At 41.5% G+C, this 63,813-nt stretch overlaps 2 pseudogenes; both read left to right on the top strand.

Annotated features, from left to right (window-relative positions):
- Window positions 1-19,199: 19,199 nt before the first annotated feature.
- On the top strand, window positions 19,200-19,577 carry LOC116661485 (annotated as a pseudogene).
- A 12,974-nt stretch (window positions 19,578-32,551) lies between these two features.
- On the top strand, window positions 32,552-55,968 carry LOC116661484 (annotated as a pseudogene).
- Window positions 55,969-63,813: the final 7,845 nt, after the last annotated feature.

Consider the following 63,813-nt stretch of genomic DNA (forward strand, 5'->3'; position numbering starts at 1 on the left):
CTATATAAATGCAAATTTTATTGTATTTCACTCCAGACCTCAGAGACTTGCCAAACTTGGTTCTGCTCTGAAGAAGTTTTCCCCTGGGGGCTTAGCAAAGTCTCCTCTCACTGTCTCCCCAGCTTCCTCAAAGCTGGGCGCATAGAGACAAACACCCATCACACACAAGCCAACAGTCCACCGACCCGTCCACCCACACCAAGGGCTTCAAATTCTACTGAGTTGTGCGTAAAATCACCAAAACTCACACTATGTTATGACATTTTTTTTAAATCTTGCTTTGGTGAACTGGTTGAGTGAATTTTGCAGTAAGAAGCATCATTCTAACTGGGTCACTGACATTATATACAGTTTAAGTTTGCAAAGAGGACCGTGTTCATGTTCCACTTTTTAAAGAACAGATTCATCATTACAAAAATGTGCCATTAACCAGTAGATCAACTGGTGCAATTTGTAAAGTTCCACTGAAATTTTTCAAGATAGGCTACTTCATCCACTTCCAGGAAGTGTCTGAAGTTATTTTAATGAGATTTCAGATCCTGTAAGGGTTGATTAAGGTGTCAGTTTACAGCACAGGGATAAGGCTTGTGACTTGTGAATCATGCCATTCAGGGGCCACTGAGTCACCACACTCGGTCCCTATGTCCCAAGCAGCCGTGCTGGCCCTCATGCTACATGAGGGCTCAGAGCTCCCACTGTCCAGGGTCTTCATTTTGAACTTCTCACCCTGACCCATTCCTCGGGCCACATTCCATGCAGCCTTCACGCCTTCTGGCTTTTTCCATCATTGCTCATTCTTCCATTTCTGGTCCCTCCTCTCTTTATAGACTTGGCCCTCAGACTATCTTCTTAGCTCCGACCTTGGCTCTCTCTCAGCCTATCCACGGCTGGATGAATGAATGGATTTTATTTTCTATTCTTTCTTAGTCACCAATTCCATCCCATTGTGTTCTTGAAACAGTCCAATAGGTTATACATGTCTGCAATGTGAATAGCATATTTGGTTTCCATTGCTGGGGACAGAAAATGCCTGCCATTTCAGGAATCTATCTTTAATGGTTTGTTTAATAACATTCTTTGTAGCCCAGAGCTGGTCATGGAAAATTACTAACATTCTCCATTTGTGGGGCATGGCCAGGCCAATGAAAAGCTACCAGTGTTATGATGAAGTATCCATCGGTCTCTGAAAAGAACTGCCGCATTAAGATACTCTGTTACCCCATATGTGAGCTCAGCTGTGTCACTGTGAGGTTGACTCTGTACCTTCACTATCACTGGTCTTTAGGATACCAGGTGTAGGTCACAGCTGTAAAGACTGCAGGAACTGCATGGGGACTGAAAATTCCATCTGTGTTCACACTGGGGCGGAAGCAGCAGAAATGACAAGTAATGACCCAGAACGGTGGTGGGAGGCAGACTGCGAGGGTCAGAGGAACACAGAACTAGATGCCAGCAAAAGCAGCAAGACCCAAGTGATTAAGGTGACAACCTGACCAGGATTCTATGAGACACCAAGGCCCGGTAAGGGTCCTAGGAGCTGAGGAGCCACTACTGGGAGTAACCAGGACCGGACAAGCAAGCCCTGGTATCCAGGAACCCTGAAGGCCACCGGGACATCAGCAGAGGCACGTCAAAGTCAGGAATCCAGGAAACTGTGGGAACAGCATTGAGAGAGGTGGCAGTGACCGGCCTTGGATAAGAGTCAGACAGATGCTCATATGTGGAATCTAAAAAATATAACCAACTAGTGAACAAACCATAAAAGAAGAAGACTTACAGATACAACAGACAACAAACTAGTGGTTACCAGTGGGGAAAGGGGAGAGGCTGCAGGAGATTAAGAAGTATGAACTACTACATATAAAATAAATAAGCAACAAAGATACAAAGCAGGGAAGACAGCCAATATTTTATACCTATAAACAGAATATAACCCTTAAAAATTGTGAATCATTATATTGTACACCTGTAACTTATATTATACATCAAATATACTTCAATTTTTTAAAAAGACTAAAAAAAAGAGTCAGGTGAAGCTTATGTTCATATCCATATACTTCATGAGTGACTCTGGGCAAGCTAATAATCTCTCTGAGCCTCAACTTTCACATCTTTAAAAAAAAAAAAAAAGGAATAAGAATAGTAGCCTGTATCCCCACGGGGTCTGAGGATGAAATGAGACCAGGCACCCGGATGTTTAGCCAAGTCCTGGCACCTAGAAACCACTGAATACGTGGTGATCAGTAAGACACCAGCTATCAAGAGGGGGGAAGAAATAACAAGCCGTGGAAATGATTGCTGTCTGCCTTCTTTTTACATTTTATGATAGAGCAGGAATTGGGACCTGAGCCCGACTGGTCCTAAACCAGAAAGAATGAGCAGGAGCCTAACTGCCCCTAGTTGAGTGAGCACCTTGTAGCCACAGGGGAGTCCTGGCACCTGCCTGAAGCCGGGTGCGAGCAGAACCACCCAGTGTCCAAGGAGGCATGTCTGGGCCACAGAAGAGCAGCTCCTTCCTTCAGCTAAATGGTCTCCGTTTTACACTGATTCCAGCCCAGATCACCAGCAATCCAAGTGTCTTGTCTTCAGATTCATCTTTTCTGAACAATGTTTGGCAATCGTGCCCTTGGCTCATGAAGGGGTGCTTAACAGTGGCTCTGTGAACCTGGCCATTGAAAATACAACACTGTGGACTTTGTCCCTTATACCTCATGACGTCCCTTTCTTGGGACCTTCAGGAGATGCTCAAAGCCACAAGGCCAGAACTTCTCCAGAGCAACTGGTGTGCTTTCATCTAGTGGGAAGTGTGGTTTTTCAACATAGTCCTAGTGTTCCTCTTTGCTCTGACCTTTAAGAACTCGTAACTAAATTTAGACCCCTTTGAGCAATTATGCAGGCTACACAGTTCATGCTAATATATTTTTGTTAGCTGAATTTTTAGATTCTGAGCCTAGATCTGAGGCCAGAAAATGACAACCCATCAGCAAATCCAGCCTGCTTCCCATTTATGGCTCCGATGAACACGCTGGACAATTTGACTATTTTTTTTACTGCTTTGGTGGTGCAACAGCAGAGCTGATAATTGTAGCAGAAACTGTGTGGGCCAAAAAGCCCAAAATCTTGCTCTAGACTTATTTCTTTCCAATCTTGTTCTCTTGATTTTTACCCTGTTGTGTGTTTTGTAAGCTGCCTCAGATCCATTTTGGAAGAAAGCAAATTACAAATAATTTAACATTAAAGAGAGGCAGAGAGGGCCACCAGACTCACTATAGTTCTCAACAACACCCACCCACACACAAACACACACACACACACTCATGCACACATATGCACACATGAGACTGCAGGAAATTGGAGCAGCCCTCCCTGGTGTGTGCACCGAGCTGTAGTCAGAGCGAAAGGAATCATCGCACATCCCCCAACTGGATTTCAGTCCTGGGTCTTGAGGATTCCTCTCTCCTAGAACTCATTAAAGTTGTTCTCCCTAAGAGCTTTACCAAGTTCCTCCAAATAATCAGTTTTCAGAAGGTCCCCCAGAAGCTGAGAGAAGAACTCCTGAGCATGGAGAAGGAGCGGCACGGAGGCCAGGCAGCCTGCGATACCTTCCACTCAGTGCCGAGCTTGACGTGGAAATTGGATCGTGATGATGACAATTATGAAAAATAAAAACCTGGGTGTTTTTTTTTTCATAATTAAACCCACATTCAGATGATAATTGCTGTTACGAGTTTAATGCCCAGACTTGTTTCTCTTCCAAAAATAAGTGAAAAATCAGTCAGGCTATGACTTAGTAATGCTCTTAAATCTGACTTAATAAGGAGCAAAACATCTGATTTGCAAGGAATTTGGTGTTTGGTTCCCTCTAGCTGAAAGTGGTTTTACTTTTCTCTCCACACAGGGTATTTCTAGGGAGAGCCATTCATCAGAAACGACCAATCTTAGGGCGTGTGTTTATTTTGTATAAGATGTACATGTTTTCCAGGATCAAGTTTAATTAACAAAGCATTGTATGGTCTTATCAGCAGAATCCTGAAAATGGAAGCTGGCCATTAAAGTGTACACCAGCATATCATTAAAATTGCACAATGATCTTGGTCTCTCTCACTGCCTAATGTCAATGCAAAAAGACGGCATTTAGGAAGAAAATTTATGGCTGGGGTAAAATAAACAAGAGGCCCCTGAGAAATTTACTGAGAAAGTAACTTTAGGGATTTTTTCCCTGAAAACTGTTCAAGCCTTAAGCAACTGCAATTATACTTTTAATCTTACAGTAAATACTGTCTTTATAATTAAGAAAAAATCCCTTGTTCCTATTCTCTTAAAAGGGACTCCCCCCCCCCCATTCACTTAAGAAGAAAACCAGTGTTTTCTATTTCCTGGTGAAATCATAAGAGAAACCAGGAAGGTATTGATCCCATGAAAGAAAATCACTTGCACATCAAAATTAAAAATTACACCTTGGCAGAATCGTAAAGATACATTGCTTCCTTTGGTTCCTTTAGAACATAAGAGAGTTTGAATCACTCACATTCTTGGCTGTTTTTTCCCCACTCACACAGGGAAACCAGGAGGAACGCAGGAATCAAAGAGCTACATTCCTCTTCGCCACAAAGTACTTACACTTGGCAAATGGTGAAGATTTGGGCCATCCTTTTTTAAATGATTGCCTAGCAGCGAGGAGTTCAGGCCGAGCACAAATAAGAACCTCCATGCTTCCTTCTAGCTCTATGTCCGTGGCATCGACAGAGCCCGTGGTGCAGGGGAAAAAATCCAAATTTCTGTATCCCAAGGGGAGGCATGCATTACTCAGCAGCACCGGCTCTGACATCGTGGAAGTGGGACAAGAGTCATTTTCTCGGGCAAGACTTTTTGACGTCCCTGTAAATGGTTTCTGCATCTAGTCCAATTGAATGGGTGTGGAAGTGTATTTACTGCAATCACAAGGATGTGCAAATTTATTTGTAGTATAAATGGTCCTTTCCACAAGTCCTGGCTGTCAATAGCTCCCTGTTTTCCTGGAGTGCCCCAGGAGCCCAGTATGTTTTGTTTCTGAAGCGTGGTACCTGGAGAGCTAAAATAACAATCTTGTTAATGAGAAGACCATGGGACTAACTGCTGTTTTTCAGTGTTTCCACGGGCCTTACCTTTTAATTGCCAAGTGCTGGCAACTTAACAGACTGTAATGAGTACATTGTTTCTCCCTTTTTGCACAAAGCCCCTTAAGCGGGATGGAAACGGGAGTCTGTTTTGTGTACAGAGCAGTGAAGACTCTTATTAAAAGCTGACAGAAGCGTTTGGAATGAGGAGTTTATTTTGACTGGAGAGGTGTGTCTCGATAGTTTGCATTCAGATGCAGGAGGGAAAAAAAAGAGGAAAAGTGGATTAGCCTCAATCATCTGTGAGATGACATTTCTTGTCGTGTTTGAAGTATTTTATGAATTAGAGAATGGGACTGATTTTGAAGCCTAAATTAATTTAATCTGTTTGCTTTTGTTTGACACACCAGCTGCAGCGACACACCCTCCTTCTTTGAAAACCTCCAGCCTGGAGGGTCTGGGTTTGGAGTGAGTACAGCCGTGTGGGGGTGCCTGCCTTGGCGGGGGGAGGGAACCGGTTTTCAGTGTCCTCCGTGGACGCCGGCATTCCTGGATGGGGCTGCATCTCCAAGTTCAAGGTAGATGCTCTCACACTCACCCACGAAGCTTTTTATTAAAGGAGAACTTGCCAGCCGAAGACAACAGGAGGGAAAGAAAGGAAATTATTATTCCAACTCCTTTCCTTCCTAGCACATTTTTAATAGGGAAAGAAAAAAAGAAAGAAAAAAGAAAAACAAACAAAAAAATCCCTTGAGGGTGAAGATGAAAAAGGCAGAAAGGTTCCCTTCCGTTATGGCCCATTAGCGGTGACTGACACAGTTTGCCACACATTCCGTGCATCCGTAAAACCCCAGTTGTGTTTAGAATCAGGATTTCTTTGGTGCTGTAGACAGGCCAAATCGCTCGAGTTCTTGGTAACAACCATGCATCTGTGTCCCAGAATCTTCATGACTCCACCTCGGAAGGTGGACAGAGGTGTCCTGCTTCTCAGCAGGACAGAGAGAAAGTACTTCTGTTTACAGTGACACCGTCTGAGTGTTCACAGGTCAATGCTCCCCAAACTCTCCGTTACTCAAGAGGAGATTAAGTTAACCTGGTTCATCTCAGTATCAATCTATCACCAAATCAGGTTGGCTTCTCACAGCCTAATACACTGAGGAGAGATTATTTCAAAGCTGAAAGAAAGAAAAGTGAGATTTGCCTATGGTGGTGCTTGATTCAGGATTTCAGATGACGTAGGTCTGGAAGGAAAGCAGGCTAGCCAGTTTTAGAAAAAGAAGTACTTGTAGAAATCAAGAAGGGGCAAGAAGTATCCGAGGACAGTCGCATCCCACTGGGCAGTTTCTGGTGGCAGGACGTTATTGAAAGTCCACAAGGCATTTGTGGATTCACTTCTACAAGGACCTTTGAGGTTGGAAGGCGGAGAAAAGGATACTTGTTGAATTTCCTGATGAGTCTCATTCATCAGGGCATTTGCACACGTCGAGCTGGACACCTCTTCTAAGGTCTGCCACCGGAGGTGCACATGGAGCTGAGTGCCTGGTCTCTTGCCCTCCAGGAGTGGCACCTGCAGAGTCTGAGCTGAGTCCCTGCCGGTGCCGTCCAGGGTAAGCCCAGGACGGTAAACCAGGCTGCTTTTCTCCAGAGCACTTCAGCTCCTCCGGAGAAGCATAACTCCACGTGCATAATAAGTACAGCCCCTCAGCAGCCTTCCTCTAAAAATTTCCTCTCTGCGTTGTGGAGTATTGTTTAATGTTGACTTAAAAAAAAAAAAAAAAAAAAAGGAAACTGCTTCCACCTTTGAAAAGAAATGGCAGTTTCTTAAAATCGATGCAAACGTGTTTCATTTATTTTCACAAGTCCGTCCTTTCCAAGATATACATTCAGACCAAATGGTGTGGAACTTGGAGGCAAAAATGTGTGAGTGAGCTTTGCTCCACTATACAACTGGTTCAGGCAGATCCACTGGCCCTAACACCTCCACCGAGCAGGTTTTCAGTGGGGAAGGGTAGCGGACTATGGTCACCCCAAAATATGAGTGTAGGTGTTCAGGATGGGTCACCCCCCAATATGCCGATTTGGCATATTGATGATTTTGAGCTGTAGGCACTTGAAAAATAGCAAATAGAGGGAGAGGCTTTCTCTGAACTCCCCTCCTCTGCCTAAAGACAGATCCTCCAAAAGGAACTCAAGTGTCATAGGTCCCCTGCCAGGCAGTTTCCTCAACCAGGGAAGGTGCACTCTTGTCACTGGAGAAGAGACGAGAAGGTGACACCACACCCAGATACACATGGTCACCAACTACCTCACCTCCCATCTCTTCTTCTAAGGACGCTCATGTCTCCTAAAAATCATGTACTCTTCCCTAGGAGCCTTCGTGCTCCCTCCCCTTTCCCTACTAAGACAGTGTTTAGGCCTGAATTCTAAGCCACCTCAAGGAGTTACCCATCACTCCTGGAGAATGTCCTGTGGATTCCTGAGGTCTGCCTGTTCATCAACTTCCATTTGTTTTTCTTTCATTCATCTGTCTTTTCTTACACGGGTCTCAACCAAGAACTCAGAAGGGTAGAGGGAAGATTAGCTTTCCTCCCCATGTAACATGCAGTTCTACATTTCTGAGATTGAATATTTCTATGTGGTGAGGGGGAGAGAGAGCACAAACGCAGGAAAGTCAAATTGGGAAGCCCAGGGTACCAGGACACCAAAAATAAGCAGGAAGCTGGTGCAGGGGATGCTTCTGCAGGCCCTTTCCTCCCTGCTTCCCCCACTTTCCTGCCCTATAGCTCTTCCCTCTATCTCTCCCCACCTCCTCTTCCAAGGGACTATTAGAGCAGATGTTCACTTCAAATGGCAGCCGTGGCAAGTAAGCAGACAGAGTGAATGTCCACAGTGGGTTCAACCCTTAATATGTGGCAGGGCTGAGTGGCCACAGGCCATGCCACTTGAGGGCCCTGCCCCAGGGCCTTTTCACAGCCTCTGGCCTAGCCACCATGTCACCACAGGCTTCAGACACAGCTCCTGTGCATTCAATTGGTTTTAAAAGAGATCCCCAGCAGGTTGCTTGCAGGTCTGTTTGCCAAGCTGGAGGTCTGGAGCCGCTTTCTCCATGATGACGAGGGCAAAAGGGTGCACGGCTCCTTTTAAAGGGCAATCACTTCATTACTCAAAAACTATTCACCGTATTTCCACTATGAGGAGATTCCAGATGTGAATAGCTCCACCCTGTATGTAAAGTGTTTTGGATTCAGGTTTGGAAAGCTGTTTCTGCCACTTGGCATTGGCAGGTTTGGAAAGCTGTTTCTGCCACTTGGCCTCCTGACTTTTTGCACAGGAATCCTTGAGCTTAGAAAGTTAAAAAAACACTGATAAATTTCTTTAAGCCTTTGAGATGGCAAAACAATCCCAAATCTGCAGAGAAGGCCCTGAGAGGGTCCTGATCTCCCCCAGCAAGAGGGACAACTCCCAAGGGAGCCCAGCAAGAATTCCAGGCTTTTCTCTAGGCTCCTGCTCCAATTTTCATGTAAATCAATCTCTCTAAGCCTCTGTTTCCTCTTCAGTAAAATGGGAAGGATAATTCCTACAGGACAGATACTGTGCAGACTCAGGGAAAGGATTATGTAAAGCATTTAAAACCCAGCTTTGCTTGTCAGTGTTGTGCTGTAATTATTGTCACTGTTACTATTACACCCATCAAACTGTATCATCTCCTCCCCACTGGGAATTCATTTTGAGGTTATACCTTCTGGTCTTTTTTGTACAAAAGTTATTTGCAAGCAAATGGAGGGTAGTCCTAGCCAATATAAAATGAGAAACGATTCTTGATTTGGTTTTGGTTTTAGGGGGAGGGGGGTAGGTAACTTGGTTTATTTAAGTATTTATTTTAATGGAAGTACTGGGGATTGAACCCAGGACCTCTTGCATGCTAAGCATGTGCTCTACCACTGAGCTAGACCACCACCCGCCAGATGATTCTTCTTGGAATTCATATCCTGCCATCAGTGGGTTTTGATAGAAATGTCACACTAGAAAACAAAACACTTCTAATTAATACTCGTCCAAGATTGCAGCTTTGGTCAAAATACACTTTTCTATCCTCTTTGTGTTATGTGTTTGTGTGTTGAGGATATCAAGTCATCTAATTGCTGAGCATCTACTCTGTGTTAAATGTCATACTAAATATTGAGGAGGACATAGATAAATGTTAGAAAAAGCTATCTTAATGCAATCCATTTATGAACCCACTGTCAACATAATATAGTCCCTGTACTAGTCTGTCATTTGCAAGTGACAGATTCCCAATTGAGGCCGGCTTAAGAATAATTTATTAGCGTGTGTGCCCCATGGAGTAACAGAGGAATTCACTGGAGGAGAAAGGATGCTACCCAGAAAGAAGAGAGATGTCAGTGCAGGCGATTACAGTCCACCATCCCCCCCAACCCCCACCAACCAGTAACATCATGAGTGCCTTTCATGTAAGCCACGCCGAGAGTTCAACAAAAATAGCACACAAGTGAGAACTTCCTTTTTAAATGGATAAAATGATGATGCTTGAATCTTCCAGGAATTAAATCAAAGCAGACAAAACATTCATACCAAGGGGTCTTCCATAGGGAAGAGTATTTCAATGCCTCCGCTCAGCCTAATTCTAGAAACCTAGTACCTTTGAACAGATGGAGAGGTGGGAAAAATAAAAATGTGATCCTTCTAGCCCCCACCACACCCCCACTGCCACAATCTCACAGAGCTGCACTGGGCAAGCCGGGCACCTGCCCCAAGGTGAAGGGCCGCCCCCCTACCTGTGCACACTGTGCCAGAAACTCAGAGACCAGGTGCCTTTTTGCCATCAACTGTCCCTCTAAACAGTAAGCTTCTGAGGGACAATGGTAGAGTCCGCCCTGCTCACAATTTATTGAGTACCTACTATGTGCCAAGTGGGAGCAGAGAAGTGAAAAAAACAAAGCCCTTTTTCTCAGGGAGCCTGCCTTCCCGTGCACCAAAGAGGTGCATACATCAGATGTGAGAGGTGCTAGGAAAGTGAAGAGATGGGAGTGGGGTGGTTAGGAAGGTGCTGGGAAAGGCCTGGCCTCCCTTGGAGGTCTGGGAAGCTCTGGGGAAATAGGCCCAGGGCCAGAGGACACAGCCGCACTGATGTCGTTGGAGTCAAAACCATTCCCCAATCCGGCCCATTGGAAGAGCAGCCCAGGATGGGGGTGGGAGTGGGGGCTGGGGAGGGACCGTGGGAAAGACTCAGATTTTATGCCAAGTACAATGAGAAGATGTCAGAGAGTCTGAACAAGATAATTTGTAGTTTTAGAATTCGGTTCCCTGAAGGAGAGCAGGATCTGACACCAGAAAATATGCCACTTTGACATAAGAATTATTTCGAGCTGAAGGCATTTGAGTTCCTGAAATCCCTTATCTGCCTAAAAACAGAGCCATACCAAAGAACTCAATTGTCATACAGCCCTTTCCAGAGAGCAACTCTATTCTCTCCTAGAGATAGAAACACCTCACCCAAACGGACATTGTCACAAAACTATCCTATCTCCCATCTCTTCTCCTATGGGCCCATTTCAAAAATAAATCATTTGTTCTCCCTGAAGTGCCCCTTTGCCTTTCCCCATCCCCTGCAGTGATGACATAGATGCCCTAAAATCTAACCATCTCTGAGTCATATGTTTCCTTGTGAACTCCCCTGCCTACGTAGGTGACTCAATCTGTTTTATTCTCTTGCTAACCTGTCTTTTGCCGATTTACTTTGCAGGCCCCCAGGGAAAACACTAAATTGGATAGAAGAAGTCTTTTTCTTCCTGACACTTCCTGTCTTCTCTTTAGATATCTTCTTTTCCACGACTGACCCATTCATATGTAGACTGAATACATGAAGAGAGGTTTATTCTCACAATCTGTGAAATGATAAAAGTATATAAATTCCTACCTAGAAACAACCATTACATAAAGTTTTTTTTTTTTTTATTTCAAAGGTTTATTAAGAAGTTCTGGTATTCACAGTCTCTCTCACCTCCTTGTCAACTAATCTTATAATCGGAGACAGTTCTTCAAGGGGCCTACCTGGGCTCTAACCTCAGAGCTGTGGAATTTCACTCTTTCAGTCTGTTCCTCTTTTTTCAAAGATAGGGAAACCAGGCCCTTGCTGGCTTAGCATTTGGGGGAGGGCAGGCAGAGGGAGTGCCCAGAGATAGATGACCCAAGGTCAGTGGGCAAGTGGAGTGCTCTGGGATGGATTTTTTTCTCCTCCTTAGAATGTATAACCACTGGGTAGAATGTTCTTTAGTCCTGCATCAACACATCATCACTGTGACCTTCCACGCCAGAAACAATCCTTGTAATAATGCTGACACTTTCTTAAGAGAACGCTGAAACACTTTTCCAGAGATAGCACCGCATTGTCTCATTTGGGAAACAAGTGGGGCGGAAACTCAGGGAAGTTAAATACTTGACTGAGATACTCAGAAGGTCAGCCGCTGACACGGGAAGGGCTCATAGACCACAGCTTGGTGAGCCTGGTTCCGATCACCTGCAGACATTTCATCTTGGTCGAAGTTCTGTTCTTAGTATCTGTGTAACTTTATCAGGTAAAACTGCACACTCTCTTGGTCGTAGTCCTCACACTATTTATTAATCTGCTGGGCCCTTTGATGTTTTAATTATATCTGAGTTGCCTAGATTTAAATTTCAGTGGCCAGTATCCAGGGTCTGGTCTCCCTATGTTCCAAAGAACACAGAGAGCAACACAGAGACCAGGAAAGCAAAGTGTCCCAGGAAAAGGCTTCCCTGACCAAGTCAGAAATGGATGAACATTGTGGGGACAAGAAACCAGATCTTTTTCCACCTCCACTTCTTTGCCTATCAAAGCTTTATTTCTTGTTACTTTAATTAAGTTTCTGACATCAGCCTGGGGGAAGGCTTGTATGCATGCAGCCTTGCAGAAAATAGCCCAGAACCCCACAATGGCAGCAGGAAACCCGAGAACTCAGTCACCCACCCAAGCCCTCCACCCTTTCCCGGGCCATTAAAATATCAATGTTATTAAATGCAAGAGTCAGAGAATCAAACCTTAACCTGTGCCTGTCTTGCGTTTCTGTTCCTCCTTTCTCCACCCGCCTGTTGTCCCTCCCACCCGTACAAGGATTGAGCTCTAAGCCTAACAGCCTTGCACTGCTGAGCTGTACATGTACAATGTGTGTCTGCGTGCACATGCTTCTCCAGAGCTGGCACACCTGCTCTCTCTCTCTGCAGAGACATCCTTCAGTAGTCTCTATTGCCCCGGTGGGCCAGCCTCAGGGATCACAACCCCATAAGCGGGGCCCTGAGCCCCACAGATTGGCTCCTGGAACTGGGCCCCTTCACATCCTGTCCCCAGACAGAGCAAAGACGGGGCTACTCCGGGGAGAACACACGCTGGAAAGAAGCAAACTGCATTTCAAGGCACAGGAGTTATCACAGGGAAATCATGGCTTTTTGTGTAGCTTGAATACTGGTGACTTGTTCTGTTTCTGGCTTTTGCTTACAAAAAAGAGACATCGGTCCAAAGCTCTGATGGTGTTTTTCTACTCAAGGCAACATAGACTCTAATTTTCAGCAAAAGCCACGAGAATGTCTTCAAGTCAGCTGGAGTGATTCAGCTCTTGAATCTGACCCATAATAACATCTTGCGTTTCTAAAGAACTTTCCAGCTTGCGAAGCGCTTCACATAGCACATTTCTTCACCAGGCGACTTTTACCAGGGCTTCTAGCTGCTGGGGGAGCAGCCTTCACACCAGAGCTGCTGAGATGGGGGAGTCTCCCAAGAGCACATCCAGCTAGCCAAGTTTCCTTCTAACAAAATTACACAAAATGCACAGCTACTTTTAAGACTCTTGCACATTTCATTCAACCAGTATTTATTAAGGCCCTGCCATGTGCCACCCTCTGGCCAGGCACTGTGGATACTGCCAAGAAGAAACAAACAAGAGGCACGGTCCCCTTAAATGCTAATGGACAAGTTACACATTAATCTGTAATCACACAGAGTAAACGTAAAGTTGCAACTTCTAAAGATACAGGATGATGACTTAGTCAAGGAGCGCCTCCCAGAGGAAGTGACCCCTGAGCTGAGATATGGAGGACCCTGGCATCGGGAAAGGAGAGAAGGGAACAATACTGCAGGGAGAGCGTGTATGGTTAAGGGTCCCCGAGATGCATGGGCACAAGATGCATGGCACGGGGGGCAGGATGAGGCTGGAGAGGGAAGTGGGGCCCGGGTGCAGGGATTTGTAGGATGTGTTACAGAACTGAGTCCTCAGCACTAGGGTAGCAGGAGCCATTGAAGGGGAGGGTCCTGATGAGATGGATATTGTAAAACATCACACTGTGGGATTAGGAGAAGAAAAGAATCAGAGCGGGGAAAGGTAAACAAGTTCAGATGCTACTGAAGCAATTCACGTGAGAGACTACAGTGGGGAGACAAGGAGGGAGAGAAATGGCAGGATTCCAGAAATGGGAAGTAAAGCCAACAGGAGTAAATGATGGACTGGGTCTGAAATGAGGAAGAGGAAGATGTCCAAGTGTCCTTTTTAAAGGAATACTTTGTACTTTAATGATATTCACTTAAAACAGTTAAATGTATGTAAAATCACAACTAATGTCCCCTAAAGCAAGTTGTAGCAGGCTCTCTCTGTGCACCACAGTGGAGTTCTTAGACTTGGAATTTGTGAAGTGCTCCAGCAGGTTCTGACAGCTTACAGAGCATCTGTTTATCAGACCTGATTGGTTCTTTAATGCACTGAGTGTTTAAGTAACTGGCCCAAAGTGATGCTGGAGCCAGGATTCACTACCAAGATGAAACTGGATAGGTTGAGACATCGTGGCTTAGGAAATTAAGGCATTGCTATTTCCAGAATCTAAGAGTTCATGTCACATCAATTTACAGAGAAGTAAAACAATATTCAAACAAAAACTCATTAGTGTGCCAATGAATCACTGCTGAAGGAGAAAGAAGGTGCATTCATCAATTCACCAGACATACTTTCATACTTTAGGGTTTTTAAAGGTACCTTGAGGTATTTAAAGCTGAATGCAGAAATCAACCCAATTGCATGCTGAGGAATAAAAATGTCCCCAAGTTCAAGCCAACACCATGAGGTCAGTGCTTTTTATTTCAATCAACAAATGTTTATTAAGTGAACTACCTTGGGAAAGTTACTTAACATTTTGGGTCTCAGTTTCCACATTAGTAAAAGGTGAACCCTAATAGTACCTGTTTTAAAGGACTGCTATAAGAATCAAGCGAATTAATTGATGTCAAAGACTTAGACTAGCCCTGGGACCTGGCTGCCTCTTCAACTCCATTTTGAGCCACTGTCCCCTGCAAACTAAATCTAATATAATCTTTTCCTTTCCTCAAAGCCTTCCCACATGCATTTTCCTTTGCAAAAACACTCTGCCTCTGGCTGGTGTATCTTCATTCTTCACGTGTCATAGGTGAAGAACAGCAGAAAAAGATCCAGGGGCCAAAGCTGACCACACACACAGAGTATACAAGTAGGTTTGTGTGTGCATAGGCACACAGACACGCACTTGTTTCTACATATATAAGTCAGCAGTCCAATGCTGTTAGGGTGAGAGGCAGTGTCTATACAAAATCAGCGTTCTACTAGGAGCATGAGACCCTCATGCAGGAAGTAACCCCACTATTGTCCTCTGTATTAGCCTGACCTCTATAAGAATATTCCATCCTGTCGTGGGTCCCCTGATGTCTTGGATATTTTTTTTAATGCAGTTGTGGATGTATTAAGGAGATGCCTAAAAAGTGTACCGTGAATTACTAAAAGCATGAAAAAACAGTGCTGCAAAGAAAGTTGTAATGATCAGAAGAAAGACAAGACTAACAGCTGACCAAATGCCTGCCTGTAGAAAGATAGGTAGATGCCACTTTAAGGAATGCTGTGTCTGTGGAAGACAGAAAGAGACAGCTGCCTTATGCAGCAAGACAGACCATTTTTACAATAATACAGCACACTGAGAACTGGATCCTTGGTATCTGCAACATCTTTCCTAGAATTTAGAAGCCCTGAGTTGGAATCCTGACCCTACCACTCACTAGCTGTATGACTTCGGGCAAGTAGTTAATCGCTCCAAGTCTCAAGTCACTCTTTTCTGCCAAATGGGAATAATAATATCTACCTCATGGGTTTTTGTAAAGTTTAATGAGATAATAATTCGTTCCTGGCTTTTAGTAACAATTCAAGGAAAGCTGGCTCTATTGTCCGCTTCCTACCTCACTCCCCTCAGGACTGGTCGATCACTATTAAGAAACTGTTCTCATTTTATTTCTGCATAAACTATACATAAGAGTCACTGGGGAAAATAAAAAAGAATCACTGAGTGCAAAGAATACTAAATACCAAATGAAATTAATCTGCAAAGGATGCATCTGGAAAAAAGATGGTTTGTTCCAGAACAATCATTTTAAACAAAAACAAAAAGCTTATTAGAAGGTGAGAAAGGCATCCTTGATGGATAAGCGGCAGCCCAGAAGGTCCATAAAAATGTTCAGACAGTCAGCAATTTGGCTAATTCACACAGGTGACTGACTAGGGGGAAGAAGGCTGAAGAGCTCAATTTAGATAAGGAAACAGACTCTTCCTTAGAGAAAGCTTGAACAAGAAGATTGCACCACACATCTCTGAGTGATAGATAGAAATAGAAAAGATGTTTGCCTCCTTTGTCCTTATCTTTTAAGGACAGCTGAACAAATGGTATCTTCTTGAGGAATAGAGTAAGTGGCAATGAACCACATGTTTTCTAGTATGACCTGGAAAATGAGCGTCAGCATCTGCCGTGGGGGTCTCCAAACCCCGGGAGGACCCATAATGCTGATGTACTGAAATCACAACCGATGACAGAGAGGATTGTTTTCTTTGACGTCAGGGGCATTGTTCATGCAAAATTCATTCCTCTAGGTCAAAGAGTCCATCGAACTTATGGTGAAATCCCAAAGCATTTGATAGATTCTCAGCGTTGCAGCAAGAGGGAATTCTAGCTCAAGGCTCCAACTCAAACTAAGCCACTGTAAAGTACTTTTGATATAAGGAAAAATAGAAAACAAAGATAGAAGGAAGAAAGAGAGGAAGGAAGGAAGCAAGAAAGGAAAGGAGAAACTGACAAGACGCCTCCTTGTTCAAACTTTAGTCAGGCTCCTCTGCACCTTCTTCTCAGCTTAGCCTCAACCTTGGGATGTTATGTCAATTTTACGTTGCTCAATTCTAGCAAAATTCCTGCTAAATCCATTTAGCAAGGATCCCCACCCTCAATATCTGATCACCCTCCATATTGGGTCCAATTCCTCATCTCCTATGCTTGGTATCATGTCACCCTGGTCTGCCTTCAGCAAGAATCATAGGTCAGTTTAGCCAGAATGCCCTTTTACCCAGATGTAACTTTAGTAATTTTCCAGCCACTGACCCGCAGCCTGCTCCTTGCCAGAAATCCCCAACTTGTCCATTCAGAATGGAGCCCTAGTCCAAACTGAGGTCTCTCTACCCCTATTACAACCATTCCTGAATAAAATCTACGTTCACTGCTCTATCTTCTGCCCAGCTCTGGTTTTCTTTAACACTTCCCAGCCTGATCACTCATCTTTTCTCCAGTCTTGGCTCCAAAAACATCTAGCTCTTCCTCAAAGTCAAATACACTCTCAGAAGATGAAGATCCCCATCAATAAAGGTATATGAAAGTCTGTCTATGCTATAGGCTTAGAAAAGAAAACCAAAAAAAGGGGGAGTGGAAATATTCACATTGTTTGAGCAAATGGCCCCAGGTGACTGCTTTAAAGATGAGAACAACTATCTGACTGTTTTGTTTTTTAAAGCTCATACTGCAGTCACAGCTCTGGCATTCATTAGGCAAGTCACAGATACATGGCATCCAGTTACTTGAACTAACTTGGCTGAGGGTCTTCAGTTATCTCCCGTTTGACTTCCTAGCTCACTTTTGCAGATTCCTCAGCCTCTAAATAAGGCACATTTTTAACCTTTTGGTCTCTGACAAAGCAGAGCTCTTCCTGCATGGGTTCTCCTTACCCTCACTCCAGGCCAACAATATTCTAAGGATTTTACTAATACCCTTGCCTGACATAACCTGGGATGTCAGACCTCCCCTTCGATTTAATCTCGATCTCTCTTTCCTCTCTCTTTTTTTTTATTTAAAATATATATATATATCTTTTTATTGAAGTATAGTCAGTTTACAATGTTGTGTCAATTTCTGGTGTACAGCATAATGCTTCAGTCATACATGAATATACATATATTTGTTTTCATATTCTTTTCATCATAAGTTACTACAAAATATAAAATATAGTTTCCTGTGCTATACAGTAGGAACTTGTTTACATATATATATGTATTAGTTTGTATCTGCAAATCTCAAACTTCCAGTTTACCCCTTCCCACCCTCTTCACCCCCTACCTGTAACCATAAGTTTGTTTTCTATGTCTGTGATTCTGTTTCTGTTTTGTAAATAAGTTCATTTGTCTTTTTTTTTTTTTTAGATTCCACATATAAGTGATATCATATGGTATTTTTCTTTCTCTTTCTGGCTTACTTCACTTAGAATGACAATCTCTAGGTCCATCCATGTTGTTGCAAATGGCATTATTTTATGATATTTTATGGCTGAGTGGTATTCCGTTGTATAAATATACCACAAGTTCTTTATCCAGTCATCTGTCAATGGACATTTAGGTTGTTTCCATGTCTGGGCTATTGTAAATAGTGCTGCTAGGAACATTGGGGTGCAAGTGTCTTTTTGAATTACGGTCCCCGCTGGATATATGCCCAGGAGTGGGATTGCTGGATTCTATGGTCTCTCTCTCCACTTTTGATTCCCTTCAGCTACCCCTTCATTTACACCTGTCACTTCCCAAGCCTTTCCCTACCACCTCCATCACCAGTGTGTCCCGAAGTCTGATGAGCAGATGCCTTAGTTTCTGTTTGAACATCTGTTCCTTTAACTACCTTATAGCCTTCACCCTCATCCATCCTCAGGCATCCACCTGGGACCTCAGTCTCACATCCCTGGGCACCCAAGCCCCCAACTCCACTTTCCCGTCCCTTCTGCCTCCACCCCCACCCCCACCCCCACCCCCACTAACAAGGCAAGGTGCCTGAGTCATCACTCTTCTCAGTATAACCACTAGACTTTTCTGGACTTGCTTTTTTCTTTCATTCTTTTTTTAAGGGATTTTTCACCAATAAGCAATCGGGGTTTAGATTGCCCAGTCTGTCCAAGAGAAGTCCAGATGAGATAACACAGGGACAAGGGTTCATTACCAGTAAGTCTTTGACAACCTTAGAACCATCGGCACTGTTTTTGGTTCAGGTGAGATGGATGCTGACATGGCGCCTCACACTATTGGCCTGTGGTCCAGCCAATGAGCCCGCTGGTCTCTTGACAGGCTGCTCAGCCCTTAGGCACAGCCTGGCCTGAGGGTCAAGGCCCCAGAAGCCACCCAGACAGTGGGAGCTAGAGGCTGGTGGTAAGGTGGGAGAGTAGCCAGTCCTGAGTACATCTAAAGAGACTTCTGTTGTTTTCCTTCAAACAACTTTCAATGGGGAATATCTTAGAAAACTCTGAGCACATTCAAAGAACAAAGATGTAAAAGGAGCTGGAAAATAGGACCCATGAGGGATGGAGAGGAAAAGAAGAGAAAGCCTGGAGGCCACTTCACAACGGCCTACAAAGTTTAAAGGGATATTCCTCAGAGGATGGAGACCAGCTGTTCACCGTCCCCAGCGAGGACGGAACAAAAGGAAGTGAGCTTCAGCATCCACGGGAGTGACTCAGGCTGGAAAATAATCGCTGCCAGTGAGGATTTCGGGCTTGGGATGAATTATCGGGAGCAATCAGGGCCTCTTGTCCTCTGGAGGTCTTCAGAAGATGAAGGAGCTCCCCACTGGCTGCTCTGAAAAGCCATCTTTGCATTGTTCCTGTGTCCGCCTCCCGGTTTGCCGCCGCCGCCGCCGCCGCGGCGGACTCCAGCAGCTTTATCGCCAGAGTCTTCCAACTTTCGGTTTCTTTTTAATCCTCTGCATAGGATCACCGGCGTGCCCATCATGTCAGACGCGGCCGTGGACACCAGCTCAGAGATCACCACCAAGGACTTAGAAGAAGGAAGTTGTGGAGGAGGCGGAGAATGGGAGAGAAGCACCTGCTAATGGGAATGCTAACGAGGAACATGGGGAGCAGGAGGCCGATATTGAGGCAGATGAAGAAGAAGAAGAAGGTGGGGAGGAAGAGGAGGAGGAAGAGGAAGGTGATGGTGAGGAAGAGGATGGAGATGAAGACGAGGAGGCAGAGGCAGCTACGGGCAAACGGGCAGCTGAAGATGATGAGGATGACGATGTTGACACCATGAAGCAGAAGACTGATGAGGATGACTAGACAGCAAAAAAGGAAAAGTTAAACTTAAAAAAAAAGGGGGGGGGGGGCACCGTGACCTATTCACCCTCCACTTCCCGTCTCAGAATCTAAACGTGGCCCCCTTCGAGTAGAGAGGCCCGCCCGCCCGCCTGCCTGCCGCGGACAGCGCCACCTGCAGATGACACGCTCTCCACCACCCAACCAAAACCACGAGGTGAATTAGCAACAGGGGAAGAAAAAAGAACCAAAACGTCCAAGGCCTTGCTTTTTTTCTTAAAGTACTTTAAAAAGGAAAATTTGTTTGTATTTTTTATTTACATTTTATATTTTTGTACATATTGTTAGGGGTCAGCCATTTTTCATGATCTCGGATGACCCAACCAGTCCTCTGTCCTGCTTCTGACTTGACTTGTGGTGTGACCATGTTCATTGTAACCTCAAAGGAGAAAAAACCTTGTAAAAAAAAGCAAAAACAACAACAAAAAATCTTATTCCGAGCATTCCAGTAACTTTTTTTGTGTAGGTACTTAGCTGTACTGTAAGTAGTTGGTTTGTATGAGATGGTTAAAAAGGCCAAAGATAAAAGGTTTCTTTTTTTCCCTTTTTTTGTCTATGAAGTTGCTGTTTATTTATTTATTTATTTATTTTGGCCTGTTTGATGTATGTGTAAAACAATGTTGTCCAACAATAAACCGGGATTTTATTTTCCTGAGTTGTTCTAACAAAAAAAAAAAAAATAGAAAAGAAAAGAAAATGAAGGAGCTCATCTTCCTGGACAGGTCAGGTGTGACCCTGTCAACAGGCAGAGGAGAAGAAGAGGACCAGGGTCCAGTGTTTCACCAGCCACATGAGCCTACGACGTTTGCAAATAGCCAGTGCCTTAGTCCTTACAGTATGTCCGGCAGCATAATAGTTTTTTGGACTCTGACATTTGCAGAATTGAGCCCAGGGAGAGGTAAAAGAGAAGGCATGCGAGGAATGAGAAATGGGAAGAGAAATGGAATCATTTTCCACAGGAGAGGGAGGGGGAAACTGCAAATAACCAAATGCCAGCCCTTAGTAACTATCAATTTCTAAAGTGAGAATCTCTCACTTTTTCATATGAAAATTAGCTTCCATATAAATACACTAATTGGCCATTCTTGTCTTTTCTTTTGGGGTTTCCTGGCATCCCTTTGTGTGCTCTCTGTACACCTTCAATATTAGCCTGTCTCAGTTTCCTGCACAGTAAAAGCCAAAGACAGATTCTTGCCATTGAATCCAATGCTTTACAAATCCAAAGCCAGAATCTTTGGTCTGACATTACCCGTCTATTTAAACTCAATCCCAGCACTCAATTTCTATAGATATTTTTCTTATTTTTAATTCCTTAAGACCTTTGGGTAGCTCTCCAGTCTTTTTCATTAAGTCCAATACTGAAGGCCTACTCCTATGTCCTCAGAGACAATGTCTTTGAATCAGATGGGCATCCAGGGACAGCCATGCCCATTGGGCTGAAGTGCCCTGAAACACGTCCCCCCTCTCACTGGATGCAGGGCTGCTCAAGGAGCCGGCCGGTGGCTGCACTCACAGTGCAGGAGCGTGACATTGTCTGTCTCTGCCATCAGAGCAGGCCCTGAGGATGACTGAAAGGAAAGGACCCTTGTCTCTGAGTCTCAGCCAGTACCCGGGGGCCCGCTTCTAGAGCGACCACCGTCAGGATCCCCTTCCTCAGGCAGCGGTGACTGCAGGCACCAGGCTGCGAGCCCCAGAAGAGCCAGGTCTCCTCTGTGCCGTTCAATGTGCGTGTCCCTGGTGCCCAGAACAGTGCCAGATGCGTCACAGGGGAGCATCGATATTAATATTCAGTGACTGAGTAAACAGATAACCAGAGCCTTGGAGACTACCCCCCCAATTCCACAGTTCAGCACGAGGTTCTTTCTTAGGTTTGTCATAATCCTATCTGCACTGTCTCGTTTCCTACCCCTGGAAATAAATACCTTTTCTGATGAATTAGTCCACGCTAAGATGTTACTGGGTGCTAATGGGTTCATCTCCCTCTCTCTCTCTCTCTCTGGCTCTAGGCCTGAAGCTGACCTTACCCCAGACCCTCTTACACCAGCCCCTCCCTTGCTGGGCTACAGGCATTCATCCCCAGATGCAGAGAAGAAAGGATCCCCCTCTGTCGTGCTTGAATTCTTGAGTCGATGCCAAGAAATGGCCAGCAGAGCAGAACTAGTTGAGATAGAATTTCACGCATCTGCCAAGGACAGATTCCACCGGCTGCTCAGGAACTTGCACTCACACAGCCCTGTCCAAGTAGCGTGAACACAGAGTAAGCCCTCACCAGATGTAGGAAGCGAGGGGGTGACCCTCAGCGGCCCTGGGAACCCCTGTCATCACCCCAGCTAGAGGTGCCAGAGGGAATGGGCTGTGCTCAGGTGAGACTCAGGGTAAAAGAATCCGACTAGTGCGAGTTCCAGCAACCGAGCCTGTGTGCCCAGGACCACCTGGGGGCTTTCTGCAGCACCACTGCACCCTGGCTCAGAGCTACAAACTGTGTCAGAGTCTCAGAAGGTAGGTCCCAGAATCTGTGTTTTTCAAAACACTGTGATTCTGATGTCCAGTGCAGTTTGAATAGCTGCCCTACTGGCTGATTGACCTACATTCTCTACCTACAACTCTTTTTTCCCTTTTGGGAGGGAATCTGGCTCCTCATGTTACACCAGGAGACTGTCAGCATCACTAAAGGCTTTCCTGTCATTTCCAGGTTGAGTCTGGCTGTGCTCTCCTGGGTCACACGTAAGTGGACATCCCAGAGCCACCATCTCCACTGAGTAACTGACGTGAGTTTGACTTTTCCTCTGTCAGGAGTTAGGAGATGAAAGGCACGTGCAGAAATGTGTTTATTCAGTTCAAGAAATCCTAGCACTTTCTCTGTCTTGGGAGGGATAGCAAAAGTACCTTGCCACTTGCTTGATCTCAGGAGCTGAGGGTCATGGTAGGAAGCTGGACACATAAATGGCTGAGCAGGAGGAGAATGCTGATGGGAGCAGCTGTCCCCTGGGTGGAAGCAGTCTTGGTTAGGACAGGCAGGACTCCGCTCAACCAGAATCAGAGAAGTAAGCCGCCCTTCATTGCACCTGCGAGCTCTGGTCTCAAGCACATTCCAGGCACGGGAACTGCCATGGATTCCTGGGGTATCTTTCCTGTTTCACCACTCGACTGGCTCTGGCCCTCTCTGGGACTTGTTCACCTGGAGCTGGGTTCTTGGCTGACTCCATGGATGGAGCCCTGTGTTTAAGCTCCAATCTGAGCATCTGAGGTTTCACCTCTTTCTGTGGCCGAGGCATCGTTCTGACACTTGCCCCTGACCCCTGTTCCTTCCTAGCTTCTCTTGCCTCATCTCTGGCCCCCAATTCCTAGTCCCTATGCCTCACAGCCTCCACACACCTGCGGGACTTCATCGCCCATCTGCTGCCAATTCCCTCTGTCACATTTTTCCACAACCTGCCGCAAGCCCACTTGTTGCCTCTTGTTGGCTCTCCATGACCCTGGCCACCTGCCTTTGGAAATGTCACTCTCCCCTGTCACCCCCATCTCCTGATACCATACTCGGCCTGCTTCATTTTCTCCTGTTCCCTTCATCTGTCATTCCCCCTGCTCCCACCCCCTCCCCTTATTCTGTCTATAAAGGGAGCTTCTGATGATATGAATCGTCAGTGGAAAGCACACACTTAGAGGAGTTTATGAATAAATGGCTCTGCTTTCTTTCTTTATTACTACTGCCATGCAATTAGTTGCCCTTTAACCAATAAGTTCTCCCAAAACAATGCTTTTTTTTTTTTAAACAATGTCCTTTAAATGCTTTCATCTCTATGAGATTTCTGCTCCTTGATAATAATGGTGGTTGCTGTTTCTCTTATAGACCTAATGAGTTAGAGAGTGTGTATTTATGGGAATCCTCAACTATCACTATGCCTCATAATTACCTAGGATGCTTTTAAAAAACACAATGCCTGGTATCTACTTTCAGACATTTTTCTGCTCAATTGATTTGAAGTTGGACTCTGCATCAATATTTTAAACATACTTCCCAGGAGAGGCTGATGTGCAGACAGGTTTGAGACTCACTGATCTATAGGAAAATCATTCATGATAAATGTGTATTCAAATAGTGAATTCCAGGGGGAGGGTATAGCTTAGTGATAAAGTGCATGCCTAGCATGCGCAAGGTCCTAGGTTCAATTCCCAGTACCTCTGTTTAAAAAAATAAACAAATAAATAAACCAAGTAGTCAATTCCTGGGAGTTTTGATTTAAAGCAGTGGCTCCTAACCAAATCCTTCTGAAGCAAGGCAAAATATCTTAAATCTCACCCTACTCCACCCACTCCCAATTGCCAGTAGGAAAGAACTCTGTGATAAAGAATTAAAAGGAAACAAACCCATGATTTTGCATCTAAAAGAATGCTCTAAGTACCTTAAATGTAGCCCACAAGATTTGTAATTTGCTAGTGTTTTGTAAGTTATTTTAAAAACACAAGTTATTCAAAGAACACAAATTCAATGGTAACATATCACCAATGATCTGTCCCCAAAGAAGGAAATGTTAGCGGGATTGTATTATATTATTGGCTTCAGCAAAAAAGCTGATGGATGAATAGCTTATCTGTAACATTACTGGGAAATAATGGGCCAACAATACTGTTTATAAAAATATGCACCATAAAAACTGTCACCATCACCAAAGATTACTCCAAAGAACAGGAATTTATTACTTAAAGGCATGACTAGCAGCCACTTGTAATCACAGCCACACCTAGACAAGTGATATAAGACATCCTTTCCTCAGGTTGCAACAGCTCCTTGAATGCCTGTCTTACCAACATTATTAGCATGGCTGCCAACATCTTAAAATACTGATGTAGTATTGTCAGTAAATGCTGGTAATGAAATAGTCAACATAACTATTCTTTACGCATTTAGTAACTTAGTGATAAGAAGCTCTATACATTGAACAGAAAAGTGAAAATTTATGAAATTTTGCCTCTTTTGCCCAAAAGAAACTTCCCCAAAACACATATTTTTAATGTGTATCCATGAGGAAAGCACTCCTGGTCAAGGACCACCCTATAAGAGTCCTAGTTTTTCTGAGGGATGTATTTTACTGCCTTTTGAGACAAGAAGAGTGTTTTATTATTCTTTTTAAAATGCACATCCAGGTCCAAATCTGATCTGCCTGGTTACAAATACCTCTGGAAGGAAACTTTTTTTTTATCCTAATAAAGGTATTCACTTAATCTTTCAGACAAAAAACAAAATCATGTTTTTTATAAGTGAAAAGGTGTACATTAGCAAGTGAGGGGGGAAAATCAACTTTGTTTAGGAAGTTTTCCAAAGGCAAATTTTGTTTAGCCTGCATGACTTATCCAAGTCTTTGATGGAAAACAATTTTTCCCCAAAATGGCAATTTCTTTTTTTTTTCAATAAAAACATTTCTTTTTTTTCTTTTTTCTTTTTTTAAACTTTTATTGAGATATAGTCATTTTACAATGTTGTGTCAAATTCCAGTGTAGAGCACAATTTTTCAGTTATACATGAACATACATATATTCATTGTCACATTTTTTTGCTGTGAGCTACCACAAGATCTGGTATATATTTCCCTGTGCTATACAATATAATCTTGTTTATCTATTCTACATATGCCTGTCAGTATCTATAAATTTGGAACTCCTAGTCCATCCCTTCCCACCCGCCTCCCCCTTGACAATCACGTTTGTATTCTATGTCTATAAGTCTGTTTCTGCTTTGTATTTATGTTCTTTTTTTTTAGATTCCACATATGAGTGATCTCGTATGGTATTTTTCTTTCTCTTTATGGCCTACTTCACTTAGAATGACATTCTCCAGGGACATCCATGTTGCTGCAAATGCTATTATGTTGTCATTTTTATGGCTGAATAGTATTCCATTGTATAAATATACCAATTTTTCTTTACCCAGTCATCTGCTGATGGACATTTAGGCTGTTTCCATGTCTTGGCTATTGTAAATAGTGCTTCTATGAACATTGGGATGCAGGTGTCTTCTTGAAGTAGAGTTCCTTCTGGATATATGCCCAGGAGTGGGATTCCTGGGTCATATGGTGAGTCTATTCCTAGTCTTTTGAGGAATCTCCATACTGTTTTCCACAGTGGCTGCACCAAACTGCATTCCACCAGCAGTGTAGGAGGGTTCCCTTTTCTCCACAGCCTCTCCAGCATTTGTCATTTGTGGACTTTCAAATGATGGCCATTCTGACTGGTGTGAGGTGATATCTCATCATAGTTCTTATTTTCATTTCTCTGATAATTAGTGACATTGAGCATTTTTTGATGTGCCTATTGATCATTTGTATTTCTTCCTTGGAGAATTGCTTGTTTAGGTCTGCCCATTTTTGGATTGGGTTGTTTGTTTTTTTCTTATTAAGTCATATGAGCTGCTTATATATTTTGGAGATCAAGCCTTTGTTGGTTTCATTTGCAAAAATTTTCTCACATTCCGTAGGTTGTCATTTTGTTTTCCTTATGGTTTCCTTTGCTGTGCAGAAGCTTGTAAGTTTAATTAGGTCCCATTTGTTTATTCTTGCTTTTATTTCTATTGCTTGGGTAGACCACCCTCAGAGAAATATGGCAATTTCTGAAGATTGAGATGTAGGAAAAAAATCAGCCTAAAAATTTAGAACCAATATAAACTCAAATATCCAGACCAAACAGGACCAGTAAGCTCTGAAAATAAGAAAATCCAGAAAACCTTAGGAAATCTAAAATCTCTGAGCCCCTTTGCAAAGATACTAGAAATTTGAGCTTAACTAAAATGGAGAAATAAAAGTTTAATTTTTGTTCATTCTCTTTCTCTCAATTTCCACATACAAAATAGCTGCTAGTTCTTGGAATTTGAGAAGCTTGCAATCTGTGCATAATTACTTTAATAAGTATAAAACATATCCTATAAATATGCCATAATTGATGACATTTTAATTCTGCAAGTTTAAAACTGAGAATTGCTATTTTCAAGTTGCTGGAGAACAGGAAGTTCATTTAGTTTTTATCTCAGGACCTTCCGATACCTGGCGCGATACTTTTTATATTACAAGTATTACCGAAAACATACTGCTTCAACTTACTCATGTGACTTTAATGCTTGTAAAGCAGGGAAGACCCTAAGCATGAACAGACCTTCCAAAGAGCTGTCTTGCAGAAGTTACCATAAACACAACAGCTTGGAAAGGAACCTGTCCCTTCGGTTCAGTTAAGGGACATTTGCAGTTACCAGCGCCTTGTATTTTCATGTAGATTTGCCTCTAAACTCACCAGAGCAAGCGACCCCTCAGGTTTTTGGGGATTCATCCTCATGACTGCTTTCCAACTGTGTGGCACCAACAGAACCCACATCCGAAAGGAAGAAGACTCAAGCTCCCCAGGTTTTTGCCTCTTTTATAAGGTCATCAAGCCCATACTCTCACTATGCACCAGTATTTCCCAACTGTCTTAACTTAAGCTCCCATAACATAATACCGTAGATTGGGTGGCTTAGACAACAGAAATTTATTTCCTCATTGTTCTGGAGGCTGGAAGTCCAAGATCAAAGTGCTGGCTCCCGGTGTGGGTCTTCTTCCTGGCTTGCAGACAGCTGCCTTCTCACTGCATCCTCACGTGGCCTTCCATCCGTCTGCATGTGTCTGTGTGTGTCCGCGTGTGTGTGTGTGTGTGTGTGTGTGTCTGTGTGTGTGCGCACACACACATGCACAGAAAGAGATTATCTCTGGCTGCGTCTTCACATGGCCTTCCCTCTGCATGAGTGTGTGTCTGTGTATGTGTGTGCACACACATGCAGAGAGAGAGAGATGTGGTATCTCTTCATCTAAGGACACTCATCCTATCAGATCAGGGCCCCACTCTTATGACTCCATCTAACCCTAACTACATCCAAAGGCCCCATTTCAAGTTACTCTTTGGACATTTGGGCTTCAACATATGAATTCTGTGAGGACACATTCAGTCCATAACCCCAAACTTTTCTGATCATTGGAACCCCCCCCCAAAAAAAAAAACTTGATTAAAACAAACCCAAACAAAACCAGATTCTCACTACCTGCCCGTGATGCTCTGACTGCAGAAGCTTCAGGTGAAGCTGCGAATTGTCCAGGGTGATTCTGACAATCAGGCAAGTTCACGAAACACTGATCAGCCTGACAACATCTAAACTGTAAGCTGACTTTCTCCCCATCCAGACTCTTTTCCTTGTCCTATTTCTGCAAACTGGCAGGCTGGACTGTTAGGGCACCACCACACCTGGGCTCAGATGCAGTTCAAAGCCAGGTGCAGCTCTTACACTGAACACAGCATCCCTGCAAGTGCTAGCAGTCCGCATACATGGGTCAGCCTTCACGTTTTCCGGCTGGGCTGGAGGAGGTGACAGGCTGAAGTGGGCCTTCTGTGCTACTGAGACGACTCAGTGCTGTCCGCAGGCCACCGGTACAGGAGAGCCACTGAAAGGCTGTGTTTTGTAAAATCACAGTGTAAGAGACTTTCTTTTTCATAACATAAAATTTACCATTTTAACCCTTTTTAAACACATAGCTCTATAGCAATGAGTACATTCCCACCATTGTGTGACCATCCCCAGCATCCTTCCCCAGAACTTTTTCATCTTTCCCAACTGAAGCTCCGTCCCCACTAAACACTAGCTTCCCATTCTCCCTCCCCAGTCCCCAGCAACCACCACTCTTCATCCTGCTTTCTGTCTCCATGAATCTGAGTACTCTAGGTACCTCATGTAAGTGGAATCAGACAATATTTGACCTTTTTGTGATTGACATTTCACTTAGCATGTCTTCAGGTTTCATCCATGTTATGGCATGTGTTGGAATTTCGTTCCTCTTTAAGACTGAATATCCCATCGTATGCATGCATTTTATTTATCCATTCATCCGACGACGGGCATGCCAGTTGCTTCTACATTTTGCCTTTTGTGGACAACGCTGCTATGAACATGGGGGTACGAATATCTGTTCAAGTCTCTGCTTCTAATTTTTCTGGGTGTCTACCCAGACATGGAATTCTGGGTCACATAGTCGTTCTAAGTTTCAGTTCTTCAGCCACATAGTTTTATATTTTGCATTTCCTCTAGCACTGCACACGGATTCCAGTTTCTCTACATCCTCATCATTATTTATTATTTTCAGGGTTTTTTTTTTAAATAATAGCCATCCTAAGCCCGTAGGGGCTTAATTTGCATTGCCTGAATTATTAGTGAAGAGTCTTTCTTTTAGGGAACAAAAAAAAGAAAAAAATGTAGCCCCAAAGATTTAGGTTGGAAGATGGTCCCAGGAAACAGAGGCAAATGTGCAGAATCACAATAAAAGAGAGAAAATGATGTGAGAATGCAGACTTACAAATGTTAATCTCCAAAGCATGCTTTAAAAATAAAGGTAATGCTACCTTAAACAAGACAAACTCAGGAGGGTATCACTTCTCCCAAGGTATAATAAGAAATTGAATTGCCATGGATAAGCTTACAATGTACTTAAGCTGTCTGCATAAAAAAAAACAAGAAATAACTATGGTAACATTTCTCCCATATATAAAACAAGAATCAATTTATTCATTTACCACTTAAAAAATTCAGAGGAAATTCAATCTACCATGAGATCACTTTCACAGTGATGAATCAAATTGATAAAAATCTTCTTGCAACTTGCCAGAAGACAGCAGCAAAACTTCCTAACACAGCATTGTAAACAGACTATACTTCAATTTAAAAAAAAAATTTTAATTTCTTGTCACATTAAAACATTGAAACCTAGTGTTTTGTCAGCCAACATTCTTTGCCCAGAAGATCTACAGGTTTGGGGCTGGGATCCAGAAAAGGGATTAGCAATAGGAAATTTGGCATCAGGCAAGGGAATGTTCTGGAAAAACATCAGTGTCTAACTTCCTTCCCCACGTACGCATAAAGCAGTGTACATTCATAGCACAGCCAGTGGCTTTAGGAACGTGGACTAATTTAACTTAACAGACAGGTAACTACACTTAGAACGGCATTTGAATACTCACTCTAAAGGGAATTGATATGGCAAATTCTGCACAAAGTGCAATATAAAAACAGTACTGCATACACTGTGATGTGCACAAAATCTGCATTATTCTTTGTGGTTTCTTTTATTTCTAAGATGCAGTCGGTTGCCATGTACCACCTTACTTGGCCAGGAACTTAATTCTCATGCTTCTCCCTCCCTTCTCAAATCACATTTTTTTGTCTTATGAGGTCAAAAATAAAGCCTTTTGAATGTTCCAGGGTTTGCATTTATTATGAGTCTGAGGCAGAAGTTCCACAGGAATCATCATTCATGGGACAAACTGGTTTCAATCTGATGTTAATTCAAAGTTCCTCTGTTCAAAAAGGCTGGGGTGGGGGCGTGCCAGGTCGCACACCTGTGATTAACATGCCCGAGCCCTGGGGCTGCAATTCCTTCTTCACTTGGCTGCTGCTGAAACACAGTCTTTGTCAGAAAAATAACTGTAACCCCTTCAGTGCCTGGACCAGTGGATAGTTGCAGAGAGAAGTGATAATGGGAGGTTAGGGTCCTCCCCATGGTCAGTGAGAAGACCTGGCTGTGGGGGAAAGTCAGGGAGGACCAGAGAACTATCGTCCTGAAGGAAACAGATGGTCTCTCCTTTCTAGGCAAGCAGAAAGATTCATTTACCTTCATCAAAACCAGAATAATGTGTTCTGAGCTTGGCTCCTACAACCCAGGTTTCCGCTGGGATAAACTTCCTAGAGTCAGTGATTAGCTGTTTTGTCTGAGCCCTTTGAACAGCACTCCCCTCATGCCTGCCTCAAATGGTCACTGTTAAAAGAGAAACTAAAAATGTGGAGAGTGTATTTGAGCAAAAATTGACTGCAACTCGGCAGTACCAAACTGGAAGTGGTTTTGAGGCTCCATCGACAAGCTGGACTTTTTTTAGAGGAAAGGCAGAAGCAAAGAAAGGAAATTATTTGATTGGTTAGAGCTTGAAGCCTAGTTGGCTGTGACTGATTGTCCTTACATTACAACTGCATGACCCTGAGGCACTGACAAGCAGATTTGGGGTTGTCTACGTAGGCCACCGTGATGAGAGAGCCACCTCGGTCTAATGGCCTCTTTGTCTAATGTGGCATCACTAATATTAAGCAGGAGAAAAACAAAATAAATAACAGTCCTGTGTGTAGGACTATTCAAAGTGCTAATCATTCATTTAAGAGCCGACACCTTTGTTACAAGAATTAGTTAATAAACTATATTGACTGGGGGTGGGTACCAGACAAAGAGTAGCCTCATTAAGACAATTCAAGGGAAGGCAATATACCTGATTTTGCCTATTTGTGAGATTGGATTACCTTCTTTTGAGAATCTTTTTTTTTTTAAACAATATTCAATAGGGTTTTTAACCTAAGACAAAGTGGAGATAGCAAAAGTGTCACCAGTACCAAGGATTTCAAAAATGCTTAGATATAAGATGGCCCACTCTAAAGTCACCCCACCACAGATAATAGATAGGGAGGCTCACCCCTGAAACAAAAATCCATAAAAATTTCATACATAAGACTCCAATGGTGCACTGCTTTAAAATTCAGAGTCCCAGGCCCATCCCCAGAGATGCTCTTTTAGACCATCTCCTAGGATGAGATCCAGGAATCTGCATTTTTAATCAGCACCCCTGCCACACACACACACACACACGATCCTGCTGCATCTATTCAGACACTTACCCTTTGAGAAACATTGCCCTAAAAGATGGGATGATTCCCAGACCCTCACGCTTGATCCTACCTGACAGTCTGCATTCATAAGCCTATGGTGAGAGCACAAGACCTTAAAACAAAAAAGTAGAATGTCAGAGGCAAACACTGGCAGTGGCCCCTTGGCCTGGGCTGAGGAGAGAGAGACATGATCCAACCCAGCAACTCCCCCTGCCTGGGCAGAACGGCAAGTATCTCCCGTTGTGGAGATGGATGCTTCAGATCATCTTAGCCTGGCATCATTAAGCATCTAAATTATAAAACAAACTCCCCTTGTTCCAATTTATGTGGTCACTAAGCAACTTTTTCTTATAGAATTTGACTTCCCATAAAACATGCCTTTGCTGTTGGCCAAATACTGCTAGTATTCAGTCCCTTTGGCCCTTTTAGTAATGAGAAATTGGCAGTTACTTCGGCTTTTCCATCATTCTTTGAGTTTGGTTCATGGGACTCCACCCTTGAGAAACATTCCACTCTCCACAATTCATGGATTGATAAATTAGGTGTCTGTGCTTCCAAGGCTTAGGAGTACAGTATTACATGATTGGTTGACTCTGTGGATGTGGAACCATGGAGACCATGGGCCAACAATGGGAACTGAGCATCCATGGATTTTGGTATCCACAGTGCATCCTGGAACCAATCCCCGAAGGATACCAAGGGTGTCAGTGCCCTGAATCCCCCTCATTGTTCAATGATCAACTGCATTCTAGTTTTCAGCTTATTTATATTCCCACTTTATATGCTCCCTGCCATACTTCCAGAGGCAGGAAACATGTTTATTCATCTCTGATACTTCAAGGATAGCCAAGATATATTATTGAATGAAAAGTGTAAAATGCAAGGTAAAAACTGTAGAGACAGAAATGCCATTTATTTGTGTTTGTAAATTTCATATATATGCATGTATATGCATTCAAAATTTTTAGAAGGATAAACAAGAGACCATTATGAGGATTTACCCCTGGGGATGGGTGGGGAGGAAGGAGAGGAGACTTCAACTGTTTCTGTTTTATGTTTTACCATGTCATGCATTAAATTTATAATTAAAAATAATTTAAAAGAAAGTTATATACATGGTAGTATAGTAATGTTAAGATCACTCATCTGAGGGTTGCCATAGCGGAACCTTCTGGGTGTGTGTGTGTGTCTGAGGAGCCACCGCCGGGGCCACCGAAGGTTTGCTGAGCCCGTTAGTGTCCCTGCCAGACTCACGCTGCCGTCATGTCCCGGTACCTGTGCCCCCCCAAAACGTCTCTGTTCGTGAGGAATGTGGCCAACGTCACCAGGTCTGAAGATTTGTGACGCGAATTCAGTCGTTATGGTCCTATAATTGATGTATACACATCAACTTGATGTTCCACTTGATTTCTACACTCGCCGTCCAAGAGGATTTGCATATGTTCAATTGGAGGATGTTCATGATGCCGTAGATGCTTTACATAATTTGGACAGAAAATGGATTTGCGGACGCCAAATTGAAATACAGTTCGCACAGGGGGATCGGAAGACTCCAAATCAGATGAAGCCAAGGAAGGGTGGAATGTGTACAGTTCTTCATGGTATGATGATTATGACAGATACAGACGTTCTAGAAGCCGAAGATACAGACGTTCTAGAAGCCTTTCATAAAAGGAGGAGATCAAGAAGTCGGTCCTTTGATTACAACTATAGAAGATCTTTTAGTCCTAGAAACAGTAGATCGACTGGAAGACCTCGGCGTAGCAGAAGCCATTCCGACAATGATAGATTCAAACACCGAAATCGATCTTTTTCAAGATCTAAATCCAATTCAAGATCACGGTCCAAGTCCCAGCCCAAGAAAGAAATGAAGGCTAAATCATGTTCTAGGTCTACATCTCACACCAAAACTAGAGGCACCTCTAAAACAGATTCCAAAACACATTATAAGTCTGGCTCAAGATGTGAAAAGGAATCAAGGAAAAAAGAACTACCTAGATCCAAATCTCAGTCAAGATCACAGTCTAGGTCTAGGTCAAAATCTAGATCAAGGTCTTGGACTATTCCTAAGTCCAGTGGCCACTGATAGTATAAACCATGATATTTTTAGGCATGTATCATTCATTTACTCATAATTTGGTTTACTTAAATTATCAGGAATACAATGTTGCAATGATGCTTAAAAATACACTTGTCAGTTTTCCCTGTAGCAGGCAATGATTATAATTAAAATGATATGCTGTTGAGAAGCCACTCTTAAGAGTCCAGTTTGTTTAATGTTATGGGCAGCTACCAATTTGTGGTGTCTCTGTATATTTTTGTAAAGATTCTCATTTTTTTATGCTTGAACTATTGGTGAAAAGATGTTGGTTGACCATAATTTGCAACATTGTCTTATTAAAAATAAACTTTCATATCCATATTTGGTAGACTGTTAACCTAGAAATGTAGCTTGCTAATAAGATAGACTGAGACAAAAGTGAAGTTGTAGCCACAGTACAACACTGACCCACCAGACACATTTAGGTTCAGGGTGGACTTTTTATCTTGTCAAGATGTCTAGGCCCATGGCAGTAATTTATGGCACAGTGTGGAATAGTTCTTTTGTTAACCTCACTGTCTTGGGGAATGATGCCAACTAGGTTAAGTAGCATTTTCAGGGAGGTTGAGTTTTTAACTGAAACATGGAGCCTTCCCTGCTTTTTTTCTCATTTCTGTGAAGATTTGAAACTTACAAATGTTGGAAAAACTCACCTTAAAATTTGGGCAGGTTATGATGGCAGAAGTAATTTTAAGGGGAAAAGAATGCTCTTACGAAGTTACTCCAAACTTTAAGGAGCATTGCTGGCCATAATCTTTAGTTTTCTTACTGCTGTTAAAAGCAAGTAAATTGTTCCAAAGTAGGATTTGTTTGTGTGTATGCATAGAGTAAAAAGATTGAATTTTGATGCTTAGAGCACTTATATGCGTGCATTGGTATCAAAATTTACCCATCTCTTTATGAAGAAGGCTTGTCCACACCTCTATTTAACATGAGGCAAGTTGAAAGACAACAAACACTCCCACTCTAAGTGATTCTGTGGTGCCATGAAATTTAAAATAATTTGGAAAAAAATTAATTCTAAGAAAGTCTCACATCTCTTGAGTTTTTGATTATCAGTGTAGTACCTGGTAGTACCTGATGAAAATTAAAAAATAACACCCTAACAATTTATAATTTCTAGCATTTCTCTGAGAGATCAGTTTGGGGGCAATAAAAGTGACTTGATGTGTCCAGTCTCATTTCAGAATAAAAGCTAGCATCTTTAAAATTTTTAGATTGCTTGCTTACAGGTATAAGTAAGAGATGTTGTGAGGAAACGATTCCTTTTTACAGGATTACTTTTTTCAATTTTGGTTTTAGTAATCTAGGCCTTGCCTGTAAAGAACAAAAGATGGTTTTTAAATACTGTTTGTGGAATGTGTTTAAAGGATTGACTCTAGAACTTTTGTATATTTGATAGTATTTCTAACTTTCTTTTCTTTACTGTTTGCAGTTAATGTTCATGTTCTGCTATGCAATCATTTATATGCATGTTTCTTTAATTTTTTTAGATTTTCCTGGATGTATAGTTTAAACAACAAAGAGTCTATTTAAAACTGTAGCAGTAGTTTGCAGTTCTAGCAAAGAGGAAAGTTTTGGAGTTAAACTTTGTATTCTTTCTTATAGAAGCTTCTAAAAAGGTATTTTTAATGTTCTTTTTAACAAATATTGTGTACAACCTTTAAAACATCAATGTTTGGATCAAAACAAGACCCAGCTTATTTTCTGCTTGCTGTAAATTAAGCAAACATGCTATAATAAAAACAAAATGAAGAAAAAAAAAAAGATCACTCATCTGAAAATATAGATCAAAAGAGGAAATTTGAGAATCTCCAAATCTAATCCAGTTGAGCAGGGCATAGGGAACATGACTCCAACCCAAGAAGCCTGCAGCTTAGACCACTTTGATTAGGATGTTTTAGCACAAGAAGGATACTCTGCATGGAGACCAGAAAAATCAGAGCCTCAAAGAAGAAGAATTGTTAGTGTTTACCCAGTACCATCCAGGTAGAGAGCCACTAGCTATGAGAACATAAACACGCTGGTTTCTCAGAGCTGGACACCATTGTGGACAAGGAGCAGTTGACCAGATTCACCACCATCTGAATGGAACATTCTTCATGACTACTCAAATTCCTTTACTCTAATTTCATGCTCATCAAGTTACACTAGCTGCTATAATGGGTAATCCTGAGACTGCAGTGGTTTAAAGCCATAAAGTTTCATGTCTCTGTCATGTCACATCCCAAGGATGGTTGGAGCACAGGTAGGCTCTGCTCCACACAGTCATTCAGGGACTCAGGATATTAATATTTTGGTACTACCTGCCCCTGAGTCCTTGGAGTATTGTCCATCAAGCAAGTGGCTGGGGAGGGAGAGGGAAGAGAAAGTACAGCCACTCTTCAGACTCCTGGCTCAGAGGTAACACCTCACTTTTACTCTCATTCCAATGGAGAGAACTCCTCATGCAGCCCAGAAAGGGGAGAACATGGACACAGGTGAGCATCAAGCAATTTTTCAATGATTAATTTGGTTTGTCTGGAATCTAAATCTAGAAAAGAGGAGACTTGAACAATGTATAGAAGCCTTTCTATCACTAGGGAGCTATGTCTCCCATCTTAAATTAACACATCATCTTTTTAGTTTAGAATTCTCTGTGTCATGACTTTTCTTTTACTGCAACTTATCCCCTAAGAACTTATTCAACTCTAGATACATTCAAAAGATAAAAGTTTCTGAATGTGTAAACCTGAAGACATAACTTTGGACCAATGGTGGTCTCACCAGGACATTGCAGACCTGTGTTTTACTAACAAAGCAGTGAAAGTAAAAAATGGGAGATGAGCACTGATGTAGGAGAAAAGAAAAAACAACAAAACTTAGAAAACAAAAATCAAATGCAGTGTGGGGACCTTGTTTCAGTACTAACTGAAAAAAAAAACTGTGAAAATGCATGTTAGAAGTGATCAGGAAAATTCATTCCTTCCCTAGAAGAGCGTCCATGGAGGAGAGGTGGCCAGGCTGGAGGGGAGGGCGCATGCCTACAGGCTGAGCAAATGCTACGATCCTTTGCTTGGAAGACACCACATCAGGCTGTCGTTTCAGGGAGTTCATTCAGTTGCTGAGCAGAGGGTGGGCTTGAAGAGAAGGTGCCAAAGAAGTGGGGCCAAACTGGAGCCTATAACAAGAGTCTAGATGAAAAAATGAGGAGGTCCCAACCTCAGGCAAGGGGTATTAGAAGGGACAGTATGAAGAAAGAGACTGAAAATCAACATATTTAGAAGAGGAAAAAAGGGACTCCATGATCAAATTTCTTCACATCTTGCTCATCATAACAGTCCAGTTTGGGATTTTCCGGTGGGTTTACTTCCATTCCAGAGTGGCTGATGGCAGCTCTTCAATACAGGGCTTCCACGGTTGCTGGAGTTGTAGCAAACCAGACTGCAGGAAAGGGGCGCAGAGTTGAGTCCAGGGCCAAGTGAATCAGGAGTTGCTCCCAACGCTTCTGCGCATGTTCCGTTGGTGAGAGCTATCATGTGGCCACGTTTTGCTGTGAAGTCAGGAGGGGAGCTGGGAAATGCAGTCCCTGGAAAGCAGCTAAGATTCCCCATGACCATTCTAATACTAGGGAAGAACTGGGGAACAGAGTTTGATAGACAGCTAGCAGTCTCCATCACTGGTCTTCTTCACCTAGTAATGCCTTTATGGGTAATCACTGACTCCTTTTTTTGTTTGTTTCTATTTTCGCAAAACAAGCTACCCAGCCTATTGCTAGACTAGATGAGTGTTTATTCCAAATTGTGATTAATATATGAGAATTGAGGGCTTAACCTTATATGATAAAAATTACCATTACCTTGTTACTGTATAATCTGTTTTCTGAATTTATTGATACTATATGAATACTGAAATAACTAGACATTAATAGGCAGTGCACATATTTGATATATCTTTGATTTTCTCCTGTTTTAGGATAGTACTTAATTCTTTAAGTATGTATGTCAGTATTGGAAGCAAAATAGTTGTAAGCAAATACAATGATATATAAGAAAGAAATATAAGGATTGTATTTCATTTATTAGATTTCTACTATTTTCAGTGGCAGTATACAGAAAACAATTTTTAAGTTATGAAAAATAGTTTGAAAAAGACTCCTTTAATTACACCATAGATTTTTTTCTCTTCAGGCAATTATGATACTGTACATTTTCTTACAGTAATTCAATTCTTCCCTTTTCCTTATTTTTTCTAATGTATCTTTAAATTATTTTCAAGTATAAAATTGCTTTGCAAAAATACCTACATACTGTGTGGGATAATCATTATCTTTTTTTTTCTCCACTACCTTCTCATCAAATTAAAAAAGCCAAGAGTGACATAACAGTTGCCAAAGAAACAAAAAGCATCTCAGTTATCTCTAGGCTGGGATGGCTCATGGCTTGCTGTTACTAAAAGCAAATAAGATATAAATATAAACAAATAAGCTGTGCTGTTGTTTAGTTGGAAGGAAAGTTTGGGGCACATGCAAGGTTCAAGATGACCTTCAAAGAGATCACAATGTCAGCATCCCAGCCAGTCACACACAAGGGGATAAAATGTAGACTGATAGTTAAAATCTTTCTTCTCCCAGTAATCTGCACCATCCTTGTCATAAACAGAAACAACAGCACAGGAAATATCTGGTCCTTTCACCACTGGTGGTTGCCAGTTCCAACGTGGCTAATTGCTAGAGTTTCTGAAAAACAAGGAGTATTTCAGGAACCTCATTATGAGACGAGATATTTGCAATTTACAGGTCAATGACGTAAGTATCGTACATGCCCAGATGTGACCAGGTCTCTGTTACGTGAACTCTGGCAAGTTAAACAGGCCATGTCTTATCCTGTGAAGCAGCTAAGAACGCCCTAAGCTCACCACAATGGCTGGGAGGCACCAGAGCTGACCCTCAGGGGAAAAGGTTTGAGAACAGACATGAAAGATTCTCCCTAACCCACAATGTTATCATTGCAGTTTTAACAAGATAAATTAAATACTCTACACTTTAATTCTCCATGAACTCACTTCAAAGTTTATTGCACTGAATTCCCTGATACTCTGTACAAGGTGCCTGGGATGCAGTTTAGGAGGGAGATAGTTACATAGACAGATGATGACAGAACCTGAGGAGGAATCTAAGCCAAATTCCAGAGAAGGAGTCAAGATACCTGCCTGAAGACAGAAAGGGCTCCCAGCCATGGATGCTGGAGCCGAGGCAGAGAGCGAGGGATTCCACTAGCTTAGATTGAACCCAGAAAACACTTGGAAATTTGCACGTGACTTGCAGGATAACAAGTGGGATTTATTTTTGCATACATGCACATATATCGTCTGCTAGGGCTGCCATAAGAAAATACCATAAACTGGGTGGCTTAAACAACACAAATGTATTTTCTCACCACCCTGGAAGTAGGAAGTCAAAGATTCAGGTGCCAGTGGGGTTGGGTTCCTCTGAGGCCTCTCTCTGCAGCGTGACACCCTCTTACTGCCTCATCACGTGGTCATCCCTCTGTGCAAACACGCCCCTGGTGTCTCTCTGTGTATCCTAACCTCCTTTCATAGGGACACCAGTCATGCTGGATTAGGGCCCACCCTAATGGCCTTATTTTAACTTAAGTACCTCTTTAAATGCCCTATTTTCAAACAGAGTCACATTCTGAGGTACTGGGGGTTAGGGCTTCCCCGTATGAACTGTAGGGGCACATAATTCCGTGTACAAAAAATACATATGTCTGTATATATTTAAGTAGAATTTAACCTTCCACAACCCAGGATGCTGCTGCTATTCCATTGTACAGAGGAGGAACTAATGCTCAGAAAGTTTAACAATTCATCCAGCATCACACAGTTGTGTCAAGAACTGTAAAGGACTGCCTGCCCACAAAGCCCCTGCTTTTACCACCAAATAATTCTTTGAAAGGAGAGAAAAATAAGTACCAGTTGTGAAAATTCTTCTGTGTTACTTGGTCTCCATTCGCACACTCAGCTGTGGCATTAATCTGACCCAACTTTTATGGAGTACACACTACATATCCCAAGGAATGGCTTTGAAGTTGTGACTCTTCCATGAGAGAGTTGCAGAATTAAATTGGAAATAATTTTAGTATCTGTAAGAATTGTGTACTTCAACCAGACAAGGACTCTGTGGTGGGAGAGTGGGAGGAATACAGAATTCTGTCAAGTTCAAGGATCTTTAGATGTAAGAGGAAAGATTAGCATGCAAATCCAACCAAAGGATGTGGGCTTATGTAAACTGTTAAGAGATAGAAGATTGGTAACATGTAACTTGAATCTAAAGGATGTAGAAGGGGTTGGAGGAATAGCTCAGTGGTAGAGCATGTGCTTGGTGTGCACAAGGTCCTGGGTTCAATCCCCATTTGAAGAAAAGATACAGAATTTCTTTTTAAAAGAAAAGATACAGAATTTCTGTGTCCACCTTCTTTAACTTTTGGAGTCACTGACATAGCAGCTAGACTCAGGTCAGGGTACTCCTATCATGTTGCAGACATGGATTCTCTCTGCAAAAATAAATATCTTGGGAAGGCAATCCCTAACTGTGATTGTCCTTTAGCAGGAAGCATAAGGAGGATTTAGAATTAAGCGTCAAAATGTTTGAGAGAATGGAACTTGTATCACTAATGGCTTGATATTAAAGAATCTGTACATATTAACAGTACAGTACTCATAATACTTAAAAGATTTTGGCCTTTTAAAGTTGTCAATCTTATAATTCCTATTTGACATATATACTTAAAGAATTAATTTAGAATTCCAATTTTGAATTGAAATTTTATGAAGTTTGCATATAATATTAGCACTTAGAACTAAGGCTGACCATATTTATGTGCTTAATTATCGGGTATGCAGGAATTAAAACATTTAGGAAGGTTTAACAGCCAGACATCTGAAGTACTTAAAAAGAGAATCAACATATTTATTGGTCATAATTGCAATTTGAAATATGTAAAAGTTTAGATTTGTAAATGGGACCAAATATTAAAGCCTTTGCTGTAAGTGATGAGATCTGTTAAATTTGTAAATAAAATAAAATTTCTAAACTGACCTTAGGAGAAAAAACTTGATCTTTGGATATGTAGCCTAAATGAACGATAGTTTCTAAAATCAGAGTTTAAGCCCCCAAATGAGCTTCTCGGTGGACAAGACTATCCTCAGAGACACCAAAAATCTTTTTATTTAATACCAGGTACACTATGAGGCACAGAGGTAAAATGATGAGAAGGGGGTCCCTGCTCGTGTAACCCCAGGTAAGCCCAGCAGGGAAGAGCCGACAGTCGCGAGGCACTGGTGGCTGTGACAGAGACGCGCACAAGCACGGCTGGACCCTGACTAACGGGGCATCTGTGCCGGGAGGCGGAGAGGCAGCTGCACGGGGAACTGAGGACGAGCCTGGGTCTGCCCGGCAGATTAAGTGGGGAAGGGGGCACAGTTCCCGCGGGGGCAGAGAATCGTGACAGCCACTGCTGCAAGTAGCCCTGCATTCCTGAGCCAGACCTCGAGCGAGAGCGGGCAGACGTACAGATGAAGTGAGATAAGAAGGCAGAGGCTGGATCATGAAGGGACTTGTGTCCCGGGGAAAGGCGTCTCTGTTTTAACCCGTAGGCAGTGGTGAGACATTAAAGAATTTCCATCAGATTTGATCCAATTTGCCTGTTACAGGGTTCACGCTGGGAAAATGAAAGTGAACCGAGATGAAAGACAGGAAAACGATTGAAGTCTGCGTAAGAGATATTGGAGAGGGAGCGGGAAAATGAAAGCAGAAAACAGAAGACCAGGCTAAGGGCAAAATTAGTACCTAAAGTATGTTCTCTTGGGCCATGTACACCTTGCTGCAAAATGTATCAAACAGAAGAACAGAAGGGAAGGGAAGGGAGGAGGGAGGGAGGCTGAGTCAGAAATTGAGAGGCTTGGGCTGGAGGTAGGTTTTAGGTGTCAGTAACAAATAGATGGTAATCGAAGCCATGGGTATAAATGAGATTTCCCAGTGAGAGCATGCAGAAGACAGGGCAGAGAGCAGGGCTAAGGATGAAAACGGGCAAAGTCCACACTGAAAGTGCAGGAAGCAGAAGAGGAATCAGGTCAAGGTGATTGAGAGAGTTCAGCCCCAGAGAGAGGAGGTAATCCTGAGACTGAGGGGTCATGGTCTCAAGTGAGGGGAGGCTTGAAGAAGGTGGAGGAAAGTGAACTCAGATGCTAGAGAGAAGACTTGCAAGACAAAGACAGTACAGTGAGGATCTGTCCAGCGAGCATGTGAAGATCCTCCCACGCTTACCTTTGTAACATTTCTGATAAAATTATAAAGGGGAAAGGAGTTTTCTCTGCCTTCCAGTTGCCTCTTCTGTTCTCCTTATCGGCCCATTAAACTCCGAGACCAACAGACATTTGTCAGTGAGCCCTTCTATAGCGTTTGACCCCCAGTGACCACCTCTGCCTTAAGAAACTCTGCCCTCCTCTGGCTTCTGTGATTTAGCCCTTTTGTGGCTTTTCCCTCCTCCTCCCCTCTCCTTTCTTCTTTTCTTCTTTCTGTCACCCCTTCTCTGCAGGCATTTCTCAAGGCTCAGGGTTCACGCCTCTGTTGGCCTTGCTCTCTGCTCCTGGAATGATTCTTTTGGACTGATTTCATTCCCTTCTTCAGTTATAATTTTTTTGCCGATATTTCCTGGAAACCACAAAACATTGCTATTGTGGTCATTCAGTACATCCTTGCAGGGAAAGGACTGCTAGATGCACGTGTCCTCCATCCAGCATCACAGACACAAAGGCTGCACATCTCTCTTCCATTATGCCCCTGTTCTCTTTTTCTATTATTATTTTTAAGTAGTTCTAGGCAGCTTGGTGCTTCCAAGCTTTGGGACCATTGGCAGGAATAATAATGACTTAACCAACTGCAGCGACAAATCCAACCACACAACCACCATTTCTGCAAGTGAGTTGAAAATTGTGTATGGTCCTGCCTGCTAGGACTCACCCTGAGAATACTCTAGACCTGCCAAGAAATCACATTGTCGGCACCACCCATACAAGCGGGTTACACAGCATTGGCCTCTTATTTCTATAAAAATTGGTTCTACAGTTTTATGATATTTCCTCGCTTCTGAGACTTAACATACTTTTCACATTATTACTTCTCAGAAATTGAAATACGCCTTACAATTATAGTTAGCAGCACTTCCCTTATTTACTGGAATGTGAAATAATGAGGTGTCTTACAAGCTATGGCATCACAGATCTGATGCAATTTGGGTACTTAAAGGATAAGATGCAAAAGTAAATTGGTCTCACTCTGGGAGGAAGTAAGTGCAGTGATTAAAAGGTGGACTTAGAAATCACAGACTAAATTCCAGCTCTGACACTTAACTAGCTCTAATAACTTGCAAAAGTTGCTTAATCTCTCTGAGACTCCATTTTCTAACATGAAAAACTGGACTAAGGAACTAAAAGTGTCTGTTCCACAAAGTTTCATGAGATGGAAACATTGTGTGATGTTCTTTAAATAGTGCCTGGCACCTGGTAAACACCGAGAACATCAGCTGCATCCCTGTCTTCTTGCTTTTTCAAAAGGAAAAGCTGCAAGAAGCATAGAAGCAATGTTGAATTCTTATTTTGAATGAACTAGGCAAACAACACTCTCACCGCTCCAATGAGAGAGAAAGAAAAAGTAAATAGCCTGCAACCCAGAGTTGAATCAATAGGCTAAGAAGGTTCTCATGCTTGTAAATTATGAGCAGAGTTTCCACAGGTGACAGATAGATCAGGGCTGTACCTTCTCCCCTACTTACAGCCAGATGAAGCATATGTTACCATTAACCCAGATTCACCCAGGAGGAGATTTCCTTCCCTCTGTAAGAGCCAAGTCTGGCTTCTGCTGCTACCAAGGTCATCACCTTAGTCAGTCAAAGTGAGGTATTTACCAAAATGTTTATTTTTCTTCTAAGGGAGAAATTATAAAACTGTATACAACATAGTCTGGTTTTAGTAAATACACATATAGTCATAGAAAAGTCACTGAAAGGATGTATACCAAGATGCTAACTGGACAGTAGGATTATGAAACATCTGTATTTTCTTCTTTTCATTCTATTTTTTAATTTGTCAGTAATTGAAATGATTGCTTTGTAAAAAAAATTTTTTTTTCTTGATCTTTTTCTTTTATATAATGAAAAAGGGTGTGCTTTGTTTTCAACAGGATTTAGGAGAAATTCTCCTTAGTTGATATCCCAGAGGTTATTTTTATGAATTTAAACACATTAGTATTTCTTATGAAGGCTATTAAAAAGCCCCCAAAAGGCTATTGCAGGATTGACACATAGGGGTGATAAATTCATACTAACTAATGAAAAGTTCACTCTAGCAGTTCAGAGTGAAAGAGAATTTTCTAAGCAGATGTAAGTGAACCCATTGTAGAAGAGACAAAATAATCACTTTACGCAAACACAGCTTGATAAACTAGTTTATTTTGGAGTATGAAGAATTGTTTTTTTAAAAAAATTGTATAGCAACGCAAAGTGATATTAGTATCTGTCACCCAGCATGTCTCAGCAAATAGACAAATGGGAGTAGTAGCTTCCTTCCGAAGCTTGTCTGTATTAGTTCATGTGTGAGCTAAGCTGCTATAACAAAGAGACTCCAAAATGATGACTCAAACAATACAGTTTATTCCCCTCCCCTGTGGTCCAAGTAAGGGGGTGATTAAGGGAAGAGGGTGGTCCAGAGTGGTGAAGCAGCTCTGCTCTGGCACACTGTCTCATTGTTCTACCGTGCAGGAGGGTGGTACCCTCACCTGTGTGGTCAGACTCACTCACCTTCACATCTGCATCCCTTCCCAAAGAAAGGGAAGGAAAAGGAAGTAGAAGGCAAGCCATTTCTCTTTGAGAAGGTGATGTGGAAGTTGCCCACATCATGTTGACTCACAGCCAGCAGTGAGGACCTGGGTCATATAGCCCACCTGCTACCCAAAAGGCTAGTTACCATCCTCTCTACCGGCTAATGCTCAGGAAAAGGGGTGTACACAACTAAAAGAAGAGAAAGGATTGGAGGCTAGCAAAATTGTTGCAATTTCTGCTGCAAAGAGTAATTTTTAATGGCATATTTCTGTCTTGAAATTTTGCATTCTTCTCTGTCCACCCGGTTTCAAAATACAACTGATAAACATTTCAGGTACAGCAGCCAAGCAGCGCTGGCAGCTGCCAGCACCATTTCCTTGCTGAAAGAGGCAAGGGATGGATTCTCCCCTAGAGCCTCCCGAGGCAGGGAATCTCTGCCAACACCTTGGTTTCAGCCCAATGACACTTCTGGCCTCCAGGACTGTGAGAGAATAAATTCCTGCTGTTTTGAGCCACCTCAGTAATTTTACAGCAGGAAATTAATACAATGCCATTATCTTTGATTTTAGCCTTGCAAGTTTTTTCATAGCCATAGCCCTTGGCCAAAATGTTCCAACCTGATTCTAATATTACCTAGAAACTGGAGCTAGCAACTTGAATTTAGCTGAGCATTTACCTAAGAAAAATAAATCTCTACATCTCTCTAGGCAAAAGGAGTGGGTTATAATTGATACTCAGTTTCATAAAAATCAGTATAAACACGGGTGCCCTGGTTGGGGAATTTGGGGTTGGAAAGAGAGAAGAAAATTCCCAAAGTTCATTTTCACTCATTAACTCATTCAGTAAATATTCACTGGACACCTGCCATGGGCCAGGCACTGAGCTCAGAACTGGGGAAACAATGATGTATAAGATAACGTTCCTCAGAGGACTTCATCTAGTTTCGTTCTCAGTGAAAGAGAGAGAAAAGGAAAAAAAAGCCTAAAATGGAATAAATAAATTTGAGAAGTCCACTTTATCAAAAGATGCAGGAAAACAACTGAAATACTTCATAACACTTCGCCAAGCATTGTAATACTGTCCACAAACAAAACTAATGTTTTATGAAAAAAGAAAACCTCCCTGAATGTGGAAATTAAGCCAGGAAAAGGTCAGCGTATCACCTGACACAGAACAAGCCCCCAGGCCAGACGCAGAAATGAAACATCCCAAAACACAAGACATTATAAGGGAATGTGAAGGTGGAGCAGATGCATTTGCTTTCTGTTACCTCGTGTTTTGCAAAGGATCTCAAGATCCTATAAAAGACAAAAAGCATGGGTAGAGTTTCTTAATTTATGAAGCTGAACTCACTTTAGCAGCTGAGTCAAAGGAATTAAAAACTAAACTATCACACTCACTCATCTACCTAAAACAATTTTTCTATATTTAAAGCCTATCATAACCCAAATTCTACTAGAGGTTTAAAAAGTCTGAAGCTGCCACAATGACCTTCGTATATGGAGGATAGGGGAGTCATAATAATCAAGGGGGCAAACCCAGATTGCACAAGGGATTCAACTACATAATCAAATTATCCAGTTCAAAGGGCAAGTTGCATAATGCAAGACCATAAAGGGAAAGAAGAGCCCCCCTGTATTGCTCAGTGAGTCTGCGGCTTCATATTTTCCTGTGAAATTGCCTTGATTCTTCATGTTACTTTGCATTTTTTTAGACACAATCGGCGGGCAGCTTTTCATTGGAGAGTGGCAAAGTGACAAGCATTCTTGCTAAAGAAATCTAATATCACACATCCTGACAAATCTCTTCGGACTTTCCTCACTTCATTCAAAGATTCAGAAGTGTCTGACAGGCTGGTAGGCAGGCCAGCAGGAACCTTATTTGCCTGAGGGTCTGAATAACTTCCTGGGAAATTCTGCCACCCAAGGGAAGCGCTCAAAGGTCAGGCGTAAGCTTGGCCCAGGAACAATGCCTCCCTGGTCCCAGAGGAAGGGTGATTCTGAGTGCAGCCTGGTCTGTGAATTAGATTTGTCCAGCAGCCCAGCCCCCATGGACTCAGATCAGAATCCTAGAGAGGGACAGATATAAACGCCAACAGCACTTCCAACTAAAATTTGCTGATCCACTGTAGCATCACTGAAAGGGAGTAGCCAGATGTTATACGTCGCATAATGAGAAGCCTTAGAAAATTCTCTGCCCCCCAAATAATAACAATAATAACTGAAGCAGAATCCAGTCAAGACTCTGGGCTCATTATTACCAATTTCCAGGAAACGCAGGGAACAGAGAAGCATTTTGAACTATATCACGAGGTTACAGTCAGCCACGTCCAGTGTGTGGAAAACTCCATGGGAAAAATGACCAGCTTCTTTCAATGAATACATCATTTTTAAAAGGAGTAGTGGAAATTAGTGTTGATGACAAGAGACTCAAGAGACACAACCAAATACATGTGTGGATCTTCTTTAGATCCTGATCCAAACAAATCATATGTACAAAGACATTTTTGAGACAATTGGAGAAAATGGAACATGGACTGAGAATTAGACAATATATTAAGAATTTATTATTTTGTATTTTTTAAGGTATGGTAATGTTATTGTCTTTATTGGGGAAAGAGGCCCCTACTTTCTAAATAGCATAATGAAGTACTTAAGAGTAAAATAATATAATGTCTGGAATCTGCTTTAAAATAGTCCAGTGTCGGGGGTGGGGTAGATGATGAAGAGTAAAGTAGGTAGATAAAATAAAAACAATAAACTATTGATTATTATTGCAGCTGGCTAATGTCAACAGGTGATCATTATACTAGTCTATGTTTGAAGTTTCTATAAACTAGAATTTTCAAAAAGGTACATAAAGCATCATTTTACCTTTCGACACTTACCTCCTACTGCCCTGCTGCAGAAACTCTCCACCCTCAGTAGTCTGCCATCTCCATGGCTCTCTACACCCATTGCAACATTCTTGAAATGCTTTCCTGAAGCACTTTTCTGAACTGTCCTTCAGTGCTTAGCTCAGACCCCTGCCTCCTCCTCTAAAGCTTCCCATATAGTCCCCAAATATCACAAGCCTCCCTCCCGTCTCTGGCCTCACATAGCACTTCGAGTCAGTTGGCATTTGTCATAGCTCGGTTTACTTTCTTGGTTCATTTTTTAGTGTTTTGCATCCCCGATAGGGTTTGAGGCTCTCATATAGCAGGACACACATTCGTTTGTTATTCTCTTGACTCAACAACTTCACCCCGGAATCTGCCCTAAATAGTTTTGACTAGTTAGTACCTCATGAAGATGTTTCTTGAAAAGCCCTGACCGAAAGAATAACACATTGAAACAGGCCCCTGGAAACCGGAGCTGGTCCTTGCTTTAGTCAGGCGTGCAAGAGACAAAAAAGTGGACCATAGTGATTCAAATAACTGAAAAGTTGAGGTGTAAATTCAGAGACCCGATGGTATTTTTAGTCCCCTATCCCCTTCCCCTTTTCTCCTTCTCTAAGCTGTGCTATTTGTGACAAACTCAGCTCCTTTCAGCCTAGCTTAGAAAGCCTGAAAGAGAAGGTAATTTTTTCTCTCAACATGCATATGTCCAAATCTCAGTGAAAGATTCTGATTGGTCCCGAATGCAACTCAGTGCCCATCCTTTGCCCAATCACTGTGGCCAGAGAATGAGATATTACAATTGGCCAGATCTAGATCACATGTGGTGAGATAAGCAGACCCATGAGAACTGCATGGAGTGGAGGATTGACAGTTCCCAGAGGAAGGTTACCAAAGGAAAGGGGAAAGGAATTCTGGGAGGAACCCTTCCATCCTCACCCCCGGAAATGACCTCCACCACAGCCCTAGTTCTCACCTGACAAATGGTCCTGGCCCAGCTGTTTAATCACCACATGGTAGTTGTCACACTTTGTTGCACTCTTACTATGTGTCAGATAATGTGCCTGTACTTTGTAATATAATTATGAGGACATGTATAAAAGAATATAATGTCTACGTAGTGTCTCTAACCCTGTGAACAAGGTGAGCAAGTGAACAAGGCTAATGTTATCTGGCTTATATTACAGTTGAAAAAAATTGAGCTTTAAAAAAGTCCAGTGACCTGTGTCTTAGTTCAGGCTGCTATGACAAAGTACATTAGACTGGGTGGCTTATAAATCACAGATGTTTATTTCTCAAACTCTGGAGGCTGGAAGTCCAAGATCCGGGTGGCAGCATGGTCAAGTTCTGGTGAGAGCCCTCTTCCAGGTTGCAGACTGCTGCCTTCTGTGTGCATCTTCACATGACAGATAGAAGCAGATTCTCTCAGGACTCCTGTAAAGGCACTAACCCCATTCTGCAGGCCCCATCCTCATCACCGCATCTAACCCTAATCATCTCCCAAAGGCCCCACCTCCTGCTACCATCAGTGGGGGTGGGGCAGATAGGTATTTTTTATTACTTTCTTTTTTTTTTTTAATTTTATTGTATTATTTTTTTAAACATTTTTATTGAGTTATAGTCATTTTACAATGCTGTGACAAATTACAGTGTAGAGCCCAATTTTTCAGTTATACATGAACATACATATATTCATTGTCACTTTTTTTTTTTGCTGTGAGCTACCACAAGATCTTCTGTATATTTCCCTGTGCTATACAGCATAATCTTGTTTATCTATTCTACATATACCTGTCAGTATCTACAAATTTTGAACTCCCAGTTTGTCCCTTCCCATCTGCCCCCTCTTGGCAACCACAAGTTTGTAGTCTATGTTTTGTATTTATGTTCTTTTTTTTTTTTTTAAGAGATAGGGTTTTAACTTACGAATTTTGAGGGGATACATTCAGTTCATAACAACCTGCTCAAAGCCAGCTATGGAATTTACAACTCTTAAGTCTGTGCTTCAATTTCTCTCTGTGTGGGGTTCTTAATATCTCTCAACTTCACAGAGATGTTTTAAACATGAAAAGAAGTACGCCGAGGTTTTTGAGACTTACTCATTCCTCCAGCATGCCGTGCCCTGCATCTTCCCACCTGCAGCCTTCAAGGCCATGTCCTCCAGCAAGCTCTCTCAAGTCCTTCACTGATATCAGTGATGTGGCTTATTCTGAATTCCTTGGCAACACACCCACAGCACCCTCCTGCATGTGCCAGCTTTTCCTCTGTATCACAGACAGGGATGTTATCTCCTCCACCAGGTAAGATATTAACTCCTCTCAATAAATTATTGAGAAAGGGGACCATTCCTAATTTAAGTTCATATACAGCATGTGTTTAACCCATCCATGACAGGTTTTAAATAAACATTTTTCAATTAATGAATAAATATTTAAAAATTAATTGATGTGTAAATAAGAAGTTCCCCTTAAATTCAAAGCACAGATATTTGGGCTTCTAATAAGAGCACAGAATGTTAAGGCTATAAGAGGTCCCCCGAAATCCAGGGCCAGTCTGCAAACTGTTACTGATCCACAACAAACTAGGTCAAGAAATTGAGAATAAGCATGTAGCAACTTTTATAGCAATCTGGCAATAGTAAAGAAAAAGTTAGACTTACATTCTGTATGTCTTTGTTTTTAGACATATTTTTCTAACAACTCATTTTTACTGTACCTTATAAAGTATCAGCCCAAAATGGATTGGGAATTTTAAAAAATTATAATTCTTCTCCAGAGATCATTTGAGCAGCAGCATCTTGTCTAAACTCTCACTCAGAACAGAAGCCTTTTCTCTATTCCTGGCCAGGCAGCCTCTAACACTTTCCGGTAGAACATTCAACATTTGCACCATCCAAATTCCACTTGCAGACTGTTTTGTAACTTAACTATTTGTATTCTGACCTTGGAAGGTTGTCCGGCTCTGTCAGAGAAGAAAAAAAAATTCCCCAGCCTTGGGTGGAGATGGGCTTGAGAGGCCTCAGCGAGGCTGACCCGGATCTGAGGCTCAGTTTTCTGCAAAAGAAGGAACCTTCCATTCCTAAGATTTTATAATCCTGAGATTCGTTCATGAGCTTTTCTACTTGTCTGAGATTTGAGTGAGACAAGTTCTTGTCTCTAAAGAATAGTCCACTGAAGCCCATGCCCTTGGAAAATAGCTCCCATGTTGACACTTAATGAGTTGATTATACAACTGCAGTAAATCCCATGTATAATTTACATGGTCTAAATAATATTAGATTACTCAAAATCCAAAGTAAAGGTTTATAGACCTGCTGAGGAAAGTAGATCTCTGCTCTCCTCTAAATCATGAATTTAGTAGTAGTAGTAACAACAGTAATAATCACAATAATCATACAGCTAAAAATTATTGAGCACCTATTCTATGCTAAGCATTGGGTTAATTGCTTTACATAAATTATCTCATTTAGTCAAAATAACACTTAGGAAAGTAATGTGATTATTCCCATTGTACAGACAAGAAAATTGAGATGTGGAGAGGTTACGAAACTTGCCCAAGATGCATGACTAAGGAGGGGCTGGGCCAAGATTAGAATCCTGCTGATGTGAACCCAGAGTCTGCATCCTTAACCACTGCATTATGGGGAGGAGGGAAAAGAAAGGCATAAACAAACAAATGAACAAAAAATAGTGAAGTATGCTGACTTTTCAAATACAGGTGCTTTATTTTTCATGTCAAAATTCTATTCAACTATTTATTTAAAATAATAAATTTACTTAAATTCATTTATTTAAGTAAAACAACATAGAATTCTTTCAGTATTTTTAGGCTGAACAAAACTAAAATTTCTCACGCTTATTGTAATTAAGCCCATCTTCATGCAGACTAAAAGAAACCGACTTTAGTATTAAGATAGAGTTTAGTTTAAAATGAAACAATAGAAAAAGACATGATCTGCAAGCACTAGTCACAAGAAAGCTGGAATGATCATATTAATATCAGCCAAAGCAGACTTCAGGTCAAATCATATCATCAGAGAAAAAGAGAGACATTTCATATTGACTAGAGGTCAATTCATCACAAAGACATAGCAATTATAAATGTGTGTGCACCTAAAAACAGGGCTTTAAAATACATGAAGCCAGGGGAGGGTATAGCTCAAGTGGTAGAGTGCATCCTTGGCATGCACAAGGTCCTGGGTTCAATCCCCAGTACCTCCTTTAGAAAAAAGTAAATAAACCTAATTACCTCCCTCCCACCCCCACCAAAAGATAAAATAAAATAAATAAAACACATGAAGCCAAAACTGACAGAACCAAAGGGAGAAACAGACAAGTCCACATTTGTTATAGAAGATTTCAACACTTTTTATTCAGTAACTAATAGAAAAAGTGTCAGAGAATCAGTAAGAAACCTCACTATCAAAATCAATCAGATCGACTCAGTTGACATTTATGGAAGCTACATCTAATAACCACAGATCACACTTTTTTTTAAGTGACATGGAATATTCATTAGTAAAAATCATATGCTAGTGTATAAAATAAGTCTCAATAAATTTAAAAGGATTGAAATCACACAGTGTATTTGCCAACAATAACATAATTAAATTAAAAATTTATAGCAAAAAGAAATATGTGGAGTAGCTAATTATTTCAATATTAAGAAACACACTATAAAATAACTTGTAGTTTAAAGAAGAAAAGGAAAGGGGAGGGTATAGCTCAAGTGATAGAGCACATGTTTAGCATGCATGAGGTCCTGGGTTCAATCCCCAGTACTTCCTCTAAAAATAAATAAACAAATAAATCTAATTACCACTGACCTGCCAAAAAGAAAAAAAAAAAAAAAAGAAAGAAGAAATGAAAAGGGATATTCAAAAATATTTTTAATAAAATGACCATAAAAGCACAACACATCAAAAGTTGCAGGATGCAAACTAAAGCAACTCTTAGGAAATTTATAGCTTTAAGTGTTTACACTAGAAAAGAAGAAAAGTTTAAAATCAGTGATCTCTGCTTCCACCTTAACAAGAGAGGAAAAGAAGAGCACGTAAAATTAAGGAGAGGAAGGAGGTCAAGATAAGAATAGAAATCAGTGTATCAGAAATAGGCAAAGAATAGCGTAAAATCAAAACTTGGGTTTTTTTGACAAAATAAATAAAATTGAAAAACCTCTAGCTAGACTGATGCCAGAAAAAAGAAGGTAAAAAACAAATTATCAGTATTAGGAGTGAAAGCACAGGCAACACTATGTATCCTACAGATATCAAAAGGAAAATAAGGAAATATTATGAAAAAGTTTATGCCAATGAATGTGACAACATAGATAAAATAGAAAATTTTCTTGAAAGATACAAATTACCAGAATTATTACAAAATAAAGAATCTAAATAAACTTGCATCTATTTAAAAAGAAAGTTGAATTTATAATTAAAGACTTTCTTATGAAGAAAATTCCAAGAGTTCACGGGTGAATTCTATCAAATATTTAAGGAAAAAATACTACCACTTTTATACAAACTCTTTCAGAAAAGAAGAGGAGGGAATGTTTCTCAACTCATTTTATGAGGCCACCGTAACATTACTATCAAAACCAGGGAAAGATGTTGCAAGAAAAAGAAACTACAGATTAACATCCCTTATGATCATAGATACAAAAATCCTCAAAGATTAGCACATTGATTATTAAATATTAAAGAATATATTTAACAGATGATAAATACATCATAACCAAGTGAGGTTTATCTCAGCAATGCAAGATTATTTAAACATTTAAAATTCCATCAATATAACTCACCATAACAAAAGAAGGAGAAAAGTCATGTGGTTATTTCAAAAGACGCAGAAAAAGAATTTGACAAAATTCAACAACCATGTATAATAAAAATAAATGGAAACAGGAAAATAGGACAAAGAACATCTACCAAAAATCTACGGTTAACATCATATTTAATGGTGAAATACTGAATGTTTTGTCTACTCTTGCCCTTCTATTCAGCATTTTATTCAAGTTCTTAGTTATTGAAATAAGACAAGAAAGATAAGTAAAAGACATACACAGATTGGAAAGAAGAAATTAAAACCATCTTTAAACACAGATGAAATATTATGAACATAGGAGTCGTGAAGAATCCATGAAAATCTAATTCTGTTAGTTCAGTGCTCTGGGGTTTTGAGTCAGTTGAGTCTGAAGTGTTGGGAAGGTTCCTGGTTGGAAAAACTTTACAAATTTGTCAGACAGCACCATCTAGAAATACCATTCGGAAGTGTAAGGCAATCAACTATATAAATATTTTTTGTTCCAGATATCTTTACCCAAGCGCCTGTAGGTTTAACTAAGATGCAAGTGAATTAACAGGTATATTTGTAGAAATCAATGTTAAGAAATTCCATGCAAAATGTAGAGAAATGTCTTAGAAATCTGAGTTTAGGAACCAAAATTCAGAGATTCTAGACACTTCCTAAGCAGTATGCCCAAAACAAAACTGATGGAATCAGGTAAGCAAGAGCCTGGATTCTGTCTTTGGTTTATGACTACATATGAAAAATAAAATAAATTTGGAGAATAGATTCCATACTCTTTAAATTCTTTCTCACACATGAAGTTACACACTTTATTAAATGCTTTAGAAACATATGTAATAAATTAATAATATGGCATAGACTTTACCACAATTAAATAAACAAAACTTTAATTGTAGAAAATGTGTTTTACAGTAAAACACATACATATAGAGTCAAGAGCCTGCCCTTTGACCTAAAAATTCCATTTCTGGGATTTTAGCCTAAAGAAATACAAAAATTCATAAATTGTTTATGCACAAAAATGTCCACTGTAACATTTTTTATAACAATAATAGAATGAATTCTGCCTAGACGTCCAACAAAAGTAAACCCGAGTTCAACCACAGGGCAGACAATTACATAGATGTATATGATATACATACAGAAAGATGTAATAACATGGGGGAAATAATCGTTGCTAACATTTACTGAGTACTTTCTGAAAGCCAGGAACGGTGTTAAGGGCTTCACACACATTAGCTCATTCCATCTTCACAAGAGTCCTGTTGCAAAAGTCCATTCATTGCTCCCTTTTTAGAAATGAACTGGGGAGGGTGTAGCTCAAGTGGTAGAGCACATGCTCAGCATACACAAGGTCCTAGCTTCAATCCCAGCACCCTCTCTAAAAATAAATAAAGTAAACCTAATTCCCTCCCACCCCACCCCCCAAAAAATGAGAAAGTGATGCATCAAAAGGTTATTAACTTGTCCAAAGTCACACAGATATTGAAGAAGCTGCCATTTAAAGCCAGGCAGTGATACTTCAGAGACTTTACCAGCGTTAAACCAAAAATATATAATGCAGAATTATAGGAAGACATCATCTGTCCCACATTTTCAAAAGGGGAAAGGAGGATAAAGGGGGGAAATGCATCAGAAGATTAGCAATGGTTTACTCTGCATGGGAAAAGCATGGGTTTTCTGCTTTCTGTGTATTCCAGTTTTTCAATAATATAAAAAAGATATTTATTGCAGACATTCATTTTGACCCACCTTCTAGTCCTTGATTACCTTTGGACTTCTGAGGTAAAAAGGAGATCACCCTCCCCCAAACCTCCCAGCCCACACCGGGGAGGACTGGCTGCACCCACTCAGGCTGCCCGGGCAAAATGTACAGCGGGACAAGGTTAGGATGAGTCCGTGGGTGGAGACTTGTTTGACTTGCGTGCACAAAGCCCTTCCATCTCGTCCCACATCCTGTGACCCTCTCCACCACGCCCCCATCCCATTCCCCACCTACTGACTCCCTTTGAGGAAAACCACCTAATGTACTTCATCTCTATATCCCTCTCCAGACCTAGACCAGGGCTCCACATATAATTCCCATACAATTTAATAAATAAAAGCCTGAAAAACCAAGATGTTGTGATCAGAAGAAAGAATTTCTGAGAACAAAAAATATGACTATGCACTTCAAAGGGGAGGAGGGCTTCTCTGACCAGATGGCTCACATCCTGCTCCAAGAAGGCACAGGGAGCTGTCTTAGGCCCATGGTACCCATTGTGATGCACACCCAGACTCCCTCCTGTGGGGTGGGGCTGGGTAGGGGCAGGGAAGACAGGGGAGGACAGCCATCACTCTTCCAGCTGCTGGGAGTGGTGGCTGCAAAAGTTCACAGTTGAATCTCTCCACACTCCCCAGAGGAAGACCACATCCACTGACTAGTCGGTGTCCTAGTACAAAGACCTAGCCCGCCGTGCCTCCATATGGGACAACATCAAAAAGCCATGCCAGCTCTGGGGCTCCCCTTGGGGTTAGATGAAGCCTTTGTTGTTACCACCTTGCAGCTCAAATGCTCCCTCTGCTCATTCCTGCTTCCTTCACTCCTCAGAGCTGTTGACACCAAGCACACTCCTCAACTGAACTTCTGCATGTGAATCTCCATCTCAGAGTCTCTTTCCCAGGAACCTGACCTAGGAAAACCCCTGGAAAACAGCAGGTCCCACTGGGGCCTGATTGTTAATAAGACACAGATGCCCGGGGTAAGTTGCGCCCAGGAGTTCAACCTAGTGGGAGGACTCCCAACTGCTTCCCAAGTCTTAGGAAGGGAAGGGGCAAGTTCAGGAAGATGGGGAGTGGGGGTGTCAGGGTGCAAATGCAGGGATGGGTGAGCAAACACTGGTATTTCAGAGATGTTAAAAATGAGATGAGAGAGAGTGTAGCAAGTGTTGGAATCAATGAAATGAGACTTAGCCCAGAGGCCAGGTTGAGGAGCTAAGTCCCATAATTCATTGATTGTATCCTGTGTAACGTCCGTGTCAGGAAGGGGTAGGGAAAGACAAGGAGGAATGGGTCAGGGAGACAACAATTAGAGAATGCAAGTAATCTATAGTTTCAATTCATCTTTAGCAATTCAGGTTACAAATCACTACCTAAACATGGCACATTAAATATTTGCTAGTTCATAATTGCTTAAAGTGACTTCATACACTAAATAATGACCCAATTAATTAATCAATGGACAGACCAGTCTAGATCACAGAGAACACTCCCAAAATACCCAGTAGAAAATGCTTCATATGCTCAAACACAAGCCAATGTGTTTCCAAAATTAACCCTCAGAAAAGATGGAAAATTTTTATATTTGAGTCCTTATGAAACCTTTCACATTATGAAGTACTCTATCCATTACTTTATTTTAAACTACAAAGTACTGTTCGAGGAACACATATTAGCCTAACTTTACTGAATACTAGTTTGGATGTTTATATATATAACTGAATGAAACTGATTTTTTAAAGGGCATATTGTTATACATTCATTGTGTCTTGAGGTATGACAATTACAAGTGTTGGATGTCATTGTAATTAAGCCTTTCAAAAATCACCTAAAGCAACACAGAAAGTAGTTACACTGTGGCTAGCACAGATGAGTCAGGAAGCCAACAGGAGAAATAAAAAACCCATTGGCTGCAACATTATGTGAATGGCTACTTGTGACTTGGGGTGGAATCTCTAGAGACCCCCATCATTCATGGAATCAAAAAGTGCTCTGTCTCAAACAGTTCAGACAGAAATACAAAGTGCTCTGACAAACTGTGACTCTGGTAATAATTAAAGAAAACAGATGCCAAAGATTTCTGTAATAGCCTAAATTAAATTTTTCTCATTCACATTTTTAAAGTATACATTTTATATGTGATTTTAAATATGTAACTAAAATAATAAATATTATGAGCAGACATTGGACTATTTCCTCTATATCCTCAGAACTTTGTATATTCAAGTTGACAAAAATAAAGATCCTCGTTGTAAAAAAAAAAGAAATAGGAACAGCGTTACATGCAATGTTGCCTTATAATTTTTTAATGCTTTTATTTATTTATTGAATTTTTTTTATTTGGGGGGAGGTAATTAGGTGGTTTTTTTTTAATTTTTGGTTTTTTAGGGGGAGGTAATTAGGTTTTATTTATCCTTGATGGAGATGCTGGGGATTGAACCCAGGACCTTATGTATGTTAGGCATGCACTCTACCATTGAGCTATACCGTCCCCCACAATGCTGCCTTATACTTGAACACACATGAATTTTGTCCTGAATTAGCTACTTTCCCAAATTCTTTATTTCATTTGGACTTCTTAAATGCCCCTTCCCCTTCAAAATTTATAGTAAAGACTAAAGATAATGAGCATGAAATGATTAAACAGGAAACTCTTAAATGACTGCAGTTAAATCTCCATCAATTTATGATGATAGCATCCAAGAATCTGCCTAATGGGAAACCTTGTTTAAGTCCAACTCAGCCTGGAAGTTTCTTTTTCCACCAAAATAAGCAAGTATATAGGCTTCTTCCTCATGCTCCAGTATGAAAGAGACATTCATTCAACAACCACTGATGGAAGGCCTTCTGTGGGTGAGATGCTGGTCCAGATGCTGCAGATGTAACAGTGAACAGGAGACTGGTGCCTCCCCACCTCCCGGCACTTAGTGTGGGAGACAACATGTTGACAACTTGCCACACAGTAAGTCATTTAGTTACAAGACAGGCTGAGCTCAGAGAGCATTTTGGAGGGTGGGGTAGAATTCAAGAGCACATGAATAATCAGAAAACAACACCAAGAAGAGGGGAAGCAGCATCTGCCTGGAACTTAGAGCTATGTTTCTGAAAGTAAAAACATAGTCTTACAAACAACATTCAGCTGAGAACAGCTGAAGTTCTAACTGGCTTTACTTAATGATTCATGAATCAGACAGCATCCGACCTAGCAGAACAAAGGAACGCTAAGGAACTGTGCAAAATGGACAAATGTTTATAGCCATAAGGGGTGGGGAAAGGAAGTTTCTAGCAAAGTTTCTAGAATGTTTCAGGCAAGGTCACCTTCCTATGGGGGATGGAAGGGGTCCATCAGAAGAATGACCTCACTGGTGCTGACCATGTAATTCCAGATTGACTGGCTAAAGGTCACATTCCTAGGGGAGGCTGAAACTGCAATCAGGTGAGGTATTAAGTTCTGATCTGCTGAGGTGGATTTAGCACGGGTAACTCCATTTTGGGTCTGCTGTCTCTTTTTTAACAAGAGAAAAGCCCTTCCTGGGAAAAGTAGACAACAGGCACTGAGCCACGCCCACTGGAGCCAGCTGAAAAGCCTTTACTCAGTTTAACAAGGGCTCTGTTATTTGAGCTCTAAATGGAACATTTTTTGCCATCAGAGATGTTCAATTAGTAGTAGAAAAAGGAAAGGCTCCCGATAGGACAAAGCAACCATTCTGGTGCAAACTGGTGCGGGATAAGAGTAACACGGGACACTCTGAAAAGGTCAGCAGACAAAACACAGAACCCGGCTGACAAAAGAGGAGAACAGACACACAGCGGAGACCCAGCCCTCCAGCACACACAGCTAAAGGTTTCCCCAGGTCCCCAGCAGTGAGGGATTATAAATTAATAGCAGAACCACACTGTAAGGTATCTGTAGCTGTTCTATATAAAATGGTGCTTACATTCAGCGCAGAGTAAATTGGATCTAGGTCTCCTTCCACGTGTGGGTTTTGGTGTTCTTAATTAATGCCTTTATTAGCTCAATGAAATTCCTTGCTAATGAGGTATTGCTACAGCCATGTTCAGAGACAGCCCCTAACTGACCGTGATGGTCCAAATTCCAGTGCCTCGAAGGGGTGGACCAGGTAAGCTACATCCCTTACCCTACAGATGCTGCCTTAATAAGCTACCTGAGTGTGCAGTGTGTGTCAATTACTTTGAAATACTTTTCAGCTAGTACTCTAGAAGAAAAAGAGGATGGATTAAATCAAAGGTTTTCAGTGCTGCCAACTGTTGAGGATGAATGTGTCATTTTCTAGATCAGAAAAAAAAAAAAAGGATATCTCAGACTTAACAGTTATTTTCAGTCTTCTCTTTGTGCTCCCTGTTTCTGCTTAACATAATACTTCTCACACACCCCAGTGGCCTTTAGAGTATGAACAAATTTCCCTGACATTACTCAGTTCTCCAGTCCCCTATTCTCATGCAAATTCCCCCTGTAAGTCCCCTGCTTTCTCTTTCCATTCCTATTTTGAAACATAAAAAGAACAACCCACCCACCCCCCCACTGCCACCCCCAGGCCCTGAGGTGACACCAGGAGGGGCAGAAGCTAAATGACCTTTCATACCTTTTCCATCACAAATTCCTGATTTGATCTCAATGTGTTCCCCTTAATGCTGCTGCCTGAACAGCCTGCAGTCTGAGTGTTTTCAATGCCCAGCAATTCACATCCATTAAAAAGTGAGATTAAATGTTTAAAACTGTTGTCCTGGACTCCTGAGTTCCATTTTTGGTTCTAATAATGATTTTTTTTCCCCCAAGGGCAGATTTTTACCCTCAGGAAAGATCATGATGCCTCTCTGATGTTAGGAACAGTTTTAAAGAAACCAGGCTAGACCTCTCCAACACAAAACAAATTGCCTGATAAGTTTAGGAAATTCAGGGCAAGATACAGCAAGTGAATCACTTATTTGCTAAGCAAATACTTATTGATTACCTACTTTATATCCTGTAGGAAATAAACACAGACAGTCCTTAATGCTCAAGAAACTTAGATCAAGTAGAGGAGATAAAACAAAAACATTTTTTAATGTGTGAGCCCTCAAAGGGCCACAGGAGTTCAGGGGAGGGAAAGAATTAAAACTTTCTTATAGTTGCTTTTTAAATTCTTTTTGATTGACTGCATAAAGGCCTGTAACAGAATCCCACAATATGACTGTAGGAGTTCAGGACATCCCAAAATATGCCACTTAGGTATATTGATGATTCTGAGCTATAGGAAGGGACAGACTGGGATTTCAAAATGTAGAAATTAAAAAAGTTTAAAAAAGAAAAAAGCAGAAGCAGGGCAAGGCTTTCCCTGAACTTCCCTATTTTCTTAAAGACGGATCCTCCAAAAGGAACTCAATTGTCATAAACCCCCTGCCAGGCAATTTCACCTACCAGGAAAGATTGACTCTTCTCACTGGAGAGAAGATGAGACAAAGTGTCACAAACTCTCATACCTCCCATCAATTCTTCTAAGGGTCCATTCATCTTCCCTAAAAATTATTTACTCTCCCCTAAGAGACTTACCCTTTCCCTATTAAGATGGTATTTAAGTCTGAAATCTAAGCCACCCGGGGAGTTCCTCATCTTTGCCTGGGTATCCCCCCTGTACACGTGAGGTACACCTGATAGTAAACTTCTTTTCCCCCTGTTAACCTGTCTTTTATTACAGGGGTCTCTGCCAAGGACTTGGAAAGGTAGAGGGAAAATTATTTTTCCTGCCCTATAGGCCCAAACATGCCAAATTCAATCCAAACTAATTCAGTAGTCATCAAAGTCCTAACGTATAAAAGGTTTGCTGTGAAGTCTACCAACATCATGATGAACAACAGCAGCCAAAGCTAACATTCAATGAATACTCACTCTGGGCCAGACGCTATGCTAAGCCCTTCACATTATCCGATTTAACCCTCACAGCAACCCTAAAAGGTAGGGATGAAGGGGGATTAATAAAATGGCTGCACTTAGGCTAACAGATTACTCATTCTTATGCTCGCCTTTAAAACGGTCACCTGACCTGACTGACGGGTTGCTACTCATGGTCCCAGGCCCATTGTTGAAACTAAAGCTATTGATCTTATTGTTCCTTCTTTATTCGAGTAATCAAAAGCTATAATCATGCTTGGTCTCTGAGTCCTTCTCCAAGGAGAAGGTCACAGGACTGTAACCTTAGAAAACAGCCTGAATTACCAAGAAGACCCACCTTGAGTGCTTACGGGATAGATAACTAACTGCTGGCCTCTATAGAACTGGTTGCCTGGGGACATCATGCTGCCATTCTGACTTCTGATGAGAAAATGATTCTGTTTATTGTTTGAGCTATGGCTCTATAACCACCCCACCCCATCCCCAAGGTGGGTTCACAGTTTTGAAGGCGCTAGCCTGCTGTGAGTCCCCTTTGCCCGGGAAAAGCAATAAAATTGCCTCTTTTCTTCTAAGCACCAAGACCTTGTTTCTGAGTTATTTGGCTCGTCAGGGATGGGGGCTGATCTTTCACCAACAGGTAAAGTTACTATCCTCATTTTACTGATGAAGTAAAGGGAGGTTCAGACAGACTAACTTGAGATAGATGGCAATGAAGGAATTCGCAGGTATTCAACTCTGTCTGTCCAGATGGTTAGCACTACAGGTACTGCCTCCTTTTGCCAACAAGAAAGTCATGTCAAGAAGAAAAACCATCTTCCATATCCTCTCTTCTTGTGATGGGGGGACAGGGGTGCTACCCATTAAGCTGACAAAACACAGATTTACAAGAAAAATGACAGATTTTTATTTATGTTTATACACAGGAGTTCACAGTAAAATGTGACAGAAGTAGCTGGTTAAGGTGGGCTGGGGAAGTGTGGGAGGGCCACTTCTGAGAAAATCAATGACTCTTAGGAGGGGGACAGAAAAGGCATTTATGAAAACATAAATGATTTTTTTTAGTACATATAGTCACTGCTTATTTTTTAAATTTATTTTAATTTACATTTTTATTAAGGTATAGTTGATGTATAATATTATATGTTTCCAGTGTTTCACAGTTTTTAAAGGTTATATTCCTTATAGCAACATGGATGGACCTAGAGATCATCATTCTAAATGAAGTAAGGCAGAAAGGGAATGAAAAACACCATATGATAACACTCATTTGTGGAATCTAAAAAAGGAAGGAAGGAAAGATAGAAAAAGAAAGAAAGAAAGAAAGAAAGAAAAAGAAAGAAAGAAAGAAAGAAAGAAAGAAAGAAAGAAAGAGAGAGAGAGAGAGAGAAAATAAATGATACTATGAACTTATCTACAAAACAGAAACATCCTTGCAGACATAGTAAACCATCTTACGGCTACCAGGGAAAGGGGGTGGGAAGGGATAAATTTGGGAGTTTGAGATTTACAAATGTTAGCCACTATAAATAAAAATAGATTTCTTAAAAAATTTCTTCTGTATAACACAGGGAACTATGTTCAATATCTTGTAAAAACCTTTAATAAAAAAATGAAAATGAATGTATGTATGTATATGCATGACTGGGACACTGTGCTGTACACCAGAAATTGACACATTGTAACTGATGGTACTTCAATTTTAAAAAGGTTATATTCCATTTATAATCATTATAAGATACATGCTATATCTATATCTCTGTAGCTTATATTACATAGTAGTCTGTGCTTCTTGATCCCCAACGCCTATCTTGCCCCCCCACTTCTCTTCTTCTCTCCTCTTCTAAATAACTTCTTAGAAGGAGGGCAGGAAAGGCATTTATGAAAACATAAATGATTTCTTGAAAGATAAATGAGATCTTAAGAGAATAAATGGGAGATATGATAGTTTGGTGATAATGCCAACTTCTGGACTCCTGTGTCCAAAAAAAAGATCAGAGTTGCTCTAGGGGATTTATGACAATTGAGTTACTTTAGGAGGCTCTTCTTTTAGGCAGATAAGGGATTTCAGGAACACACATGCCTTCAACTCAAAATAATTCTTATGCCAAAGTGACATCATTTGGGGGAGGCACTTCCTGATCCATGTCAGTTACAGTCTATTAGATCACAAACACAAAGAAAAACAGGACTGAAGAGGGCATGTTAAATGCCATAAAAGAATGATTAAAATGCAGTGGAGCTTCAGAGAAGAGAGAGATCACTGCACTGATGAGATCAGGAACGACTGGAACAAAGTGCAGGCAAGTGAGATGCATCCTAGGATTGCAGCAGTCAGACAGAAGAGCATTCTAGTCAGCTAAAACAACTCTTTTTCTAGTGAGAACAGTGCTAGGAGAATATAGAATCCACCTAGAGCACACTGCATACTCTAGCCTGGCTGAAAATATAGAGTACTTCAAAAATTTGCATGTCACCCTTTCAAATGATCTCAACTCCCCTATTTGAAATTTTGCTATAGGTTAAGGCTGAGCAACAGACATATTATTAAATCAAGAACTAGTTTTTGCCAGGGCTAGAACTATTTTGACCTTTTGAAACAAAGGACAGGCTATCCCCTAATAGCAAATGATTCCCTATTAAGTGGTAAAAAAAAAATTCCATCCCCTCATAATTGACTGATCATCATAATTGATTAATCCAATTTTACTGGTTCAGCTGGGAGCAAAAGTCCTCACCTGGAAGGCCCTGACACCTGGGATGTTGGCATCAACTGTGAAACACATCACGAGGAGTTAGTCTCTAGCACTTTTACCAAAAAACAAATTTTTTTTTAATGAGAGAAGGGAAAATTCTGGGAAGATGGTGGAGTAGGAAGAACCAGAACTCTGTCTCCCCACCTAAGCAACAATTGTACTGCCAGAATCTGCCTGATGTAACTATTTTGGAACTCTGGAGTTTATTGAAGGCTTGGAAGTTCCAGGGGACAACTTGGATGTTAAAGTTTGATTAATTTCAGTCAGTTTCAGCTCTTAGCACAGCAGCAACTATCTGTCCCCTACCCCCAGCCACATGGCAGGCAGCTGTGCACCTGTTCCTGCACACAGTTTGGAGTTGTCAGAGTGAGAAAAAGGACTTTGTCCTCTAAATATTTGGCACCTGTGCTCTGAGCACCAATTGCTGCTTCTGATCACAGAGCTGCAGACAAAGAGGCAGGCAGGCACTGTTGTTATACCTC

The sequence above is a fragment of the Camelus ferus genome, chromosome 35 (genome assembly GCF_009834535.1).
Source record: "Camelus ferus isolate YT-003-E chromosome 35, BCGSAC_Cfer_1.0, whole genome shotgun sequence".
In the NCBI taxonomy this organism is placed as follows: domain Eukaryota; kingdom Metazoa; phylum Chordata; class Mammalia; order Artiodactyla; family Camelidae; genus Camelus; species Camelus ferus.